At 38.7% G+C, this 67,636-nt stretch overlaps 1 long non-coding RNA gene across 2 annotated transcripts; it reads left to right on the top strand.

Annotated features, from left to right (window-relative positions):
* The first annotated feature begins 53,710 nt into the window (after window positions 1–53,710).
* On the top strand, window positions 53,711–58,888 carry LOC148981386 (uncharacterized). Of its 2 annotated transcripts, none has more exons than XR_016168489.1 (4): window positions 53,711–56,732; window positions 57,309–57,382; window positions 57,517–57,589; window positions 57,670–58,888. It is a non-coding gene; the product is annotated as an uncharacterized LOC148981386 (long non-coding RNA). The 2 variants fall into 2 exon arrangements; XR_016168488.1 differs by having other exon boundaries at window positions 53,715–56,732; window positions 57,314–57,382.
* Window positions 58,889–67,636: the final 8,748 nt, after the last annotated feature.

Below are 67,636 nucleotides of genomic sequence, written 5' to 3'. Positions count from 1 at the left end.
CACATAAGTGCTTTGTGCTGCAACGTATTAGAGCCGTAATATCATAATGCAGTGACGTAATGACAGATTATTAATTGCCTTTCAATTATATGTTGCTGCGTCATTAAACATCTGTCCTATGCATTTCAAACATTTATAGCAGCCATGGCTATATCTTTTTATGATTTTTGTTATCTTGTTTTTCATGAATGTATTTTTTAAAAATAAGAGCAATGTGTATTATCTATTATTAATATAGTTTATAATAGCATTTTTGTCATAGATTATGACAAAGTAATCATATGATCCACCAGCGAGGAACCAGCAGAACAGAGTGAACATTCTTTCTGTTTAGTTCAATCCTACTTAATAGGAATTTATTTAAAATGCTCGCTCTACTCCACACCATTAATGTCTTGTGCGGACATCCGTATTTTGACTTTCGGTTTTAAGTAAGCGATTTAAAAGCTCCCAAGTCCCAGCGGAGTCACACGTTGATTAACCGGTGGGAATATACACAATAGGCCTACCTGATATTGAACACAAGAGGGCAGTATAGCACTACGTATGACTCAGATTATTATTTTTTTCTGAATTTTACAACAATTCTGGCTGTTTTTGAACGTAAACATAATTCTTAAATGAAAAAAGGGAAAAATTGGGGAAGTTATAATATTTGTATAATTTAATTTAGAAACAAATGATGTATAATTACATTTTTAGAAGATATGAGGCTTTTAGTGTTTACTTTTTTCACATTACTTTAATCTTTTGCCATAGTTGCACATGTCTACTGGCTAATAAATGTGATGTATCTGTTGATTTTCAAGCAATTTCAAGCATGCTAAGAGTCCCAAAAGCATCAAAAAAGAATGTTAAAGTTTGTTTCGTTGCCACGGCAACAGTATCAAAGATATCAAAAATTCATTCACAGGTCTACATCTGCCGTGTATTTACATTATACAGATGAAGTTTGAAGCAAATCGGTTAAAAATAAGAGAGTGATTTCAAAGCATTTTGAAAGTGACACACTTCCTGCTGCCAGTTGGTGGCGCTATAACTTTGACTCACAATAGTCACATCCATGTGATCGGTCTCTTACAGCGAAAACACTGCTGAAGTTTCATCAAGATCAGTTAATGTATGCTGAAGTTATAACACACATCCTGTTTCATGTTTCTCGCCATAATTTTGTTTCCTCGCCACGGCCAAACCGTTCGAGGTATCAAAAATCCCGTGGCACTTTTTCATCCTTAATGTCTTGACTTCACGCTGATCGAGTTTCGTCGAATTTGGTTCAGTGCTCTAGGAGCAATAATTTAAATTCCATTGCATGTGTTTTAAACACAACCCTAAATAGCCGACTTCCTGTTGGGCTGGGGTAAAAAATAAGAGTGTGAAGTATATATGAAACGATGAGATCTATATGTGTACCAAGTTTCATATTATTACATGCAAGTGTGTTTGATTTATGGACCAAATTTTCAGACCAAGTTTATTGACCAAGTTAATCTGATTAATAAACTAATTATATAAAACTATTGTCAATTCACTACAATTAAACTAGTTATATGCCTTTACTTATAAAAAATAAAAATAAAAACTTATTTAAAAAATACCAGGCTTGAGAAATGTATTTTCTTTATGCAGGTCATACACACAGCAGTGAAATGGTTAAGCCCCCTCCCCCTGCACACACACACACACACACACAGACAGCCAGCCAGTCAGCCAGCCAGCCAAAGACACAGAGACACAGAGACATGTAGGCTCAGAGTGGCCATATTCAAACAAAAATATCTGACTTTCTGTGGGTCCTAGCTAATAAGTGTCAATTAGAAAGTTGTCCGGCTCGAGGAGTACAATATACATACCAATTTTTGTAACTCTAGTTAAAACTAACAACCCCACTTTTGTCAAAAGGTGGCGCTACTGAGCCCTCACCACGCCCGTTTCTGAAACTTTGCACATGTCTACTGGCTAATAAATGTGTTGTGTCTGTCGAGTTTCATGCAATTTGAAGCATGCTAAGGGTCTCAAAAGCATCCAAAAAGCATCCTAAAAGAAGGGTAAAGTTTGATGCGTCACCACGGCAACAGTTTCAAAGATATCAAGAATCCATTCACAGGTCTACATCTGCCATATGTTTACATTATACATATGAAGTTTGAAGCAAATCAGGTAAAAATAAAAGGGTGATATCAAAGCATTTTGAAAGTGACACACTTCCTGCTGCCAGTTGGTGGCGCTATAACTTTGACTCACAATAGTCACATCCATGTGATCGTCCTCTTACAGCGAACACACTGCTGAAGTTTCATCAAGATCAGTTAATGTATGCTGAAGTTATAACACACTTCCTGTTTCACGTTTCTCGCCATGATTTCGTTTCCTCGCCACGGACAAACCGTTCGAGATATAAAAAATCCCCTCGCAAACTTTCATCCTCAATGTCTTGACTTCACGCTGACCGAGTTTCATCGAATTTGGATCAAAGCTCTAGGAGGAGTATATGACATTCCATTGCGAGCGTTTTACAAACAAACCTCAATAGCCGACTTCCTGTTGGGCTGGGGTAAAAAGTAAGAGTGTGAGGTATAGATGAAACGATGAGATCAACATGTGTACCGAGTTTCATATTATTACATACAAGCGTGTTTGAGTTATGGACCAAGTGTTCGGACCCCGTTCCAGGGGGCGCTGACGAGCCGCCCTACCACGCCCGGGTACCAGCTTCAGCCCGGCTCTGATGGCCGCGGGTTCTGACCCGTGTGCAAAGTTTCAAGAGTTTTCGAGCACGTTAAGGGCCCCAAAAGTGCCCAAAAGGTAGTAAAATAATAATTATTATAATAATAATAGTAAAGAAAAATAATCCCAAGGAAAACAATAGGGCCTTCGCCCTTTCAGGGCTTGGGCCCTAATAATCCTTAGGAAAACAATAGGGCCTTCGCCCTTTCAGGGCTTGGGCCCTAATAATCGGAAGGAAAAATATAGCTGCGAGCAGCGATGAAGGGCCCAAGCCGGTGGCACCGCAACCCCGGTTCCTTAGTTACCTAAAAGCACCAGGGTGGCCATGCCACTGGCTTTGGCCCTTCATCGCGGATCACAGCTATATATATATGTATATATATATATACTGTATATATATATATATATACTGTATATATACATATATATATGAAGCCGGTGGCACCGCCACCCTGGTGCCTTTAGGTTTATTGTGCACGACATGCAAAATGTAACCCTGCTTTGACTGATGCAAGCTCTACAGCAGTTTATAGTAAGAAAGAATATAGTAAGAAAGAAAAGTAAGCTGTTACTCAGATGGTTTGGGAAACAAACATTCATCATGTCGCATTGGTTTTAGTTACTTGTCCTCGAACAGAGCCCTAATCTGTTTATATTTCAGTTACACATTCTACATTGATTAAAAAAGAAAAATCAAATGTGTTTTTAATTCATACAGAAATAAAATATTTATAATTCAGCTGAGAATAAAGTTAGTTCAAATTTTAAGAAAAACAAATATATGATCTGAAATATAGCACATTCATTTTTAAATTCATTCAGGTTCAATTACCAAAAATACAATCTTAATTTAATTTAAAACAAATAATAAATCTAAAATATATGGGTTATATGCATATTTTGTAAAAAAAGAAAAAAAAAAGAAAGAAAGATATATATCCAAAAACACAAGGCCTTAAACTTTAACAAGGATGCAACTCTTATCACTACAACAAACATAGTCACACACACAAGTCAAGTCACTTACATTTTAGATGCAATATTGACTTTTTAGATGCAATATTGACTTTTTTTCTGTTTCAGCAGAGAAAATAGTTAAACAAAGATCACAGCGACCCATCGCGCATCTCAAAGCAATGTGTTTTCTCATTACTGAATGATTCAGCATTTTGAATCCATGACTCGTTCATTAAGACGGTCATCTGGCGACACCTTATGGTGATTTAGGGTTATGTTTAAAAGTATCGTTCTTTACAGCGATTTTTAATTGACTCCTGTTAAACCAATCTCGTAACATTATTGTGTAACCGATTTAATTTGATCAGCCTTACCTAGGGTAACAGCCCTATAGTGTCTTATTATTCTAAATTATTGAATTTATTGATCAAATTTACTAATGAAAAATGAAGCATACATTTATTAAGACTAGGCTGCCCTGCAGATATTAGGCTACAATATGGAGATTTAAATATATCATTTATCAAATAATCTGTTTATTTTTAGGTTACACATTACATTGTTTAAAAAATAAAAATCAAATGTGACCCGCTCTGGCGAAATGAGTCGGAAGTTGCAACCTTCCATTTTAAGATATGGGCCGATTATGTGGAAAAACCATGAAATAACAAAAAATATATATATTTTTTTTTTGCTAATTTCAAAGAACAGGCATTCAAAAATAATCTCACAGGGTTTCGTAGTTAAATTGAGTAAAGGTATTTAAATAACGATTAAAGTTGTCAAAGCTTTAAATTCGCTGAAATAAACATTGCTCTTCTCAACTCCCCTCGTCACCTCTGAGCATTTCCCGGGTATCCCCTGAAACGTTGAACTCACTGGAGGCTTCTAACCTAAACTGCGTGAGTATATTTATCTGCAAGAAGAATATAGCCTATGTAAGGCTGTAACGATCGCGACACTCAGATCCACGAACCTGTGTCGCGGTGTGAGAAGACAGAATCACGACACCGACACGTCCCTTCAACTCCCGAAGTTATCCTTCACGTCCAGACCCAATGCTAGCTACAACATCTTTAAATTACTATTAGTATTATTTGAAGTTAACATTAGCCTATAAAATACGTAGACTTACACCACAAAACTTAAATTATTACTATTTTTTTTTTTAAATTGGGCAATTTCAGCATCCAATTCCCAGATAATTAAATATTTTAATAAATTGGCCTATGTGAACCACACTGCACAAACCAAAAGTAATACTCACCGGATGAAGAAGGGTTGACTCTCTCCAGAACATAATCTTTATTTTATTTTCCGTGTTCGCATTTATGAGGAAAAACAATCCGAACGTGACCGTTCTCTGGAAGCAGCACTAAAACTTTCACATAGCTTAAACATGCAAGCACAAAGCCTTTCTTTAAAGTAAATTTCGTTTTAAAATAATTATCTTAATTTAAATCAATGTTTCATCAACCAATTACTAGGATTTAATAATAAGAAATAAATTGCAGACAATAGGCTAGGCCTAATCACGACGCGGAGACGCGCGGCACGTGAACTGAAGCTTGTCTCATGAACCGAAAGTCAGCGTATAAGGTATCCTCACAGACATATATATTGAAATGTCTACTTTTAAACACAACCATTCAAAATGAAAGAAAACAGACTGCTCTCTGCTTATGTGGGCTAATCCGTATGAAAACTGAATTTCTCTCTGACTCCTCTTTAATCTTTCTGATTTTAGAACATTTTTGTAAAAGTGACTTTTTAATTATTTATTTCAAAAAAATTAAAAATAAGTTGAGTTTCAGCCTCGTTAAATTGCATTTATATGTTAATCTATTTGGTCAAATTAAGCTATATAAAATAAATAGTTTATCCCTTAAAATGCTATGGATTTTGAAAGATATCAAAAAAAAAAAAAAAAAAAACGGGCAAAAAAACTTTAAAAGCAATTTTCTTAGGTTTTCAATTGGAAAAAAAGGGCAGACGACCAGAATTCAAATCTGTATATCGTTACAACCATTCAAGGTATGACCAAGGTATCATTTGAAAGCTTACAGTGTCCTCTTTCCATTAATATCAAAATCTCAATTTTTAAATTTGGGTCACTGTGACTAATTTTGCTGGATCAGTTCGGTCACAAATGTGTTTTTTATTGTAGTATTATTTTATACAGAAATACATTATAATTATATATAATATACAAAATATAACCGTGGGCGCGATTAAACAGTGTTACAATAAAACTCAACATTGTGTTTTTTAAAAATAAATTCAAATAATACAAATCCCGAAATTGCGCTAATTTTAAAATTAAACTAAAACTCATGGCTGCACAAGCATTCATAACTGTGCGCGCCAACAGCGAGGAACCAGCAGAAAAGAGTGAACGTTCATTCTGTTTAGTTCAATCCTACTTAATAGGAATTTATTTAAAATGCTCGCTCTACTCCACAACATTAATGTCTTGTGCGGATATCTGTATTTTGACTTTCGGTTTTAAGTAAGCGATTTAAAAGTTCCCGAGTCCCAGCGGAGTCACACGTTGATTAACCGGTGGGAATATACACAATAGGCCTACCTGATATTGAACACAAGAGGGCAGTATAGCACTACGTATGACTCAGATTATTTTTTCTTCTTCTGAATTTTAAAACCATTCTGGCTGTTTTTGAACGTAAACATAATTCTTAAATGAAAAAAGGGAAAAACTGGTTTAATTATAATATTTGTATAATTTAATTTAGAAACAAATGATGTATAATTACATTTTTAGAAGATATGAGGCTTTTAGTGTTTACTGTTTACTTTTTTGACATTACTTTAATCTTTTGCCAAAGTTGCACATGCCTACTGGCTAATAAATGTGATGTATCTGTCGAGCTATCTGTATCTATCTGTTTCAAGCAATTTCAAGCATGCTAAGAGTCCCAAAAGTATCAAAAAAGAATGTTAAAGTTTGATTTGTTGCCACAGCAACAGTATCAAAGATATCAAGAATCCATTCACAGGTCTACATCTGCTGTATTTTTACATTATACAGATAAAGTTTGAAGCAAATCGGTTAAAAATAAGAGGGTGATATCAAAGCAGTTTGAAAGTGACACACTTCCTGCTGCCAGTTGGTGGCGCTATAACTCTGACTCACAATAGTCACATCCACGTGATCGTCCTCTTACAGCGAACACACTGCTGAAGTTTCATCAAGATCAGTTAATCTATGCTGAAGTTATAACACACTTCCTGTTTCACGTTTCTCGCCATAATTTTGTGTCCTCGCCACGGCCAAACCGTTCGAGATATCAAAAATCCCCTCGCAAACTTTCATCCTCAATGCCTTGACTTCATGCTGACCGAGTTTCGTGCCGTGTGTTTGAATTCTCTAGGAGGAGTATTGCACATTCCATTGCGAGCGTTTTACAAACAAACCTCAATAGCCGACTTCCTGTTTGGCTGGGGTAAAAAGTAAGAGCGTGAGGTATAGATGAAACGATGAGATCAACATGTGTACCGAGTTTCATATTATTACATGCAAGCGTGTTTGATTTATGGACCAAGTGTTCGGACCCCGTTCCAGGGGGCGCTGTCTAGCCCCCCTGCCACACCCAGGTACCATCTTCAGCCCGGCTCTGATGGCTGTGGGATCTGACCTGTGTGCAAAGTTTCAAGAGTTTTCAAACCCGTTAAGGGCCCCAAAAGCCGCTAAGAGTCTCAAAATCATAAAAAAAAAGAATTTTAAAGTTTGATGCGTTGCCACGGCAACAGTATCAAAGATATCAAGAATCCATTCACAGGTCTTCTTCTGCTATGTATTTACATTATACAGATTAAGTTTGAAGCACATCGGGTAAAAATAAAAGGGTGAGTTCAAAGCATTTTGAAAGTGACACACTTCCTGCTACCAGTTGGTGGCGCTATAACTCTGACTCACAATAGTCACATCCATGTGATCGTCCTCTTACAGCGAACATACTGCTGAAGTTTCATCAAGATCAGTTAATGTATGCTGAAGTTATAACACACTTCCTGTTTCACGTTTCTCGCCATAATTTCGTTTCCTCGCCACGGCCAAACCGTTCGAGATATCAAAAATCCCCTCGCAAACTTTCATCGTCAATGCCTTGACTTCATGCTGACCGAGTTTCGTGCCGTGTGTTTGAATTCTCTAGGAGTAGTACTTCAAATTCCATTGCGAGTGTTTTATGAACAACCCTAAGTAACCGACTTCCTGTTGGGCTGGGGTAAAAAGTAATAGTATGAGGTATATATGAACGATGAGATCTATATGTGCTCCGAGTTTCATATTATTACATGCAAGCGTGTTTGATTTATGGACCAAGTTTTCGGACCCCGTTCCAGGGGGCGCTGTCTAGCCCCCCTGCCACGCCCGGGTACCATCTTCAGCCCGGCCCTGATGGCCGCGGGTTCTGACCCGTGTGCTAAGTTTCAAGAGTTTTTGAGCATGTTAAGGGCCCCAAAAGTGCCCGAATAGTCGTATAAATAATAATAATAATAATAAATATAGCTGCGAGCAGCGATGGCGGGCCCAAGCCGGTGGCACCGCAACCCCGGTTCCTTTAGTTACCTAAAGGCACCCGGGTGGCGGTGCCGAAGGCTTTGGCCCTTTCAAGATTAAATGTTAAAACGGCTTGCCATACTCTGTCATTTCGACTAGTCAAAATTATGTTACAGATATCTTAAATGATAATACAAACTATCCAAAATGTAATTACGACTAGACAGAAAGACGTTGTTGATATCTACAATGTTAATTCCGGATAGGCAAACTTAGCTTTTAAATGTTAAAAGGGCTTGCCATACAGGGACGTAGGCTCAGAGAGAGGCTCACCATATTCAAACCAAAATATCTGACTTCCTCTTGGTCCGAGCTAATGACTATGTAATAGAAAGTTGTCCGGCTTGAGGAGTACAATGTATATACCGATTTTTGTAACTGTAGATAAAACTAACAACCCCACTTTTGTCAAAAGGTGGCTCTATTTAGTCCTTGCACCATGCCCGTTTCTGAAACTTTGCACGTCTACTGGCTAATAAATGTGATGTATCTGTTGAGTTTCAAGCAATTTCAATTTCAATTTGACTGTTGAAAAGAAGTGCGCCGATTAGATACTCAGGATCGGTATCGGCTCTGACACTGCCATCTTTGACGAGGCTGATTCATATTGTGCATATACTATTCTATGTAAGGCACAAAGGCACAAAAACTTTCTAAAGTACCATAAAGTTTTTGTGTACTGTATTATAAGTGTTCTGAAGCTATTATGTGATATAGAAATTAATATTTAAGTCATTAAATTCAAGAACACGTAAACTTTTCCCTCTCTGCGCCTGTCAGTCATTCTCCATTCAGCATTCAAACAGCACGTCGCATTCGGTTACAGTCAATGATGAAACGATCTTCAAGATGATTCAATGTTAATCCTATTATACTGGGTCTTTAAGATAAAGGTCTAAAGGTCTATATTTTCGAATGAAGAAACTTTTTCTTGCTGGACTTTATTGCTGTAACTTAATCGTGTTACTTTCTACCGGGTGTCAGACGCTGTCGGTTAGATCACAACACTAGAGTCAGAGCACTATAATTGTTCTTCACGCACACAGTAACTGAAATTTAAAACCTTTAAAAGAAAAGGCTCAATAAACTATTGCATAGATAGATAATGTATAATACACTGTTCATAAATATGTATTTCCTTTGTGCTTTGAACTTTTCAATACGGACTCAATGCGCTGTAACTTCATGTGGCTTCAAGCACATCATTCTCCGCTCGGGATGCACATAAGTGCTTTGTGCTGCACCGTATTAGAGCCGTAATATCATAATGCAGTGACGTAATGACAGATTATTAATTGCCTTTCAATTATATGTTGCTGCGTCATTAAACATCTGTCCTATGCATTTCAAACATTTATAGCAGCCATGGCTTTATCTTTTTATGATTTTTGTTATCTTGTTTTTCATGAATGTATTTTTTAAAAATAAGAGCAATGTGTATTATCTATTATTAATATAGTTTATAATAGCATTTTTGTCATAGATTATGACAAAGTAATCATATGATCCACCAGCGAGGAACCAGCAGAACAGAGTGAACATTCTTTCTGTTTAGTTCAATCCTACTTAATAGGAATTTATTTAAAATGCTCGCTCTACTCCACACCATTAATGTCTTGTGCGGACATCCGTATTTTGACTTTCGGTTTTAAGTAAGCGATTTAAAAGCTCCCAAGTCCCAGCAGAGTCACACGTTGATTAACCGGTGGGAATATACACAATAGGCCTACCTGATATTGAACACAAGAGGGCAGTATAGCACTACGTATGACTCAGATTATTATTTTTTTCTGAATTTTACAACAATTCTGGCTGTTTTTGAACGTAAACATAATTCTTAAATGAAAAAAAGGAAAAATTGGGGACGTTATAATATTTGTATAATTTAATTTAGAAACAAATGATGTATAATTACATTTTTAGAAGATATGAGGCTTTTAGTGTTTACTTTTTTGACATTACTTTAATCTTTTGCCATAGTTGCACATGTCTACTGGCTAATAAATGTGATGTATCTGTTGAGTTTCAAGCAATTTCAAGCATGCTAAGAGTCCCAAAAGCATCAAAAAAGAATGTTAAAGTTTGTTTCGTTGCCACGGCAACAGTATCAAAGATATCAAAAATTCATTCACAGGTCTACATCTGCCGTGTATTTACATTATACAGATGAAGTTTGAAGCAAATCGGTTAAAAATAAGAGAGTGATTTCAAAGCATTTTGAAAGTGACACACTTCCTGCTGCCAGTTGGTGGCGCTATAACTTTGACTCACAATAGTCACATCCATGTGATCGGTCTCTTACAGCGAAAACACTGCTGAAGTTTCATCAAGATCAGTTAATGTATGCTGAAGTTATAACAGACATCCTGTTTCATGTTTCTCGCCATAATTTCGTTTCCTCGCCACGGCCAAACCGTTCGAGATATCAAAAATCCCGTGGCACTTTTTCATCCTTAATGTCTTGACTTCACGCTGATCGAGTTTCGTCGAATTTGGTTCAGTGCTCTAGGAGCAATAATTTAAATTCCATTGCATGTGTTTTAAACACAACCCTAAATAGCCGTCTTCCTGTTGGGCTGGGGTAAAAAGTAAGAGTGTGAAGTAGGCTATATATGAAACGATGAGATCTATATGTGTACCAAGTTTCATATTATTACATGCAAGTGTGTTTGATTTATGGACCAAATTTTCAGACCAAGTTTATTGACCAAGTTAATCTGATTAATAAACTAATTATATAAAACTATTGTCAATTCACTACAATTAAACTAGTTATATGCCTTTACTTATAAAAAATAAAAATAAAAACTTATTTAAAAAATACCAGGCTTGAGAAATGTATTTTCTTTATGCAGGTCATACACACAGCAGTGAAATGGTTAAGCCCCCTCCCCCTGCACACACACACAGACAGCCAGCCAGCCAGCCAGCCAAAGACACATGTAGGCTCAGAGTGGCCATATTCAAACAAAAATATCTGACTTTCCGTGGGTCCTAGCTAATAAGTGTCAATTAGAAAGTTGTCCGGCTCGAGGAGTACAATATACATACCAATTTTTGTAACTCTAGTTAAAACTAACCACCCCACTTTTGTCAAAAGGTGGCGCTACTGAGCCCTCACCACGCCCGTTTCTGCAACTTTGCACATGTCTACTGGCTAATAAATGTGATGTGTCTGTCGAGTTTCATGCAATTTGAAGCATGCTAAGGGTCTCAAAAGCATCCTAAAAGCATCCTAAAAGAAGGGTAAAGTTTGATGCGTCGCCACGGCAACAGTTTCAAAGATATCAAGAATCCATTCACAGGTCTTCATCTGCCGTATGTTTCCATTATACATATGAAGTTTGAAGCAAATCGGGTAAAAATAAAAGGGTGATATCTAAGCATTTTGAAAGTGACACACTTCCTGCTGCCAGTTGGTGGCGCTATAACTTTGACTCACAATAGTCACATCCATGTGATCGTCCTCTTACAGCGAACACACTGCTGAAGTTTCATCAAGATCAGTTAATGTATGCTGAAGTTATAACACACTTCCTGTTTCACGTTTCTCGCCATGATTTCGTTTCCCCGCCACGGACAAACCGTTCGAGATATAAAAAATCCCCTCGCAAACTTTCATCCTCAATGTCTTGACTTCATGCTGACCGAGTTTCGTCGAATTTGGATCAAAGCTCTAGGAGGAGTATTTGACATTCCATTGCGATCGTTTTACAAACAAACCTCAATAGCCGACTTCCTGTTGGGCTGGGGTAAAAAGTAAGAGCGCGAGGTATAGATGAAACGATGAGATCAACATGTGTACCGAGTTTCATATTATTACATACAAGCGTGTTTGAGTTATGGACCAAGTGTTCGGACCCCGTTCCAGGGGGCGCTGACGAGCCGCCCTGCCACGCCCGGGTACCAGCTTCAGCCCGGCTCTGATGGCCGCTGGTTCTGACCCGTGTGCAAAGTTTCAAGAGTTTTCGAGCACGTTAAGGGCCCCAAAAGTGCCCAAAAGGTAGTAAAATAATAATAATTATAATAATAATAGTAAAGAAAAATAATCCTTAGGAAAACAATAGGGCCTTCGCCCTTTCAGGGCTTGGGCCCTAACAATAGGGCCTTCGCCCTTTCAGGGCTTGGGCCCTAAATATAGCTGCGAGCAGCGATGAAGGGCCCAAGCCGGTGGCACCGCAACCCCGGTTCCTTAGTTACCTAAAAGCACCAGGGTGGCCATGCCACTGGCTTTGGCCCTTCATCGCGGATCACAGCTATATATATATATATATATATATACTGTATATATACTGTATATATACATATATATATGAAGCCGGTGGCACCGCCACCCTGGTGCCTTTAGGTTTATTGTGCACGACATGCAAAATGTAACCCTGCTTTGACTGATGCAAGCTCTACAGCACAGTTTATAGTAAGAAAGAATATAGTAAGAAAGAAAAGTAAGCTGTTACTCTGAGATGGTTTGGGAAACAAACATTCATCATGTCGCATTGGTTTTAGTTACTTGTCCTCGAACAGAGCCCTAATCTGTTTATATTTCAGTTACACATTCTACATTGATTAAAAAAGAAAAATCAAATGTGTTTTTAATTCATACAGAAATAAAATATTTATAATTCAGCTGAGAATAAAGTTAGTTCAAATTTTAAGAAAAACAAATATATGATCTGAAATATAGCACATTCATTTTTAAATTCATTCAGGTTCAATTACCAAAAATACAATCTTAATTTAATTTAAAGCAAATAATAAATCTAAAATATATGGGTTATATGCATATTTTGTAAAAAAAGAAAAAAAAAAGAAAGAAAGATATATATCCAAAAACACAAGGCCTTAAACTTTAACAAGGGTGCAACTCTGGAAAGATGGCGCCGGTGTGTGTGGCAGGCCGTCTACTCTCGGTGTTACATGTCATGTTTTTAATGTTTATATCGTTTTTATTGTTTCCCCTGTCGCCTTTCTGCCACTCTCTTATTGTCTACGAACGTCAACAATTGATCGACATCTACCAACATATGCCCAAACAACACATTACTCATTATGAGACCCTCTCTGGACTTGAGAGTTTTAGTTTTTACTCACCACCGGATCCCTCTGGTCTCCCTGAGTACCGGCGCTGTCAGATATTTGGCGTCTCTGGCAGACGACGCAGGAAAAGGCGCGGTAAACGGGCAGGATTGGCCGTGAAGATAAAGCTGGCGCTGACGGCGGGCTGTTTCACCCATTCTATGCTGGCTTACCACGCAGTCGACGCGGTACGAGATCTACGGGTTACACAGCGATCCAGGGCTGTCACTATGCACATCCAGCTCGACATGCCGGACTCTACCCGTCTTCATCAACAAACCTCCCCTCGGGTTCGGCGAAGGAAGGCTGATCATCGCCATCTGCGTTCGTTCCACAGATCGTCGCAAATTCAGAGAGAATCTCCTAAACTCAAGATGGCGCTAGCTAATGCTCGCTCCCTGGTCAACAAAACTTTTATTCTCAACGATTTCATCACTTCAAATGATCTGGAACTCTTCTTTGTGACTGAGTCATGGGTAAAACCAGGTGACCTAAGCCCTTTTTCTGAGCTTGTGCCTCCCAATTTTGATTTTTTTAACACTCCTCGTCTTACGGGGCGAGGAGGTGGGCTTGTGACGGTCTTTAAAAATAATTTGCAATGCAGACTACTGACCACTACCAGTCCTACTAGCTTTGAGGCCCAGTTGATTAACTTGAATTCTGTTTTGATCATTTTAATCTATAGACCACCAGCACCGAACAATAATTTTATTGAAGAGTTTGCTGAATTTCTGGGGGAAATTCTTACTAAGTATGATAGTATTTTAATTTTGGGTGATTTCAATATCCATGTCTGCTGTGCAGCCAATGTATTAGCAAATGAATTTTTAAATCTTATATCTTCACTTAACTTTGCACAATGGGTAGATGGCCTGACTCACTGTCATGGTCATACATTAGATCTGATACTGACGTATGGTTTATCGGTTGCTGATGTTGTTACGAGTGATATTTCTTTTTCTGACCATAAACCGGTACTATTTCACACTATTCTCCCTTCTTTACCTACCAAACCAGCTCAGGTATGCTGGTCTCGTACTCTGACTGCACAATCTTGCAAGGCATTTTCTAATATGTATCTGAAAGAACATCAACCTCTCACCTCGGATTTGCTATTTTCCCAATCGAGTGCTGATGATCAGTTGCAACTGTTTTATAATAGATGTGGTAATATTGTAGATGCTATTGCACCACGAAAACTCGTTAATCGGAAGGGTAAATCCCAACCATGGTTAAACAAAGAGATTCGGGAACTCAGGCAGCAAAGTCGTAGATGTGAACGAAAGTGGAAGAAAGATGGTCTACAGGTATCATTTGAAATGCTGAAGACCTCCTTACACACTTTCCAAAAAGCTGCCAAGAATGCAAAGGAAAAATATCTATCGGACATCATAGCACAAAATTCTTACTGTTCTAAAGTTTTATTTTCAACAATAGATTCTGTTTTAAATCCTCCAACACAGATATTCCTAGACGTTTCATCTTCACTATGTGAAAACTTTCTTAATTATTTTTTAAATAAAGTGAAAAAGGCACGGGCTCAACCATTTATAAATTCAGATCCTATTCCAGACTGCATACTATTCACTACGCAGTGGAGTGATTTTGAATTGATCTCCTTACAGACATGTAGGGAGGTCACTTTGAAATTAAAATCTACTTTTTCAGCTCAGGATGTCCTGCCTTCATGGTTTTTAAAACAAATCTTTGACACTATTGGACCTGACCTTGTAATAATAATAAATAATTGTCTCTTGACAGGGACAATTCCAGAGATTCTAAAATTAGCCTCAGTGTCACCAATCCCAAAAAAGGCCTCGCCGGATCCTTCAATCTATTCAAACTTTCGACCAATTTCAAACTTGCCGTTTATATCAAAGATTCTAGAAAAAATTGTATTTATACAGCTTCAAGATTATCTGACTACAAATGGTATATCAGATATTTTTCAGTCTGGTTTTAAAACTTTACATAGTACAGAGACTGCTCTTCTGAAAGTTTATAATGATATTTTAATGTCCACTGACGCTGGTAACATCGTAGCTTTAATAATGCTAGATCTTAGTTCTGCGTTTGACTTTGTTGATCATGATGTTCTTCTGTCTCGTCTGGAGCAATGCATTGGTTTAAGAGGCACCGTACTTGACTGGTTCCGGTCATTCCTGTCCAACAGAAAATTCTACGTAAATATAGGGAATCACTCTTCCACTGAAGCACAGGTTACATGTGGTGTCCCTCAGGGTTCAACGCTAGCACCGCTGCTGTTCTCTCTATATATACTGCCTATAGGCTCCATATTTAGACGTTTCGGAGTATCCTATCATTGCTATGCCGATGATACGCAGTTATATATACCATTTAAACGCGACAAATCTGCGTTAAATCAACTGACGGATTGCCTTAAAGATTTGAAACTATGGCTCAACAAAAACTTTCTCCACTTGAATGAGGATAAAACTGAAATAGTTCTGTTCGGGCCATCAGAGAAAAGTGACCTGAGCAATGTTGACTTGGGTTCGCTCAGTAAATATCGCACATCCTCGACAAAGAACTTGGGTTTTATATTGGATAGTGGCCTAAATTTAAATAAACAAATAAATACAGTTGTACGTGGCAGTTTTTACCACCTCCGGAGATTAGCGAAAGTTAAACCTTTCCTAAGTAGGAACAGTTTTGAGATTGTAATTCATGCCTTTATCTCATCTCGACTCGACTACTGTAACTCGCTTTATCTAGGACTACCTGCGTCATCTATCCATCGACTACAACTGATACAAAACGCAGCCGCCCGCTTGCTCACAGGCACTCGTAAACGGGACCACATTTCGCCCACATTACGTTTACTGCACTGGCTACCAGTTCAGTATCGTATTGATTTTAAAGTTTTGTTGTTTGTTTATAAAGCACTAAATAATCTGGCTCCTCAATACCTCACAGAGCTGGTGACTGAACACAGACCAATTAGACTGCTTAGATCACAGTCTAATCAAATGTTAAGAGTACCCAGGTCGAAGCTGCAATGTAGGGGTGACAGAGCCTTTGCGGTAGCTGGCCCCAGGCTATGGAACAAATTGCCCTTACATATTAAAACAGCGCCCACAGTGTCGGTGTTCAGAAGTCTTTTAAAAACCTATTTGTACTCCTGTGCGTTCAATGTTCTGTGAAAGTTGTTTTTATGTGTTTGATTTATGTTTTTGTTTTTGTTTTCTTATTTTATACGGATTTTAATAGATATATTTTGTACAGCACTTTGGTCGACCTAGGTTGTTTTAAATGTGCTTTATAAATACAATAAACTTGAACTTGAAACTCTTATCACTACAACAAACATAGTCACACACACAAGTCAAGTCACTTACATTTTATATGCAATATTGACTTTTTAGATGCAATATTGACTTTTTTCTGTTTCAGCAGAGAAAATAGTTAAACAAAGATCACAGCGACCCATCGCGCATCTCAAAGCAATGTGTTTTCTCATTACTGAATGATTCAGCATTTTGAATCCATGACTCGTTCATTAAGACGGTCATCTGGCGACACCTTATGGTGATTTAGGGTTATGTTTAAAAGTATCGTTCTTTACAGCGATTTTTAATTGACTCCTGTTAAACCAATCTCGTAACATTATTGTGTAACCGATTTAATTTGATCAGCCTTACCTAGGGTAACAGCCCTATAGTGTCTTATTATTCTAAATTATTGAATTTATTGATCAAATTTACTAATGAAAAATTAAGCATACATTTATTAAGACTAGGCTGCCCTGCAGATATTAGGCTACAATATGCAGATTTAAATATACCATTTATCAAATAATCTGTTTATTTTTAGGTTACACATTACATTGTTTAAAAAATAAAAATCAAATGTGACCCGCTCTGGCGAAATGAGTCGGAAGTTGCAACCTTCCATTTTAAGATATGGGCCGATTATGTGGAAAAACCATGAAATAACAAAAAAAAAAAAAAAATTTTTTTTTTGCTAATTTCAAAGAACAGACATTCAAAAATAATCTCACAGGGTTTCGTAGTCGAGATAATTGAGTAAAGGTATTTAAATAACGATTAAAGTTGTCAAAGCTTTAAATTCGCTGAAATAAACATTGCTCTTCTCAACTCCCCTCGTCACCTCTGAGCATTTCCCGGGTATCCCCTGAAACGTTGAACTCACTGGAGGCTTCTAACCTAAACTGCGTGAGTATATTTATCTGCAAGAAGAATATAGCCTATGTAAGGCTGTAACGATCGCGACACTCAGATCCACGAACCTGTGTCGCGGTGTGAGAAGACAGAATCACGACACCGACACGTCCCTTCAACTCCCGAAGTTATCCTTCACGTCCAGACCCAATGCTAGCTACAACATCTTTAAATTACTATTAGTATTATTTGAAGTTAACATTATAAAATACGTAGACTTACACCACAAAACTTAAATTATTACTATTTTTTTTTTAAAATTGGGCAATTTCAGCATTATGGAGGAGATCCAATTCCCAGATAATTAAATTTTTTAATAAATTGGCCTATGTGAACCACACTGCACAAACCAAAAGTAATACTCACCCGATGAAGAAGGGTTGACTCTCTCCAGAACATAAAATCTTTATTTTATTTTCCGTGTTCGCATTTATGAGGAAAAACAATCCGAACGTGACCGTTCTCTGGAAGCAGCACTAAAACTTTCACATAGCTTAAACATGCAAGCACAAAGCCTTTCTTTAAAGTAAATTTCGTTTTAAAATAATTATCTTAATTTAAATCAATGTTTCATCAACCAATTACTAGGATTTAATAATAAGAAATAAATTGCAGACAATAGGCTAGGCCTAATCACGACGCGGAGACGCGCGGCACGTGAACTGAAGCTTGTCTCATGAACCGAAAGTCAGCGTATAAGGTATCCTCACAGACATATATATATTGAAATGTCTACTTTTAAACACAACCATTCAAAATGAAAGAAAACAGACTGCTCTCTGCTTATGTGGGCTAATCCGTATGAAAACTGAATTTCTCTCTGACTCCTCTTTAATCTTTCTGATTTTAGAACATTTTTGTAAAAGTGACTTTTTAATTATTTATTTCAAAAAAATTAAAAATAAGTTGAGTTTCAGCCTCGTTAAATTGCATTTATATATGTTAATCTATTTGGTCAAATTAAGCTATATAAAATAAATAGTTTATCCCTTAAAATGCTATGGATTTTGAAAGATATCAAAAAAAAAAAAAACGGGCAAAAAAACTTTAAAAGCGATTTTCTTAGGTTTTCAATTGGAAAAAAAAGGGCAGACGACCAGAATTCAAATCTGTATATCGTTACAACCATTCAAGGTATGACCAAGGTATCATTTGAAAGCTTACAGTGTCCTCTTTCCATTAATATCAAAATCTCAATTTTTAAATTTGGGTCACTGTGACTAATTTTGCTGGATCAGGTCGGTCACAAATGTGTTTTTTATTGTAGTATTATTTTATACAGAAATACATTATAATTATATATAATATACAAAATATAACCGTGGGCGCGATTAAACAGTGTTACAATAAAACTCAACATTGTGTTTTTTAAAAATAAATTCAAATAATACAAATCCCGAAATTGCGCTAATTTTAAAATTAAACTAAAACTCATGGCTGCACAAGCATTCATAACTGTGCGCGCCAACAGCGAGGAACCAGCAGAACAGAGTGAACGTTCATTCTGTTTAGTTCAATCCTACTTAATAGGAATTTATTTAAAATGCTTGCTCTACTCCACAACATTAATGTCTTGTGCGGATATCTGTATTTTGACTTTCGGTTTTAAGTAAGCGATTTAAAAGTTCCCGAGTCCCAGCGGAGTCACACGTTGATTAACCGGTGGGAATATACACAATAGGCCTACCTGATATTGAACACAAGAGAGCAGTATAGCACTACGTATGACTCAGATTATTTTTTCTTCTTCTGAATTTTAAAACCATTCTGGCTGTTTTTGAACGTAAACATAATTCTTAAATGAAAAAAGGGAAAAACTGGTTTAATTATAATATTTGTATAATTTAATTTAGAAACAAATGATGTATAATTACATTTTTAGAAGATATGAGGCTTTTAGTGTTTACTGTTTACTTTATTGACATTACTTTAATCTTTTGCCAAAGTTGCACATGCCTACTGGCTAATAAATGTGATGTATCTGTCGAGCTATCTGTATCTATCTGTTTCAAGCAATTTCAAGCATGCTAAGAGTCCCAAAAGTATCAAAAAAGAATGTTAAAGTTTGATTTGTTGCCACAGCAACAGTATCAAAGATATCAAGAATCCATTCACAGGTCTACATCTGCTGTATTTTTACATTATACAGATGAAGTTTGAAGCAAATCGGTTAAAAATAAGAGGGTGATATCAAAGCATTTTGAAAGTGACACACTTCCTGCTGCCAGTTGGTGGCGCTATAACTTTGACTCACAATAGTCACATCCATGTAATCAGCCTCTTACAGTGAACACACTGCTGAAGTTTCATCAAGATCAGTTAATGTATGCTGAAGTTATAACACACTTCCTGTTTCACGTTTCTCGCCATAATTTTGTTTCCTCGCCACGGCCAAACCGTTCGAGATATCAAAAATCCCCTCGCAAACTTTCATCCTCAATGCCTTGACTTCATGCTGACCGAGTTTCGTGCCGTGTGTTTGAATTCTCTAGGAGGAGTATTGCACATTCCATTGCGAGCGTTTTACAAACAAACCTCAATAGCCGACTTCCTGTTTGGCTGGGGTAAAAAGTAAGAGCGTGAGGTATAGATGAAACGATGAGATCAACATGTGTACCGAGTTTCATATTATTACATGCAAGCGTGTTTGATTTATGGACCAAGTTTTCGGACCCCGTTCCAGGGGGCGCTGTCTAGCCCCCCTGCCACACCCAGGTACCATCTTCAGCCCGGCTCTGATGGCTGTGGGATCTGACCTGTGTGCAAAGTTTCAAGAGTTTTCAAACCCGTTAAGGGCCCCAAAAGCCGCTAAGAGTCTCAAAATCATAAAAAAAAAGAATTTTAAAGTTTGATGCGTTGCCACGGCAACAGTATCAAAGATATCAAGAATCCATTCACAGGTCTTCATCTGCTATGTATTTACATTATACAGATTAAGTTTGAAGCACATCGGGTAAAAATAAAAGGGTGAGTTCAAAGCATTTTGAAAGTGACACACTTCCTGCTGCCAGTTGGTGGCGCTATAACTCTGACTCACAATAGTCACATCCATGTGATCGTCCTCTTACAGCGAACATACTGCTGAAGTTTCATCAAGATCAGTTAATGTATGCTGAAGTTATAACACACTTCCTGTTTCACGTTTCTCGCCATAATTTCGTTTCCTCGCCATGGCCAAACCGTTCGAGATATCAAAAATCCCCTCGCAAACTTTCATCGTCAATGCCTTGACTTCATGCTGACCGAGTTTCGTTCCGTGAGTTTGAATTCTCTAGGAGTAGTACTTCAAATTCCATTGCGAGTGTTTTATGAACAACCCTAAATAACCGACTTCCTGTTGGGCTGGGGTAAAAAGTAATAGTATGAGGTATATATGAACAATGAGATCTATATGTGCACCGAGTTTCATATTATTACATGCAAGCGTGTTTGATTTATGGACCAAGTTTTCGGACCCCGTTCCAGGGGGCGCTGTCTAGTCCCCCTGCCACGCCCGGGTACCATCTTCAGCCCGGCTCTGATGGCCGCGGGTTCTGACCCGTGTGCTAAGTTTCAAGAGTTTTTGAGCATGTTAAGGGCCCCAAAAGTGCCCGAATAGTCGTATAAATAATAATAATAATAATAAATATAGCTGCGAGCAGCGATTGCGGGCCCAAGCCGGTGGCACCGCAACCCCGATGCCTTTAGTTACCCAAAGGCACCGGGATGGTGGTACCGCCGGCTTTGGCCCTTTATCGCTGCTCACAGCTATATTTATATTTAATATAAAGCCGGTGGCACCGCCACCTTGGTGCCTTTAGGGTTATTCTGTACGACGTGTAAAAACGTAACCCCCGCTTTGACTATCAAAAAGAAGTGTATGTAGAGTTTGCATCAATGCGGACTCGATGCGCTGTGCGCTGTAACTCCATGTGGCTTTAAGCGCATCATTCTCCACTCGGGATGCGCATAAGCGTTTTGTGCCACACTGTACTGAGCCTTTCATATCATAATGCAGTGACGCAATGACAGATTATTAATTGCCTTTCTTGTTCTGTTCCATCTATTATATGTTGATAATAGATAGGACAGAGAACTAAAAACCTCAAACAAAGCACTAAAAACTTAAGCTGTTTGCTGTGTAGTCTGAGAATGAGCTGTTTGATTTGCACCCTCTTCCTCTTCACTGTCCTCCATAAAAACCAGCTATCCAGGTCCATGTTGTTCTAGAAAGTTTGTATGTTGCTGCCTCAATTAACATCTCTGCTATACATTTAAAACATGGCTATATCTAAAATAATTTATCTTTTTGATTTTTGTTATCTTGTTTTTCATGAATATTTTACAACAATACAAAGAGCAATGTGTATTTTCCATTAATATAGTTTGTAATGGCTTTTGTTGTCATAGATTATAATCATATATTTTTTGGATTAGTTATTTATCTTTATAATGAAGTTTTACTGTATTAAGTAGATTGTGTTTAACACACACATAAGTGATTTTATTAGTTCAACACATAGTTATAGAAATTCTACTTCATCTAAAAAAAACCCTGCACTTTATACACACACACACACACACACACACACACACACACACACACACACACACACACACACACACACACACACAAATACATGTAAATAAAAATACAAAAAAAAACATCAAATGTGTTTTTAGTCAGAGTATTATTTTATACAGAAACAAATATTTGTAATTCAGATAAGAATGAAGTTAGTGTTTTAAAATCTTAAGGAAAACAAATATATTGAAATATAGCACATGAATTTTTAATTAATTCAACTTCAATTACAAATACAATCTTACTTTTATTTAAAGCAAACTATACATTTAAAAGATGGGGGTTATATGCCTATTTTGTCATTTAAAAATATTGTTATGCAAAATTGTTATGCAAAAAGACAAGGACTTAGAGACAAGGACTTGTAGGAAAAATCGCAGCCAGCCACACACACACACACATAAACACAGACAACAGCCCTCCCCTCCCCACACAGACACACACACCCCCCCACACACACACACACACAGAGAGAGAGAGAGAGAGAGAGAGAGAGAGAGAGAGAGAGAGAGAGAGAGAGAGAGAGAGAGAGAGAATCGCAGGGGAATTAAATCCATTCAAACTACAATATCTGACTTTCTGTTGCTCAGAGCGAATGACTTTAAATTGGAAAGTTGATCGGCTTGACGAGAACAATATACGTGGCAAGTTTTGTAACTGTAGGTAAAATGAGCAAAGTTATAGCACACTTTATGTGTCCTTTTTTAGTCATAAAATTCATTTCCTCGCCACGGCCAGACCGTTCGAGATATCAAAAATCCGTCCGGAATTGAGCATCCTCAATGTCTTGACTTCATGCACACCGAGTTTGGTTGTGATTGGTAAACACATGCGTTGTAATTTGATGTATTTCTCCTAGGACAATTATTCAAACAACCCATAATTCATAATTCATAAATAACTTCCATTTGAACTGTCATAAAACTTAGAGCACGAAAGTTGTTTGGCCTGATGTGATCTATAATTGTACCGAGTTTCATATTAATTCATGCAAGTGTGTTTGATTTATGGACAAATGTTCGAATCCCAGTCCAGGGGGCGCTGTCGAGCCGCCCTGCCACGCCCGGTTACCAGCTTCAGCCCGGCCCTGATGGCCATGGGTTCTGACCCGTGTGCAAAGTTTCAAGAGTTTTCGAGGATGTTAAGGCCCCCGAAAATGCCAGAGAAGTCGCACACAGCAAATAAAGGGTTAAAATTAACCTGACAGGCGCCCCTCCTCTCACTCACACAGAGGGACACTGAGACACTGGCAAAATTCTGAGATTTTCTCTACATTCAAACAAACATATCTGACTTTCTGTGGGTCCTAGCTAATGAATGTCAATTAGAAAGTTGTCCGGCTCGAGGAGTACAATATACATACCGATTTTTGTAACTGTAGATAAAACTAACAACCCCACTTTTGTCAAAAGGTGGCGCTACTGAGCCCTCACCACGCCCGTTTCTGCAACTTTGCACATGTCTACTGGCTAATAAATGTGATATGTCTGTCGAGTTTCATGCAATTTAAAGCATGCTAAGGGTCTCAAAAGCATCCTAAAAGAATGGTAAAGTTTGATGCGTCGCCACGGCAACAGTTTCAAAGATATCAAGAATCCATTCACAGGTCTACATCTGCCGTATGTTTACATTATACAGATGAAGTTTGAAGCAAATCGGGTAAAAATAAAAGGGTGATTTCAAAGCATTTTGAAAGTGACACACTTCCTGCTGCCAGTTGGTGGCGCTATAACTTTGACTCACAATAGTCACATCCATGTGATCGTCCTCTTACAGCGAACACACTGCTGAAGTTTCATCAAGATCAGTTAATGTATGCTGAAGTTATAACACACTTCCTGTTTCACGTTTCTCGCCATGATTTCATTTCCTCGCCACGGACAAACCGTTCGAGATATCAAAAATCCCCTCGCAAACTTTCATCGTCAATGTCTTGACTTCACGCTGACCGAGTTTCGTCGAATTTGGATCAAAGCTCTAGGAGGAGTATTTCAAATACCATTGCGAGCGTTTTACAAACAAACCTCAATAGCCAACTTCCTGTTTGGCTGGGGTAAAAAGTAAGAGCGCGAGGTATAGATGAAACGATGAGATCAACATGTGTACCGAGTTTCATATTATTACATGCAAGCGTGTTTGAGTTATGGACCGAGTGTTCGGACCCCGTTCCAGGGGGCGCTGACGAGCCCCCCTGCCACGCCCAGGTACCAGCTTCAGCCCGGCTCTGATGGCCGCGGGTTCTGACCCGTGTGCAAAGTTTCAAGAGTTTTTGAGCATGTTAAGGGCTCCAAAAGTGCCAAAAAGGTAGTAAAATAATAATACTAAAGAAAAAATATAGCTGCGAGCAGCGATGGCGGGCCCAAGCCGGTGGCACCGCAACCCCGGTTCCTTTAGTTACCTAAAGGCACCCGGGTGGCGGTGCCGAAGGCTTTGGCCCTTTCATGATTAAATGTTAAAACGGCTTGCCATACTCTGTCATTTCGACTAGTCAAAATTATGTTACAGATATCTTAAATGATAATACAAACTATCCAAAATGTAATTACGACTAGACAGAAAGACGTTGTTGATATCTACAATGTTAATTCCGGATAGGCAAACTTAGCTTTTAAATGTTAAAAGGGCTTGCCATACAGGGACGTAGGCTCAGAGAGAGGCTCACCATATTCAAACCAAAATATCTGACTTCCTCTTGGTCCGAGCTAATGACTATGTAATAGAAAGTTGTCCGGCTTGAGGAGTACAATGTATATATCGATTTTTGTAACTGTAGATAAAACTAACAACCCCACTTTTGTCAAAAGGTGGCGCTATTTAGTCCTTGCACCATGCCCGTTTCTGAAACTTTGCACGTCTACTGGCTAATAAATGTGATGTATCTGTTGAGTTTTAAGCAATTTCAATTTCAATTTGACTGTTGAAAAGAAGTGCGCCGATTAGATACTCAGGATCGGTATCGGCTCTGACACTGCCATCTTTGACGAGGCTGATTCATATTGTGCATATACTATTCTATGTAAGGCACAAAGGCACAAAAACTTTCTAAAGTACCATAAAGTTTTTGTGTACTGTATTATAAGTGTTCTGAAGCTATTATGTGATATAGAAATTAATATTTAAGTCATTAAATTCAAGAACACGTAAACTTTTCCCTCTCTGCGCCTGTCAGTCATTCTCCATTCAGCATTCAAACAGCACGTCGCATTCGGTTACAGTCAATGATGAAACGATCTTCAAGATGATTCAATGTTAATCCTATTATACTGGGTCTTTAAGATAAAGGTCTAAAGGTCTATATTTTCGAATGAAGAAACTTTTTCTTGCTGGACTTTATTGCTGTAACTTAATCGTGTTACTTTCTACCGGGTGTCAGACGCTGTCGGTTAGATCACAACACTAGAGTCAGAGCACTATAATTGTTCTTCACGCACACAGTAACTGAAATTTAAAACCTTTAAAAGAAAAGGCTCAATAAACTATTGCATAGATAGATAATGTATAATACACTGTTCATAAATATGTATTTCCTTTGTGCTTTGAACTTTTCAATACGGACTCAATGCGCTGTAACTTCATGTGGCTTCAAGCACATCATTCTCCGCTCGGGATGCACATAAGTGCTTTGTGCTGCACCGTATTAGAGCCGTAATATCATAATGCAGTGACGTAATGACAGATTATTAATTGCCTTTCAATTATATGTTGCTGCGTCATTAAACATCTGTCCTATGCATTTCAAACATTTATAGCAGCCATGGCTTTATCTTTTTATGATTTTTGTTATCTTGTTTTTCATGAATGTATTTTTTAAAAATAAGAGCAATGTGTATTATCTATTATTAATATAGTTTATAATAGCATTTTTGTCATAGATTATGACAAAGTAATCATATGATCCACCAGCGAGGAACCAGCAGAACAGAGTGAACATTCTTTCTGTTTAGTTCAATCCTACTTAATAGGAATTTATTTAAAATGCTCGCTCTACTCCACACCATTAATGTCTTGTGCGGACATCCGTATTTTGACTTTCGGTTTTAAGTAAGCGATTTAAAAGCTCCCAAGTCCCAGCAGAGTCACACGTTGATTAACCGGTGGGAATATACACAATAGGCCTACCTGATATTGAACACAAGAGGGCAGTATAGCACTACGTATGACTCAGATTATTATTTTTTTCTGAATTTTACAACAATTCTGGCTGTTTTTGAACGTAAACATAATTCTTAAATGAAAAAAAGGAAAAATTGGGGACGTTATAATATTTGTATAATTTAATTTAGAAACAAATGATGTATAATTACATTTTTAGAAGATATGAGGCTTTTAGTGTTTACTTTTTTGACATTACTTTAATCTTTTGCCATAGTTGCACATGTCTACTGGCTAATAAATGTGATGTATCTGTTGAGTTTCAAGCAATTTCAAGCATGCTAAGAGTCCCAAAAGCATCAAAAAAGAATGTTAAAGTTTGTTTCGTTGCCACGGCAACAGGGCCGAGTTATGCACACAGAGTGACTTTCTTTTGCATATGAAAAGATGGATGCTAAAGTTTGAGCTGACTCACAAAATGTTCTCTTATGCATCAACTTTTCCTCTTCCCAACATGGACTGCGTGTTGCGTGATGTCTCTTACTCTGGAGGAATGTCTTGTAGTCCCGACCCTAGCCATCTGTTGTCATCCTTTTCTTTAAAAGCAAATATCTTCCCTTGCTTTGTGTGTAGCTTTGATAATGTGTTTATGCTCAAACAGCAACATTACACACTAACTAAAGTTAGAAAAGTGAAATCATACTTTACCACCCCTTTTACTATGACATGAGTCATTATGATTCATGCATGAATAACAACTACATGTTTGTACTACTACATGTTTGTAGTTACAGCCTTAACTACATGTTTGTACATGTCTGATAGTTAATGCATTAATTAACATTTAGGGGTAAACTAAATCAATCAGGCTCAGAAGGAATAATTAATTTTAAAATTAATGTAAACAATTTATTGTCAACATCTGCAGCTTCGTCATAAACATTACTGAATGGCACAGGATTAGTTTGACATTATTTTCACTGATCCTCTATATCAAACATAGAAAATACTAAATCCACTAATAATTTTTTTCTTAAAAGGTCTTAATCTGTTTTGTGATATTCTCTTTCCCATCAAACTCAACCTACTGTGACTTACAACAGTTCCCGAGGAATCGGTTCTCCCTACCAAAAAACAGCAAACATGAACTAAGGTCAGACGACCATTTGCTGCATCCAGATTCCAGACACACAACATAGCTCAGTGCTGGTTAAGTAGTGGGATGCGTAATTGATTGTAAGTTTATGTTAAATCATGAGCTGAATTCGGTAAGAATAGTTAACAGTGAAATGATTATGATATAAAGTCATGACACAGTAATCCATTAACAAGCCATTACTGGTTGCCAACACAATGCAAGAGTTCAGAAGCTTTAAGTCATTTGAAGCAAATAAACAATTCTGGTACAGCTGGATGCAAGACTTAGAAACCCCCAAACCTGTTACGTTACAGAGTTCAGTCCGTATGTTTCAGGCCCAATTCATATGCGTCAATAAATCTAATGTGAATCATGTACATGTATTTGCACCTGCCATGCAATGTTAAGTGGATAGATCGGACATTCCCGTCAATGCGAGGCGTACGTCATTAAAAAATTAGTCTTTTTAAAACATTTCGGTGTACAGATATAACAAATTAATCAACTCTAGTTGAAACCAGAGTACTAATTTAGTTCGTTTGTGTTAAATAAAAAGGCGAACTTTGTGCTTTTGAAATCATTATTTGCTCGCTGTTGCTGCTGTCAGTTAATTGTCAAGCAGTTTCCCTAAATGAAGCTGGCTAGCATTGTTTTACAGTAGTCTCTCCCGATAGAACCCCTTTCATTTCTCTTCTTTCTCCAAATCTCCCAAAGAAACTACAGCGTATCGCTAAAATGTAAAATAATACTAAACTGCACTGTCTCTCTTTCGCTATTTCTGGAATGTTTAGTCGCGCCTCTGTGAAGTTTTGAAGGCGTTGCCCCTGGCAAACAATAGCCATGATGGTCTCCTACCATCATGGCCGACCGGCTCAGATCTCACCCAAATCGGCACGTGACTCCTCACTCTCAATAAGATCCTCCAGCTGGACTGCCCATGATGTCCACCTACTCCCTTTCTCTCCCATGATGAACTATATTGCCCATAATCCATTCCCATACTCTAGGGTTACATTTATCCTAGCTGTCGATCATTAGCTTGTCTAAATTAGCCTTTTTAAGCTGTGCTCTCCATTGCTTTCTCTACATACTGCTGCATTTCTGAGCACATGTTGTAGTTCCCTGTTCCAGTGTTCATGTTCTTGGTCTGTTTTCTTGAATTTTGCCATGTTTTGGATTATATTTGACCATTTACCTGTTTTTGACTACTCTAATGAATTGTCCAAAATAAAGGCTTGCCACTTGGGCAGCATATCAAGTCTTGGAGCAGTGACTCATAACAGAAGACTACGCCAAGTAGATCCAGCAGCCCATTTTAAGCAATTTCAATTTCAATTTGACTGTTGAAAAGAAGTGCGCCGATTAGATACTCAGGATCGGTATCGGCTCTGACACTGCCATCTTTGACGAGGCTGATTCATATTGTGCATATACTATTCTATGTAAGGCACAAAGGCACAAAAACTTTCTAAAGTACCATAAAGTTTTTGTGTACTGTATTATAAGTGTTCTGAAGCTATTATGTGATATAGAAATTAATATTTAAGTCATTAAATTCAAGAACACGTAAACTTTTCCCTCTCTGCGCCTGTCAGTCATTCTCCATTCAGCATTCAAACAGCACGTCGCATTCGGTTACAGTCAATGATGAAACGATCTTCAAGATGATTCAATGTTAATCCTATTATACTGGGTCTTTAAGATAAAGGTCTAAAGGTCTATATTTTCGAATGAAGAAACTTTTTCTTGCTGGACTTTATTGCTGTAACTTAATCGTGTTACTTTCTACCGGGTGTCAGACGCTGTCGGTTAGATCACAACACTAGAGTCAGAGCACTATAATTGTTCTTCACGCACACAGTAACTGAAATTTAAAACCTTTAAAAGAAAAGGCTCAATAAACTATTGCATAGATAGATAATGTATAATACACTGTTCATAAATATGTATTTCCTTTGTGCTTTGAACTTTTCAATACGGACTCAATGCGCTGTAACTTCATGTGGCTTCAAGCACATCATTCTCCGCTCGGGATGCACATAAGTGCTTTGTGCTGCACCGTATTAGAGCCGTAATATCATAATGCAGTGACGTAATGACAGATTATTAATTGCCTTTCAATTATATGTTGCTGCGTCATTAAACATCTGTCCTATGCATTTCAAACATTTATAGCAGCCATGGCTTTATCTTTTTATGATTTTTGTTATCTTGTTTTTCATGAATGTATTTTTTAAAAATAAGAGCAATGTGTATTATCTATTATTAATATAGTTTATAATAGCATTTTTGTCATAGATTATGACAAAGTAATCATATGATCCACCAGCGAGGAACCAGCAGAACAGAGTGAACATTCTTTCTGTTTAGTTCAATCCTACTTAATAGGAATTTATTTAAAATGCTCGCTCTACTCCACACCATTAATGTCTTGTGCGGACATCCGTATTTTGACTTTCGGTTTTAAGTAAGCGATTTAAAAGCTCCCAAGTCCCAGCAGAGTCACACGTTGATTAACCGGTGGGAATATACACAATAGGCCTACCTGATATTGAACACAAGAGGGCAGTATAGCACTACGTATGACTCAGATTATTATTTTTTTCTGAATTTTACAACAATTCTGGCTGTTTTTGAACGTTTTTGAACAAAAATTGGGGACGTTATAATATTTGTATAATTTAATTTAGAAACAAATGATGTATAATTACATTTTTAGAAGATATGAGGCTTTTAGTGTTTACTTTTTTGACATTACTTTAATCTTTTGCCATAGTTGCACATGTCTACTGGCTAATAAATGTGATGTATCTGTTGAGTTTCAAGCAATTTCAAGCATGCTAAGAGTCCCAAAAGCATCAAAAAAGAATGTTAAAGTTTGTTTCGTTGCCACGGCAACAGTATCAAAGATATCAAAAATTCATTCACAGGTCTACATCTGCCGTGTATTTACATTATACAGATGAAGTTTGAAGCAAATCGGTTAAAAATAAGAGAGTGATTTCAAAGCATTTTGAAAGTGACACACTTCCTGCTGCCAGTTGGTGGCGCTATAACTTTGACTCACAATAGTCACATCCATGTGATCGGTCTCTTACAGCGAAAACACTGCTGAAGTTTCATCAAGATCAGTTAATGTATGCTGAAGTTATAACAGACATCCTGTTTCATGTTTCTCGCCATAATTTCGTTTCCTCGCCACGGCCAAACCGTTCGAGATATCAAAAATCCCGTGGCACTTTTTCATCCTTAATGTCTTGACTTCACGCTGATCGAGTTTCGTCGAATTTGGTTCAGTGCTCTAGGAGCAATAATTTAAATTCCATTGCATGTGTTTTAAACACAACCCTAAATAGCCAACTTCCTGTTGGGCTGGGGTAAAAAGTAAGAGTGTGAAGTAGGCTATATATGAAACGATGAGATCTATATGTGTACCAAGTTTCATATTATTACATGCAAGTGTGTTTGATTTATGGACCAAATTTTCAGACCAAGTTTATTGACCAAGTTAATCTGATTAATAAACTAATTATATAAAACTATTGTCAATTCACTACAATTAAACTAGTTATATGCCTTTACTTATAAAAAATAAAAATAAAAACTTATTTAAAAAATACCAGGCTTGAGAAATGTATTTTCTTTATGCAGGTCATACACACAGCAGTGAAATGGTTAAGCCCCCTCCCCCTGCACACACACACAGACAGCCAGCCAGCCAGCCAGCCAAAGACACATGTAGGCTCAGAGTGGCCATATTCAAACAAAAATATCTGACTTTCCGTGGGTCCTAGCTAATAAGTGTCAATTAGAAAGTTGTCCGGCTCGAGGAGTACAATATACATACCAATTTTTGTAACTCTAGTTAAAACTAACCACCCCACTTTTGTCAAAAGGTGGCGCTACTGAGCCCTCACCACGCCCGTTTCTGCAACTTTGCACATGTCTACTGGCTAATAAATGTGATGTGTCTGTCGAGTTTCATGCAATTTGAAGCATGCTAAGGGTCTCAAAAGCATCCTAAAAGCATCCTAAAAGAAGGGTAAAGTTTGATGCGTCGCCACGGCAACAGTTTCAAAGATATCAAGAATCCATTCACAGGTCTTCATCTGCCGTATGTTTCCATTATACATATGAAGTTTGAAGCAAATCGGGTAAAAATAAAAGGGTGATATCTAAGCATTTTGAAAGTGACACACTTCCTGCTGCCAGTTGGTGGCGCTATAACTTTGACTCACAATAGTCACATCCATGTGATCGTCCTCTTACAGCGAACACACTGCTGAAGTTTCATCAAGATCAGTTAATGTATGCTGAAGTTATAACACACTTCCTGTTTCACGTTTCTCGCCATGATTTCGTTTCCCCGCCACGGACAAACCGTTCGAGATATAAAAAATCCCCTCGCAAACTTTCATCCTCAATGTCTTGACTTCATGCTGACCGAGTTTCGTCGAATTTGGATCAAAGCTCTAGGAGGAGTATTTGACATTCCATTGCGATCGTTTTACAAACAAACCTCAATAGCCGACTTCCTGTTGGGCTGGGGTAAAAAGTAAGAGCGCGAGGTATAGATGAAACGATGAGATCAACATGTGTACCGAGTTTCATATTATTACATACAAGCGTGTTTGAGTTATGGACCAAGTGTTCGGACCCCGTTCCAGGGGGCGCTGACGAGCCGCCCTGCCACGCCCGGGTACCAGCTTCAGCCCGGCTCTGATGGCCGCGGGTTCTGACCCGTGTGCAAAGTTTCAAGAGTTTTCGAGCACGTTAAGGGCCCCAAAAGTGCCCAAAAGGTAGTAAAATAATAATAATTATAATAATAATAGTAAAGAAAAATAATCCTTAGGAAAACAATAGGGCCTTCGCCCTTTCAGGGCTTGGGCCCTAATAATCCTTAGGAAAACAATAGGGCCTTCGCCCTTTCAGGGCTTGGGCCCTAAATATAGCTGCGAGCAGCGATGGCGGGCCCAAGCCGGTGGCACCGCAACCCCGGTTCCTTTAGTTACCTAAATGCACCCTGGTGGCGGTGCCAAAGGCTTTGGCCCATTTATGATTAAATGTTAAAACTGCTTGCCATACTCTGTCATTTCGACTAGTTACAATTATGTTACAGATATCTTAAATGATAATACAAACTATCCAAAATGTAATTACGAATAGACAGAAAGACGTTGTTGATATCTACAATGTTAATTCCGGACAGGCAAACTTAGCTTTTAAATGTTAAAAGGGCTTGCCATACAGGGACGTAGGCTCAGAGAGAGGCTCACCATATTCAAACCAAAATATCTGACTTCCTCTTGGTCCGAGCTAATGACTATGTATTAGAAAGTTGTCCGGCTTGAGGAGTACAATGTATATAGCGATTTTTGTAACTGTAGATAAAACTAACAACCCCACTTTTGTCAAAAGGTGGCGCTATTTAGTCCTTGCACTATGCCCGTTTCTGAAACTTTGCACATGTCTACTGGCTAATAAATGTGATGTATCTGTTGAGTTTCAAGCAATTTCAATTTCAATTTCAATTTGACTGTTGAAAAGAAGTGCGCCGATTAGATACTCAGGATCGGTATCGGCTCTGACACTGCCATCTTTGACGAGGCTGATTCAAATTCTATATTGTGCATATATACTAGTCTATGTTAGGCACAAAGGCACAAAAACTTTCTAAAGTACCATAAAGTTTTTGTGTACTGTATTATTAGTGTTCTGAAGCTATTATGTGATATAGAAATTAATATTTAAGTCATTCAATTCAAGAACACAAACTTTTCCCTCTCTGCGCCTGTCAGTCATTCTCCATTCAGCATTCAAACAGCACGTCACATTCGGTTACAGTCAATGATGAAACGATCTTCAAGATGATTCAATGTTAATCCTATTATACTGGATCTTTAAGATAAAGGTCTAAAGGTCTATATTTTCGAATGAAGAAACTTTTTCTTGCTGGACTTTATTGCTGTAACTTAACCGTGTTACTTTCTACCGGGTGTCGGACGCTGTCGGTTAGATCACAACACTAGAGTCAGAGCACTATAATTGTTCTTCACGCACACAGTAACTGAAATTTAAAACCTTTAAAAGAAAAGGCTCAATAAACTATTGCATAGATAGATAATGTATAATACACTGTTCATAAATATGTATTTCCTTTGTGCTTTGAACTTTTCAATACGGACTCACTGCGCTGTAACTTCATGTGGCTTCAAGCACATCATTCTCCGCTCGGGATGCACATAAGTGCTTTGTGCTGCACCGTATTGGAGCCGTAATATCATAATGCAGTGACGTAATGACAGATTATTAATTGCCTTTCAATTATATGTTGCTGCGTCATTAAACATCTGTCCTATGCATTTCAAACATTTATAGCAGCCATGGCTATATTTTTTTATGATTTTTGTTATCTTGTTTTTCATTAATGTATTTTTCAAAAATAAGAGCAATGTGTATTATCTATTATTAATATGGTTTATAACAGCATTTTTGTCATAGATTATGACAAAGTAATCATATGATCCACCAGCGAGGAACCAGCAGAACAGAGTGAACATTCATTCTGTTTAGTTCAATCCTACTTAATAGGAATTTATTTAAAATGCTCGCTCTACTCCACACCATTAATGTCTTGTGCGGACATCCGTATTTCGACTTTCGGTTTTAAGTAAGCGATTTAAAAGCTCCCAAGTCCCAGCGGAGTCACACGTTGATTAACCGGTGGGAATATACACAATAGGCCTACCTGATATTGAACACAAGAGGGCAGTATAGCACTACGTATGACTCAGATTATTATTTTTTTATGAATTTTACAACAATTCTGGCTGTTTTTGAACGTAAACATAATTCTTAAATGAAAAAAAAGGAAAAATTGGGGAAGTTATAATATTTGTATAATTTAATTTAGAAACAAATGATGTATAATTACATTTTTAGAAGATATGAGGCTTTTAGTGTTTACTTTTTTGACATTACTTTAATCTTTTGCCATAGTTGCACATGTCTACTGGCTAATAAATGTGATGTATCTGTTGAGTTTCAAGCAATTTCAAGCATGCTAAGAGTCCCAAAAGCATCAAAAAAGAATGTTAAAGTTTGATTCGTTGCCACGGCAACAGTATCAAAGATATCAAAAATTCATTCACAGGTCTACATCTGCCGTGTATTTACATTATACAGATGAAGTTTGAAGCAAATCGGTTAAAAAAAGAGAGTGGTTTCAAAGCATTTTGAAGGTGACACACTTCCTGCTGCCAGTTGGTGGCGCTATAATTTTGACTCACAATAGTCACATCCATGTGATCGGTCTCTTACAGCGAAAACACTGCTGAAGTTTCATCAAGATCAGTTAATGTATGCTGAAGTTATAACACACATCCTGTTTCATGTTTCTCGCCATAATTTCGTTTCCTCGCCACGGCCAAACCGTTCGAGATATAAAAAATCCCTTGGCACCTTTTCATCCTTAATGTCTTGACTTCACGCTGATCGAGTTTTGTCGAATTTGGTTCAGTGCTCTAGTGCTTTAAATTCCATTGCATGTGTTTTAAACACAACCCTAAATAGCCGTCTTCCTGTTGGGCTGGGGTAAAAAGTAAGAGTGTGAAGTAGGCTATATATGAAACGATGAGATCTATATGTGTACCAAGTTTCATATTATTACATGCAAGTGTGTTTGATTTATGGACCAAATTTTCAGACCAAGTTTATTGACCAAGTTAATCTGATTAATAAACTAATTATATAAAACTATTGTCAATGCACTACAATTAAACTAGTTATATGTCTTTACTTATAAAAAATAAAAATAAAAACTTATTTAAAAAATACCAGGCTTGAGAAATGTATTTTCTTTATGCAGGCCATACACACAGCAGTGAAATGGTTAAGCCCCCTCCCCCTGCACACTCACACACACACAGACAGGCAAAGACAGAGATGTAGGCTCAGATTAAGCAAGACCACATTCAAACAAACACATCTGACTTTCTGTGGGTCCTAGCTAATAAGTTTAAATTAGAAAGTTGTCCGGCTCGAGGAGTACAATATACATACCAATTTTTGTAACTCTAGTTAAAACTAACAACCCCACTTTTGTCAAAAGGTGGCGCTACTGAGCCCTCACCACGCCCGTTTCTGAAACTTTGCACATGTCTACTGGCTAATAAATGTGATGTGTCTGTCGAGTTTCATGCATTTTGAAGCATGCTAAGGGTCTCAAAAGCATCCTAAAAGCATCCTAAAAGAAGGGTAAAGTTTGATGCGTCGCCACGGCAACAGTTTCAAAGATATCAAGAATCCATTCACAGGTCTACATCTGCCGTATGTTTACATTATACATATGAAGTTTGAAGCAAATCGGGTAAAAATAAAAGGGTGATATCAAAGCATTTTGAAAGTGACACACTTCCTGCTGCCAGTTGGTGGCGCTATAACTTTGACTCACAATAGTCACATCCATGTGATCGTCCTCTTACAGCGAACACACTGCTGAAGTTTCATCAAGATCAGTTAATGTATGCTGAAGTTATAACACACTTCCTGTTTCACGTTTCTCGCCATGATTTCGTTTCCTCGCCACGGACAAACCGTTCGAGATATAAAAAATCCCCTCGCAAACTTTCATCCTCAATGTCTTGACTTCACGCTGACCGAGTTTCGTCGAATTTGGATCAAAGCTCTAGGAGGAGTATTTGACATTCCATTGCGAGCGTTTTACAAACAAACCTCAATAGCCGACTTCCTGTTGGGCTGGGGTAAAAAGTAAGAGTGTGAGGTATAGATGAAACGATGAGATCAACATGTGTACCGAGTTTCATATTATTACATACAAGCGTGTTTGAGTTATGGACCAAGTGTTCGGACCCCGTTCCAGGGGGCGCTGACGAGCCGCCCTACCACGCCCGGGTACCAGCTTCAGCCCGGCTCTGATGGCCGCGGGTTCTGACCCGTGTGCAAAGTTTCAAGAGTTTTCGAGCACGTTAAGGGCCCCAAAAGTGCCCAAAAGGTAGTAAAATAATAATAAATATAGCTGCGAGCAGCGATGGCGGGCCCAAGCCAGTGGCACCGCAACCCCTGGCTCCTTTAGTTACCTAAAGGCACCGGGGTGGCGGTGCCGAAGGCTTTGGCCCTTTCATGATTAAATGTTAAAACGGCTTGCCATAGTCTGTCATTTTGACTAGTCACAATTATGTTACAGATATCTTAAATGATAATACAAACTATCCAAAATGTAATTACGACTAGACAGAAAGACATTGTTGATATCTACAATGTTAATTTCCGGATAGGCAAACTTAGCTTTTAAATGTTAAAAGGGCTTGCCATACACGGACGTAGGCTCAGAGAGAGTCTCACCATATTCAAACCAAAATATCTGACTTCCTCTTGGTCTGAGCTAATGACTATGAATTAGAAAGTTGTCTGGCTTGAGGAGTACAATGTATATAACGATTTTTGTAACTGTAGATAAAAATAACAACCCCACTTTTGTCAAAAGGTGGCGCTATTTAGTCCCTGCACCATGCCCGTTTCTGAAACTTTGCACATGTCTACTGGCTAATAAATGTGATGTGTCTGTTGAGTTTCATGCAATTTCAAGCATGCTAAGAGTCTCAAAAGCATCCTAAAATAATTTCAAAGTTTGAAGCTTTGCCACGGCAACAGTTTAAAAGATATCAAGAATCCATTCACAGGTCTACATCTACCGTATGTTTACATTATACAGATGAAGTTTTTCATCTGTTTTTCATCATTATACAGATGAAGTTTTTCATCTGTTTACATTATACAGATGAAGTTTTTCATTCATATTATTACATGCAAGCGTGTTTGATTTATGGACCAAGTTTTCGGACCCCGTTCCAGGGGGCGCTGTCTAGCCCCCCTGCCACGCCTAGGTACCATCTTCAGCCCGGGCCTGATGGCTGTGGGATATGACCTGTGTGCAAAGTTTCAAGAGTTTTCAAACCCGTTAAGGGCCTCAAAAGCCATTAAGAGTCTCAAAATCATCAAAAAAAAAAAAGAATTTTAAAGTTTGATGCGTTGCCACGGCAACAGTATCAAAGATATCAAGAATCCATTCACAGGTCTTCATCTGCCATGTATTTACATTATACAGATGAAGTTTGAAGCAAATCGGGTAAAAATAAGAGGTTGATTTCAAAGCATTTTGAAAGTGACACACTTCCTGCTGCCAGTTGGTGGCGCTATAACTTTGACTCGAAATAGTCACATCCATGTGATCGTCCTCTTACAGCGAACACACTGATGAAGTTTCATCAAGATATGTTAATGTATGCTGAAGTTATAACACACTTCCTGTTTCACGTTTCTCGCCATAATTTCGTTTCCTCGTCACGGCCAAACCGTTTGAGATATCAAAAATCCCCTCACAAACTTTCATCCTCAATGTCTTGACTTCTTGCACACCGAGTTTGGTTGTGATTGGTAAACACATGCGTTGTAATTTGATGTATTTCTCCTAGGACAACTATTCAAACAACCCATAATTCTCAACTTCCATTTTAATTGTCGTAAAACTTAGAGCACGAAAGTTGTTTGGCCTGATGTGATCTATAATTGTACCGAGTTTCATATTAATTCACGCAAGTGTGTTTGATTTATGAACAAATGTTCGAATCCCAGTCCAGGGGGCGCTGTCGAGCCGCCCTGCCACGCCCGATGACCAGCTTCAGCCCGGCCCTGATGGCCATGGGTTCTGACCCGTGTGCAAAGTTTCAAGAGTTTTAGAGGATGTTAAGGCCCCCGAAAATGCCAGAGAAGTCGCACACAGCAAATAAAGGGTTAAAATTAACCTGACAGGCGCCCCTCCTCTCACTCACACAGAGAGACACTGAGAGACTGGCAAAATTCTAAGATTTTCTCTACATTCAAACAAAGATATCTGACTTTCTGTGGGTCCTAGCTAATGAGTGTCAATTAGAAAGTTGTCCGGCTCGAGGAGTACAATATACATACCGATTTTTGTAACTCTAGTTAAAACTAACAACCCCACTTTTGTCAAAAGGTGGTGCTACTGAGCCCTCACCACGCCCGTTTCTGAAACTTTGCACATGTCTACTGGCTAATAAATGTGATGTGTCTGTCGAGTTTCATGCGATTTGAAGCATGCTAAGGGTCTCAAAAGCATCCTAAAAGAATGGTAAAGTTTGATGCGTTGCCACGGCAACAGTTTAAAAGATATCAAGAATCCATTCACAGGTCTACATCTGTCGTATATTTACATTATACGGATTAAGTTTGAAGCAAATCGGGTAAAAATAAAAGGGTGATTTCAAAGCATTTTGAAAGTGACACACTTCCTGCTGCCAGTTGGTGGCGCTATAACTTTGACTCACAATAGTCACATCCATGTGATCGTCCTCTTACAGCGAACACACTGCTGAAGTTTCATAAAGATCAGTTAATGTATGCTGAAGTTATAACACACTTCCTGTTTCACGTTTCTCGCCATAATTTCGTTTCCTCGCCACGGCCAAACTGTTCGAGATATCAAAAATCCCCTCGCAAACTTTCATCCTCAATGCCTTGACTTCATGCTGACCGAGTTTCGTGCCGTGTGTTTGAATTCTCTAGGAGGAGTATTGCACATTCCATTGCGAGCGTTTTACAAACAAACCTCAATAGCCAACTTCCTGTTGGGCTGGGGTAAAAAGTAATAGTTTGAGGTATATATGAACAATGAGATCAACATGTGTACCGAGTTTCATATTATTACATGCAAGCGTGTTTGAGTTATGGACCAAGTGTTCGGACCCCGTTCCAGGGGGCGCTGTCTAGCCCCCCTGCCACACCCAGGTACCATCTTCAGCCCGGCTCTGACGGCTGTGGAATCTGACCTGTGTGCAAAGTTTCAAGAGTTTTCAAACCCGTTAAGGGCCCCAAAAGCCGCTAAGAGTCTCAAAATCATCAAAAAAAAAGAATTTTAAAGTTTAATGCTCTGCCACGGCAACAGTATCAAAGATATCAAGAATCCATTCACAGGTCTTCATCTGCTATGTATTTACATTATACAGATTAAGTTTGAAGCAAATCGGGTAAAAATAAAAGGGTGATATCAAAGCATTTTGAAAGTGACACACTTCCTGCTGCCAGTTGGTGGCGCTATAACTTTGACTCACAATAGTCAAATCCATGTGATCGTCCTCTTACAGCAAACAGACTGCTGAAGTTTCATCAAGATCAGTTAATGTATGCTGAGGTTATAACACACTTCCTGTTTCACGTTTCTCGCCATGATTTCGTTTCCTCGCCACGGACAAACCGTTCGAGATATCAAAAATCCCCTCGCAAACTTTCATCCTCAATGTCTTGACTTCACGCTGACCGAGTTTCGTCGAATGTGGATCAAAGCTCTAGGAGGAGTATTTCAAATACCATTGCGAGCGTTTTACAAACAAACCTCAATAGCCGACTTCCTGTTGGGCTGGGGTAAAAAGTAAGAGCGCGAGGTATAGATGAAACGATGAGATCAACATGTGTACCGAGTTTCATATTATTACATGCAAGCGTGTTTGAGTTATGGACCGAGTGTTCGGACCCCGTTCCAGGGGGCGCTGACGAGCCCCCCTGCCACGCCCAGGTACCAGCTTCAGCCCGGCTCTGATGGCCGCGGGTTCTGACCCGTGTGCAAAGTTTCAAGAGTTTTCGAGCACGTTAAGGGCCCCAAAAGTGCCCAAAAGGTAGTAAAATAATAATTATTATAATAATAATAGAGAAGAAAAATAATCGCAAGGAAAACAATAGGGCCTTCGCCCTTTCAGGGCTTGGGCCCTAATTATAATAATAATAGTGAAGAAAAATAATCCCAAGGAAAACAATAGGGCCTTCGCCCTTTCAGGGCTTGGGCCCTAATAATAAATATAGCTGCGAGCAGCGATGGCGGGCCCAAGCCGGTGGCACCGCAACCCCGGTTCCTTCAGTTACCTAAAGGCACCCGGGTGGCGGTGCCGAAGGCTTTGGCCCTTTCATGATTAAATGTTAAAACGGCTTGCCATACTATGTCATTTCGACTAGTCAAAATTATGTTACAGATATCTTAAATGATAATACAAACTATCCAAAATGTAATTACGACTAGACAGAAAGACGTTGATATCTACAATGTTAATTCCGGATAGGCAAACTTAGCTTTTAAATGTTAAAAGGGCTTGCCATACAGGGACGTAGGCTCAGAGAGAGGCTCACCATATTCAAACCAAAATATCGGACTTCCTCTTGGTCCGAGCTAATGACTATGTAATAGAAAGTTGTCCGGCTTGAGGAGTAAAATGTATATACCGATTTTTGTAACTGTAGATAAAACTAACAACCCCACTTTTGTCAAAAGGTGGCGCTATTTAGTCCTTGCACCATGCCCGTTTCTGAAACTTTGCACGTCTACTGGCTAATAAATGTGATGTATCTGTTGAGTTTCAAGCAATTTCAATTTCAATTTGACTGTTGAAAAGAAGTGCGCCGATTAGATACTCAGGATCGGTATCGGCTCTGACACTGCCATCTTTGACGAGGCTGATTCAAATTCTATATTGTGCATATACTATTCTATGTAAGGCAAAAAAGGCACAAAAACTTTCTAAAGTACCATAAAGTTTTTGTGTACTGTATTATAAGTGTTCTGAAGCTATTATGTGATATAGAAATTAATATTTAAGTCATTAAATTCAAGAACACGTAAACTTTTCCCTCTCTGCGCCTGTCAGTCATTCTCCATTCAGCATTCAAACAGCACATCGCATTCGGTTACAGTCAACGATGAAACGATCTTCAAGATGATTCAATGTTAATCCTATTATACTGGATCTTTAAGATAAAGGTCTAAAGGTCTATATTTTCGAATGAAGAAACTTTTTCTTGCTGGACTTTATTGCTGTAACTTAATCGTGTTACTTTCTACCGGGTGTCAGACGCTGTCGGTTAGATCACAACACTAGAGTCAGAGCACTATAATTGTTCTTCACGCATACAGTAACTGAAATTTAAAACCTTTAAAAGAAAAGGCTCAATAAACTATTGCATAGATAGATAATGTATAATACACTGTTCATAAATATGTATTTCCTTTGTGCTTTGAACTTTTCAATACGGACTCAATGCGCTGTAACTTCATGTGGCTTCAAGCACATCATTCTCCGCTCGGGATGCACATAAGTGCTTTGTGCTGCACCGTATTAGAGCCGTAATATCATAATGCAGTGACGTAATGACAGATTATTAATTGCCTTTCAATTATATGTTGCTGCGTCATTAAACATCTGTCCTATGCATTTCAAACATTTATAGCAGCCATGGCTATATCTTTTTATGATTTTTGTTATCTTGTTTTTCATGAATGTATTTTTTAAAAATAAGAGCAATATGTATTATCTATTATTAATATAGTTTATAATAGCATTTTTGTCATAGATTATGACAAAGTAATCATATGATCCACCAGCGAGGAACCAGCAGAACAGAGTGAACATTCTTTCTGTTTAGTTCAATCCTACTTAATAGGAATTTATTTAAAATGCTCGCTCTACTCCACACCATTAATGTCTTGTGCATACATCCGTATTTTGACTTTCGGTTTTAAGTAAGCGATTTAAAAGCTCCCAAGTCCCAGCGGAGTCACACGTTGATTAACCGGTGGGAATATACACAATAGGCCTACCTGATATTGAACACAAGAGGGCAGTATAGCACTACGTATGACTCAGATTATTATTTTTTTCTGAATTTTACAACAATTCTGGCTGTTTTTGAACGTAAACATAATTCTTAAATGAAAAAAGGGAAAAATTGGGGAAGTTATAATATTTGTATAATTTAATTTAGAAACAAATGATGTATAATTACATTTTTAGAAGATATGAGGCTTTTAGTGTTTACTTTTTTGACATTACTTTAATCTTTTGCCATAGTTGCACATGTCTACTGGCTAATAAATGTGATGTATCTGTTGAGTTTCAAGCAATTTCAAGCATGCTAAGAGTCCCAAAAGCATCAAAAAAGAATGTTAAAGTTTGTTTCGTTGCCACGGCAACAGTATCAAAGATATCAAAAATTCATTCACAGGTCTACATCTGCCGTGTATTTACATTATACAGATGAAGTTTGAAGCAAATCGGTTAAAAATAAGAGAGTGATTTCAAAGCATTTTGAAAGTGACACACTTCCTGCTGCCAGTTGGTGGCGCTATAACTTTGACTCACAATAGTCACATCCATGTGATCGGTCTCTTACAGCGAAAACACTGCTGAAGTTTCATCAAGATCAGTTAATGTATGCTGAAGTTATAACACACATCCTGTTTTATGTTTCTCGCCATGATTTCGTTTCCTCGCCACGGCCAAACCGTTCGAGGTATCAAAAATCCTGTGGCACTTTTTCATCCTTAATGTCTTGACTTCACGCTGATCGAGTTTCGTCGAATTTGGTTCAGTGCTCTAGGAGCAATAATTTAAATTCCATTGCATGTGTTTTAAACACAACCCTAAATAGCCGACTTCCTGTTGGGCCGGGGTAAAAAGTAAGAGTGTGAAGTATATATGAAACGATGAGATCTATATGTGTACCAAGTTTCATATTATTACATGCAAGTGTGTTTGATTTATGGACCAAATTTTCAGACCAAGTTTATTGACCAAGTTAATCTGATTAATAAACTAATTATATAAAACTATTGTCAATTCACTACAATTAAACTAGTTATATGCCTTTACTTATAAAAAATAAAAATAAAAACTTATTTAAAAAATACCAGGCTTGAGAAATGTATTTTCTTTATGCAGGTCATACACACAGCAGTGAAATGGTTAAGCCCCCTCCCCCTGCACACACACACACACACACACAGACAGCCAGCCAGTCAGTCAGCCAGCCAGCCAAAGACACAGAGACACAGACACATGTAGGCTCAGAGTGGCCATATTCAAACAAAAATATCTGACTTTCTGTGGGTCCTAGCTAATAAGTGTCAATTAGAAAGTTGTCCGGCTCGAGGAGTACAATATACATACCAATTTTTGTAACTCTAGTTAAAACTAACAACCCCACTTTTGTCAAAAGGTGGCGCTACTGAGCCCTCACCACGCCCGTTTCTGAAACTTTGCACATGTCTGCTGGCTAATAAATGTGATGTGTCTGTCGAGTTTCATGCAATTTGAAGCATGCTAAGGGTCTCAAAAGCATCCAAAAAGCATCCTAAAAGAAGGGTAAAGTTTGATGCGTCGCCACGGCAACAGTTTCAAAGATATCAAGAATCCATTCACAGGTCTACATCTGCCGTATGTTTACATTATACATATGAAGTTTGAAGCAAATCGGGTAAAAATAAAAGGGTGATATCAAAGCATTTTGAAAGTGACACACTTCCTGCTGCCAGTTGGTGGCGCTATAACTTTGACTCACAATAGTCACATCCATGTGATCGTCCTCTTACAGCGAACAAACTGCTGAAGTTTCATCAAGATCAGTTAATGTATGCTGAAGTTATAACACACTTCCTGTTTCACGTTTCTCGCCATGATTTCGTTTCCTCGCCACGGACAAACCGTTCGAGATATAAAAAATCCCCTCGCAAACTTTCATCCTCAATGTCTTGACTTCACGCTGACCGAGTTTCGTCGAATTTCGATCAAAGCTCTAGGAGGAGTATATGACATTCCATTGCGAGCGTTTTACAAACAAACCTCAATAGCCGACTTCCTGTTGGGCTGGGGTAAAAAGTAAGAGTGTGAGGTATAGATGAAACGATGAGATCAACATGTGTACCGAGTTTCATATTATTACATACAAGCGTGTTTGAGTTATGGACCAAGTGTTCGGACCCCGTTCCAGGGGGCGCTGACGAGCCGCCCTACCACGCCCGGGTACCAGCTTCAGCCCGGCTCTGATGGCCGCGGGTTCTGACCCGTGTGCAAAGTTTCAAGAGTTTTCGAGCATGTTAAGGGCCCCAAAAGTGCCCAAAAGGTAGTAAAATAATAATTATTATAATAAATATAGCTGCGAGCAGCGATGGCGGGCCCAAGCCGGAGGCACCGCAACCCCGGTTCCTTTAGTTACCTAAAGGCACCCGGGTGGCGGTGCCGAAGGCTTTGGCCCTTTCATGATTAAATGTTAAAACGGCTTGCCATACTCTGTCATTTCGACTAGTCACAATTATGTTACAGATATCTTAAATGATAATACAAACTATCCAAAGTGTAACGACTAGACAGAAAGACTTTGTTGATATCTACAATGTTAATTCCGGACAGGCAAACTTAGCTTTTAAATGTTAAAAGGGCTTGCCATACAGGGACGTAGGCTCAGAGAGAGGCTCACCATATTCAGACCAAAATATCTGACTTCCTCTTGGTCTGAGCTAATGACTATGTATTAGAAAGTTGTACGGCTTGAGGAGTACAATGTATATACCGATTTTTGTAACTGTAGATAAAACTAACAACCCCACTTTTAAGTATATATATGGTGCCTTTAGTGTTATTCTGCACGACGTGCAAAAACTTAACCCCCGCTTTTTTAAGTATATATATATATATATATATATATATATATATATATATATATATATATATATATATATATAAAGAGGGTTATTCTGCACGACGTGCAAAAACTTAACCTCCGCATTGACTGTCGAAGAGAAGTGTGCAGAAGAGCTTGCATCAGTGAGGGCTTTGCAAAATATATATACATACAAACACACACACACACACACATATAAATGAGGTTAGTGTTTTACAATATTAAGGAAAGCAAATGTATTGAAATATAGCACATTAATTTTAAATTCATTCAGCTTCAATTACCAATTTGTAGTTTACCAATTTATCTTACTTTTATTTAAAGCAAACTATACATTTAAAAGATTAGGGTTATATGCATATTTTGTCATTTAAAAAAATACAAAATTGTTATGCAAAAAGATAAGGACTTGCAGAAAAAATCTACAGTCAGCCACACACACACACACATAAACGCAGACACCAGCAACCCCCCCCCCCCCCCCTCCCTCTTCCCCATACAGACACTGATAGAGACAAGATACACATCCAAACTGCAATATCTGACTTTCTTTTGGTCTGAGCTTCTTACTGTTAATTAGAAAGTTGATCGGCTTGACAAGAACAATATACGTGGCATGTTTTGTAACTGTAGGTAAAACGAGCAAAGTTAACACATTTTATGTGTCCTTTTTTAGTCATAAAATTATTTTCCTCGCCACGGCCAAACCGTTCGAGATATCAAAAATCCATCCGGAATTGAGCATCCTCAATGTCTTGACTTCATGCACACCGAGTATGGTGGTGATTGGTAAACACATGCGTTGTAATTTGATGTATTTCTCCTAGGAGATTTATTCAAACAACACATAATTCCCAACTTCCATTTGAACTGTCTTAAAACTTAGAGCAGAGATGGGCGCAGGTCACGCAAGTCTCAAGTAAGTCTCAAGTCTTAACCGTCAAGTCTCAAGTAAGTCCCAAGTATTTTTTTTGGGGGGGGCAAGTCAAGTCAAGTCACAGGCTATGTCAAGTCAAGTCAAGTCTTGTAGTAGGTTAAGTCAAGTGCAAGTCAAGTCACCTTATTATTTTAATTTTACATGCAGAATCTGATCTTAATAAAATGAAAAGACAAGATAAGTATTTGCCAGTAAATTACAATAATTTGCATTGTAAATACTCATGTTCAGTAAAATACACCATGGAATCAAACTAAATTGTAACTTCATAAAATTATTTATTTTTCACTTCTGCCAACAGTGTGTTTGAAATGTTTTAAATTTTCAACATTGAGTCCATAAAACAAATAACAGCTTAACATCCTACAGACTCTCTGAACACCTTCCTCTCTCTCAAACACAGTTTACAAACAATATTAAACTTTGTTACATTTCTCCTCTCTCTCTCTCTCTCTCTCTCTCTCTCTCTCTCTCTCACACACACACACAGTGGCGGTTCTAGACCATTTCAACTGGGGGGGCCAAGCTGGGGCCAGTTGTACTGTTAGAGGGGCCAGTTACATTTAGACCTTATCATTTTCTGCACTGCACTGAATGCATAAATAAGCAAAATACCATGTTTATAATTATCCAACAATTTGCATTTGCATTATATTTTTACATTTGCATTACATATATCAGTCTGTATTTGAATTTCCATTTTATTTTTTTACATTGAATATACAGTATGTATATATATATATATATATATATATATATATATATATATAATTTTTACAAATTAATCTACGATTTTTGTGGGTTTTTTTTTTTTTTTTTTTGCAAAAAGATCAGCAAATTATCCTCTAAACTGGCCTTTTTAGGGGGCTTTCCTCTCAGGGTGAATGAGCTTTTTTATAATTGTTTTTTTCCTGACATCTTTGAAAGACAGAAGCAATAATTAATGCATCCTTGGCCAGGATATAATTATAAAATATGACATGATTTTAAAAGTGACCTATAATATCGACTATGCAATACACTTTAATTTATCTAGTGCTAATAAAATTATTAAGCCTATTTGGAGAGAGAGATGTTTATAATGTGACAATATGTCAGTCATCGTGATTCGTGTAATAAGATGACTAGGCCTAGACTACTTGTTCTGAGCAGGTGTTGTCAGTGAACAGGCTGTAAAACTGTTGTCTAAGTTACAGACTGATACTAATTAAATGGGAAACGAATCGATTACCTAACGTAACCTCGGTTCTCTCTAGATGAGGGAACGAGCATTGCGTAAGCTAGCTTACGCTACGGGAAAGATTCATCTTACATCAGTCAAGTTGTCATAGTTTTTGTCAAACAAGTTGTGAATTTGTTGTAACATTAAAACAGGAGATCATGACTTACTCCGTGCTCCAAGTGATGTTCGGAGCTCCAGTGATTAGTTTCATCTGTGGGACGGGTGAAGAAACTTTCGGAAGATGTTGTAACAGAATCATATGAACAATTCCAGGATATGCTTTTTTTCATTGGTTGTTGCGTTAAATTTTACCCAGATACAATAGTGCCCTTTTCTGATTGGCTATTAAGTAGCACTTCTCTTTTTTTGATTGGCTGATGCGTAGCAGGGTCGACTGCTGAACTCCAGGCGAGACGCGCTTGATTCTCACGTGAGAGCGGCGCGGCCAGAGAAATTGCGTATATTAAATATATTATTAAGTTTTTCCGCATGAGAAATACAATGTGTGACGGGAGTGTGAGACAAAAGACTGAAACGAGTGACTGTCATGCTCAATGCGTGACACACTATAAAAAAAATATTTCACACTGACTCCACATTTAGGGGGGCCACAAGGGGGTCCAAGCTTGTTGTCGCAGGGGCACTGGCCCCCCCAGGCCCCCGCCTAGAACCGCCACTGCTCACACACACACACTTTCTCTCTCTCTCAAGAAGCAAAAACATGACTGCTAAAGGTTGTATCAGCGATGGTGGGGTAACATCACTTAACATCACGAGTGATATTCCCTTAGGCCACGCCCCCTTGTCTCCCCAAAGTATTATAAGCAATCATGCGCATCCCGTGTGCAGAACGATGCACTTGAAGCAACACCAAGTCACAGCACGCAACGCTTCACATTGAAAAGAACATAGCGAAGGGATGGTATCTATAATCTATGCTTAGTAGGGCTGCACGATTTGGGAAAATGTCATATTGCCATTATTGAGCCAATATTGCAATTGCGATTTGCGACTCCGATATAATAAAATGGTTTCATGAGTCCAACTTGCTTGGTTCTAAAGTAAAATGCACACACAGATTAATGTTTATTTCTCAACTCAAACTAAAAACAACAACAACAATAAATGATTGATAACACCTATAATGATCAATAAACCATCAACCAAACCAACATTACAGTGATTCCATCAATTGAAAGCCATCAACTTTTTAAAAAATTATTAGGCTTAAAAAAAATATATAACAGCTTTTAAATTAAGTGAACTTCAAACAATCCCCACATAAACCCATAATAAAAAACATATTTACCTGTGCCCTTCCTGTCTTAACAGGTACAGAAATTGAATAAAGTTATCAAACAGTCTGCGCTGCCTGAATCATAAATTATATATATAATAATCCTTATTAAAGCTACAAAAGTTCTTTACTCAAGATCAGTGAGTAATTTTCTAATTTCCCTTTGTTCTTTTAACTTTACTGAAAGAACGCTTTATTCGCTGCTGGCCCTTTAAGAGCACCCGTTGCCGAGACGCGGATCTCACACGCGCCTCATAGCACAACTCACAACTCTCACATTTTGGCATAATTGTGTGTGCTATTGTTCGTTCAAGCTCGAAAGAGAACTGTTTATTCTGGGCTGGCACACGGTCAGTGCATGCGCATTATGCGAGTCTCATCTATTCTAATCTAGGGCACTCACAGGCAGCTTTTCACTTCTTGTCGTGCAAAATGCGAAAAGGCATTTGAACCAATAAGAGGGGGATCTTGTAACACTAGTCAAAGGATGACAAAAAAGAAGAGATGCTGCGCTAATAGCCCTACTTTGTTTATTTCATTTAAAATCGCGGCATTTTGCGTTATATAATTGCATAGGTTTGAGATCGCTATTACGACTGCGATATAATTAATCGTGCAGCACTAATGCTTAGTGTATTCTAAAGGGCAATAAACTCCACTCCAGCAAGATAGTCATTTTATGCAAATCATAGACCTTTATGCCTTATCTACAAAGAAAGTATAATATTGGGAACATTGATCTTGAAGAGAGTGTCGTCGTGTTACTGTCGCAACCGAACGCGACGCGCTAATGCTGATGCATGGAGAATGACTGAGGCGAGATGACTTTCCGTTAACTTTAACTTAGAGACTAAAATATTAATTTTACCACACATTAAGCTATTGAATGACTTTAGAAGTCTTGGAATATAGTGTGAAAACTTGATTGTGCTTTACAGTTTTTTATGCCTTTAGTGGGGCTTAACAAAATAACACAATATGCAGAATGTCGGACGTCACTTATAGGCTAAACTGTTTTTATAGATAAAACTATTTACATTCGGCAGTCATGAAAACAAATCTCAGATAACGGTTGACTAGGTAACAATGTGTAATTTTGCGCCGGAGTTCTCCTTTAACTTACATTAGCTAGCTAACTACGAACGAGCTAACCAGATAACATTAACAAATTGACAAGCACTTACTGGGCAGAATATGGCTCTTCAAATGACGGACGAAATTGGAGGTTGTCATCTGACTGTCGATCTTAACGTTGCATGTCTTGCAAAGCGCTGTTCTTTTGCCATCTTGTTGTAAGAAATTCTTGAATCCAAAAGCGACGACGACCCTCGTTATCCCTCCGGCTGACATGTTGATGTGATCTGATGTAAGTGGGCGTGGTGTGCGCGTAAGGTATGAGAAGGCATGACTGATGATCTCTGATCCAGTCATGACAGCGCTATTCTCAGCCTGCGCTCCAGCTGGATCAACTTTATTTTTTTTTACATAATTTATATATTTTATATTCAAACTGAAAACATGATGTGATTAACACTCAAGTCATATTATTACATGCAAGTGTGTTTGATTTATGGACCAAATTTTCAGATCAAGTTTATGGACCAAGTTAATTTAATTAATAAACTAATTATATAAAACTATTAATGCACTACAATTAAACTGGTTATATGCCTTTACTTATAAAAAAATAAAAAACTTATTTAAAAAAATACCAGGCTTAAGGCATTTATTTTTTATGCAGGCCATACACACAGGAGTGAAATGGTTAATACCCCTCCCCCTACAAACACACACACATACACAGACAGGCAAAGACAGCAGGCTCAGATTGAGCAAGACCAAGTTATAATATTTGTATAATTTAATTTAGAAACAAATGATGTATAATTACATTTTTAGAAGATATGAGGCTTTTAGTGTTTACTTTTTTGACATTACTTTAATCTTTTGCCATAGTTGCACATGTCTATTGGCTAATAAATGTGATGTATCTGTTGAGTTTCAAGCAATTTCAAGCAAGCTAAGAGTCCCAAAAGCATCAAAAAATAATGTTAAAGTTTGTTTCGTTGCCACGGCATTTTGAAAGTGACACACTTCCTGCTGCCAGTTGGTGGCGCTATAACTTTGACTCACAATAGTCACATCCATGTGATCGGTCTCTTACAGCGAAAACACTGCTGAAGTTTCATCAAGATCAGTTAATGTATGCTGAAGTTATAACACACATCCTGTTCCATGTTTCTCGCCATAATTTCGTTTCCTCGCCACGGCCAAACCGTTCGAGATATCAAAAATCCCGTGGCACTTTTTCATCCTTAATGTCTTGACTTCACGCTGATCGAGTTTCGTCGAATTTGGTTCAGTGCTCTAGGAGCAATAATTTAAATTACATTGCATGTGTTTTAAACACAACCCTAAATAGCCAACTTCCTGTTGGGCTGGGGTAAAAAGTAAGAGTGTGAAGTATATATGAAACGATGAGATCTATATGTGTACCAAGTTTCATATTATTACATGCAAGTGTGTTTAATTTATGGACCAAATTTTCAGACCAAGTTTATTGACCAAGTTAATCTGATTAATAAACTAATTATATAAAACTATTGTCAATTCACTACAATTAAACTAGTTATATGCCTTTACTTATAAAAAATAAAAATAAAAACTTATTTAAAAAATACCAGGCTTGAGAAATGTATTTTCTTTATGCAGGTCATACACACAGCAGTGAAATGGTTAAGCCCCCTCCCCCTGCACACACACACACACACACAGACAGCCAGCCAGCCAGCCAGCCAAAGGCTCAGAGTGGCCATATTCAAACAAAAATATCTGAGTTTCTGTGGGTCCTAGCTAATAAGTGTCAATTAAAAAGTTGTCCGGCTCGAGGAGTACAATATACATACCAATTTTTGTAACTCTAGTTAAAACTAACCACCCCACTTTTGTCAAAAGGTGGCGCTACTGAGCCCTCACCACGCCCGTTTCTGCAACTTTGCACATGTCTACTGGCTAATAAATGTGATGTGTCTGTCGAGTTTCATGCAATTTGAAGCATGCTAAGGGTCTCAAAAGCATCCTAAAAGCATCCTAAAAGAAGGGTAAAGTTTGATGCGTCGCCACGGCAACAGTTTCAAAGATATCAAGAATCCATTCACAGGTCTACATCTGCCGTATGTTTACATTATACATATGAAGTTTGAAGCAAATCGGGTAAAAATAAAAGGGTGATATCTAAGCATTTTGAAAGTGACACACTTCCTGCTGCCAGTTGGTGGCGCTATAACTTTGACTCACAATAGTCACATCCATGTGATCGTCCTCTTACAGCGAACACACTGCTGAAGTTTCATCAAGATCAGTTAATGTATGCTGAAGTTATAACACACTTCCTGTTTCACGTTTCTCGCCATGATTTCGTTTCCTCGCCACGGACAAACCGTTCGAGATATAAAAAATCCCCTCGCAAACTTTCATCCTCAATGTCTTGACTTCACGCTGACCGAGTTTCGTCGAATGTGGATCAAAGCTCTAGGAGGAGTATTTGACATTCCATTGCGAGCGTTTTACAAACAAACCTCAATAGCCAAATTCCTGTTGGGCTGGGGTAAAAAGTAAGAGCGCGAGGTATAGATGAAACGATGAGATCAACGTGTGTACCGAGTTTCATATTATTACATACAAGCGTGTTTGAGTTATGGACCAAGTGTTCGGACCCCGTTCCAGGGGGCGCTGACGAGCTGCCCTGCCACGCCCGGGTACCATCTTCAGCCCGGCTCTGATGGCCGCGGGTTCTGACCCGTGTGCAAAGTTTCAAGAGTTTTCGAGCACGTTAAGGGCCCCAAAAGTGCCCAAAAGGTAGTAAAATAATAATTATTATAATAATAATAATAATAGAGAAGAAAAATAATCGCAAGGAAAACAATAGGGCCTTCGCCCTTTCAGGGCTTGGGCCCTAATAATAATAGTAAAGAAAAATAATCCCAAGGAAAACAATAGGGCCTTCGCCCTTTCAGGGCTTGGGCCCTAATAATAATAATCCTAAGGAAAACAATAGGGCCTTCGCCCTTTCAGGGCTTGGGCCCTAATAATAATAATAATCCTAAGGAAAACAATAGGGCCTTCGCCCTTTCAGGGCTTGGGCCCTAATAATGAAACACAGCTGAACATAATGAAACACAAAGAGTCCATGGGGAAACAAACATGGGGAGAGGGTGCCCTCTAGTGGCTCTCGAGGGCACCACGGCTGCTGATCGTCACATAACCCCCCCTCTAAGGAGCGGCTTCCAGACGCTCCTAAGAGCTCCGGTGGGAGGTCAACGGGGGCTGGGATGGAGGGCCAGGCCCATGGAGAGGCAGGAGGCCAGGCACATGGAGAGGCCTGGGGCCGTGGAGCGTGGGTGACCAGGAAGGAGCAGGACGTGATGGCGGCCAGGGCGGAGCAGACACAGGCGAGGTCCATGACAGCCTCGCCTCCATGGCCCTCACGGACTCAGAGGTCCATGTCAGGATCACCTCCATGGCCCCCACAGAGTACCTACTGCCCCCCCCCAAAAAAATACTTGGGGAAATTCACGGGAGGGGCCTCAGGGTGGTGAACTGGTACAGGAAAGGCCTCCCGGAGCTTGAAGGGTGCAGGCAGAGCGAGGCGCAGAGGCGGGGCCGGCAGAGCGAGGCGCAGAGGCGGGGCCGGCAGAGCGAGGCGCAGAGGCGGGGCCGGCAGAGCGAGGCGCAGAGGCGGGGCCGGCAGAGCGAGGTGCAGAGGCGGGGCCGGCAGAGCGAGGCGCAGAGGCGGGGCCGGCAGGGCGAGGCGCAGAGGCGGGGCCGGCAGGGCGAGGAGTCTGGGCACGCTCACCGGGGCCTGGCGAACCAAACGAGTCCTCCTTCTCCTCCTGCGGCGGCGCGTCACAGGGCTAGACACACTCGCTGGGCTGGACAACTCACTCACTTGAACTGGAGATGCAGCGCTCACTTGAAGAGGAGATGCAGCGCTCACTTGAAGAGGAGATGCAGCGCTCACTTGAAGAGGAGATGCAGCGCTCACTTGAAGAGGAGATTCAGCGCTCACTTGAAGAGGAGATTCAGCGCTCACTTGAAGAGGAGATGCAGCGCTCACTTGAAGAGGAGATGCAGCGCTCACTTGAAGAGGAGATTCAGCGCTCACTTGAAGAGGAGATGCAGCGCTCACTTGAAGAGGAGATGCAGCGCTCACTTGAAGAGGAGATGCAGCGCTCACTTGAAGAGGAGATGCAGCGCTCACTTGAAGAGGAGATGCAGCGCTCACTTGAAGAGGAGATTCAGCGCTCACTTGAAGAGGAGATTCAGCGCTCACTTGAAGAGGAGATGCAGCGCTCACTTGAAGAGGAGATTCAGCGCTCACTTGAAGAGGAGATTCAATTACTTGAACTGAAGACTCACTGGACAGACTAAATTCAACACTGGACACACTTGATTCACTCGGCTCAGCACTTGACTCACTTGACTCGGCACTCGATTCACTCAGCTCGCTATTTGACTCACTTGATTCACTCAGCTCGGCACTTGACTCACTCGAGTCGGCTGGCATGCGCTCAAACTCCGGTTCGACCCGCGACACCTCCGCTGTCTTAGGAACAGCACTTTTAACAGGGCCAGTGCGGGATACGGGCTCGAGGGGTCCGACATGATGAGTGGTTTTGGCAGGAACGATATGCTTGGAAGCTCCTCTGACGGTCCTTAAGGGAGGATCAAACAGTTTAGCGAGCTGAGGCTTATGCGGCGTGCGGAGTGAGTGAGAGAAATCCGCCGCATACGAACCTCCCCGGCGCAGGGAAAAGAGCAGTTCCTCGAGACCCTCCTTTTCTGCGGGGAGTTCAAAAGCCTTTCTGAACAGGGCGGTAAACACGTCGAAAGGAGGAAACGACATCCGACCTGGTTCCCAAAACGTGCCTGCCCACTCCAGAGTCTTTCCAGTCAACAGTGAGCAGATGAAAGAAACGCGGTCGGTATCCGAGGCGTATAACTGGGGCTGATGTTTCATATATAAACTGCACTGCTGAAGAAATCCTTCACACGCTTCAGGTGAGCCATTAAACTTCTCGGGAAACGGCGTACTGGAATTACTGCATGCGGTACTCACACAGGGTTGCGGTGGAACAGGTGCAGCGGGAGCTTGGGCTTGATTAGTGCTTGTGCTCTGCGGAGACCATGACTGCACGGAGCTTGCTAGTTCCTCGAGGAGAGAAGTTAGTCTCGCCAGCTGAGAATTATGAGAGGCTAGCATTGAAGCTCGGGTCTTGACCACGCCGGATAGATGCTGAAAGTCTGCTGGATCCTCGTTTGGCGAAGTCTTCTGTAACGTACGGACAGAGACGGTCGGATCCATGTGCAGCACTTTATTAAAACAAGCAGACACAAACTGGCAAACACTTAAACAAAGGGGCAATCCAGAAACTCGTGGTCTAAACAGGCAATGGTCGAGGCAGGCAGCACAGGTTCGTGAACAGTCCAGGAAACAGGCAAGGGTCAAGAGTCCAGGGAAACACGGAGACACAGAACAGGGAATAACGCTCGGAATTGTACGCTTACAGGGTAACAAGACTTCGCAAGGGACACAGGGAAAACTCAGGCTTAAATAAGGAACTCAATAACCAATAATGAAACACAGCTGAACATAATGAAACACAAAGAGTCCATGGGGAAACAAACATGGGGAGAGGGTGCCCTCTAGTGGCTCTCGAGGGCACCACGGCTGCTGATCGTCACACCCAGGGGCTCGTTCTTCGTACGTCGCTAACTCAGTTAGCTGGATTTGATTGTTGGCGATTTGCCATGATCTTGGATCGTTTGGTTCTTCGAAGCTCATCCTGGACTTGCTGTAATAGCAACAGGTCCGTCAGCTTGAACCTGCTCGTGAGCAGGCTTATTTCATGTAAACAGGATTAGATTGCGACTGATACAGGAAGTATTCCTTTAGCGCAGAGTGACAGTGTAGCCTAATTTCTGAGATTTATTTTTTTTTTCTTGTGAAACGATCGTCGTGAGGGTGTCGTAAATACATTATTTAGTTGGAAATGCACATTAATGTTCGATTCGATGTCGGGCTTCAACAACAGCACAAAATGTTTGCATTGCCCTAAAATTATTTGCGAGTGGCTTCCCTTTACACTATTGGAGATTTTTTTTGCCAACTTAGGGTATATTATAATTTTTAATGAAGATAATGCAATCATGATGAGTGTGTGTGTGTGTGTGTGTGTGTGTGTATGGATGACCATGCCGATTATGACTTACAGTCCCTCAGGCTTAACTTACGTGATTGGTGCCATACACTGTAGATTGCACACATGTTCCCATCAAGGCCTCAATGAAGGGATTTTGTGAGCAGAAAGGGGGCTTATGTAAATGTGCAGCCAAATTACTATTACAATGTTTAATATTCCAGATTAGTAATATTATATCACTTTTTTTAAAAGGCAGTTGACTGAGTAAAATCTCTTAGATGGTGTGTGACATGTTCCATATCACAAATCAGTGTGAAAGCAAAATGGCCAGTGCATGACTCAAGAATTTTAAGAGATTCACATTTATGAACATTATTTGAACGTGGTGAGGAAAATTATAAATATCAAACTCACGGTATTACATACAGTACACTTATGCTGAGAACTGCATTTTTCCATTATACAGGTGATTACAACAGGATCCTGCATGGAGACAGGTGTTTCATGACCCCATTCCCTGACCCAAACCCCAGACCAGTTACAATGCAGCTCTAGGACAAGGGCACACAATGACAATGAGCTTTGGCCAACTAAGGGAAGATTTCAGGGTCTGAAAAGCCTGACGGTTGCACCTGACAGGGCCTGTGACATTGCATGTGCCATATTACACAGCACTGCCAACATCAGAAAAAGAAAAGAAAAAAAGTTTAATTAAGCCTAAAATAAAAGACAAGACAAATTTGCAAAACTCTATTTGCTTAGAGTTTTATTTCAATAGTTCTTATCTATAGTCTACTATGCGTCCGAAACCGCATACTTCCCTACTATATAGTAGGGAAAAAGCAGTAGGCGAGCGAATAAGTATGTCCGAATCCTTAGTATCCATAAAAGAGTAGGCGAGAATTACCAGAGTGACGTACAAATTATCGCGAGATTCGGGCATACGTATACTTATAGTACGTCCGAATATTCCTACTTTTGTACTATATAGTAGGGGAAAACAGTATTTGAAAGGAGTAGTATGTCCGAAACCTCAGTACTCATAAAAGAGTAGGCGAGAAGTTCCCGGATGATCTCCTGCTTTCGCCCAGATTTTTGAGTGTTCATCCGATGGATACTCTTCTATCCCAGGAGGCCACGGGAGAGCATTCGTCATTATCAACATCGCGGAGATCAGCGAAGCAGGGGGTTTTCAAATGTGAGTAAACACGGTTCCTTGTGTTTAAATCGTATGTGTTAAACTACTATCTATTAAACGTTTTAACTGTTGAAGGTCTAAAGGACTTAGACAGTATAATATAGTTGTGATTTTGCTGTAAACACATGTTTTATTAGTTAGTTAAACAGGGGAGCGCCAGTAAGTAGGCTACACGTAAGTTTCTAAAATGGATTTACATAACCATATAACGTTACATCTTAAACACGCTTATTTAAAATGTCTATTTACATCTGACATGAAAATATTGTTTAAGTATTGCAGATGAGCACATCCCAACATGAAAAATACATCTGAGTGATGTAACGTTATGTGTGCTATTATGAAGGATAATTAATTCACTGTTGTCAACATTACTTACATTAGACAAATGTGCTGTAAATACGGTAAATAAACAAATCTATAAAGTAACTAAATATGTTATATTTAATTTGTCCCTTATTAGTGTTGATATATTAAGGAACATTTAAGTTGGATTAAAAGTGAGTTAACACATCAACCTCAGCATGTAAATTCAGTGTTGAGCTCGTAATGTGAATCTTGTCTGTATGTTACAAGGACAGAAGAACACGCGTGTGTTTATCCGGTGGAGAGAGGCTCATGATGCTGAATGCTGTCATCAAAGGCTTTGGGTGAGTATACTACAGAAATGGATAACAAAATCTATTCAATCTTAAATTGTAGTTTATTTGAATTATTGTAAATTCAAGTAGAGAAATTACAACACTTTTCTGTTTCTTGATTTCTGTGCATTTGCTGCATATAGCTTTTGTGGTGGAGCAGGACCTGCAAGGAAAGATGATGGCAGCATTTTTTTAGGGATTTTACTCAAATATAAAGTAAGGTTATTTTTAATACATAAATCAAATGACATGTGTTAAAATGACTGCTTTTGTATAATGTTTGTGCATTTTTGTAGGATCTGAAATGTCTGCAGACTGGTGTGAGCACTGAGGATGAGGAGCCCAGAGGTGCATCCTGGAAGTGGTGCCATGGATGAGACCCTCCAACTCTCCACCTGCCCTTATGAGTCCCTCCATCTCTCCACCTGCCTTTACGAGACCCTCTATCTCTCCACCTGCCCTTATTGCCTCAGATTGTGAAGCGCAGCAACAAGCTCTGGGTAGAAGGCACAGTCCCCTCTGGTGAATTCATCAGAATAAAGCTGCAGAATGGGAACCGCTGTGTTGAGTCGGCAGTATGTGGTGTTCAGCACCTGTAAATACATGCTTGTAGTTTGAATAAAGCTTTGTTTCATGTGTTGTTGACTTGTATAATGCATTTGTTTATTGTGATGGTTACTTTTATTTGTTCTTTTACTCATTTATTCATTTTTATTATTGTTGTCAGTATATAAAATTTAATTATTTAATTAATGTATCCATTAATTCATCGATTGACTGATAATTGAGATGTTTCACTGCATTTATGAATATAAATGTATTCATACATAACTGTCATATGACAAAACAAATTACATTTTGCTTGTTATATTAAATTATATTTTTAGTATATAAAAAAGTTATATAATTAAGTATTGGTCAGCATTTAATATTATTATTTTGTTTTAAGTTTTGGGGTGGGCTAACAATGCAATTCATTCTGAGGTAATATTAATTTTTAAGAAGTGATAGTTACATTTTTTGAGTTTAAAATCAACAGTTTTCTCCCCAAAGAGATCTTCGAGCAGCTGCCCGTCTCCTTTGTGCAGACATTACAAACGCAGAGGAAAACTGTTCTAGGTTGTGCTGTCGAGTCACTGATGTTATGAAGTGTTAGTACACCTGTCGCTCATATAATTTAAACTTATAAACGTATTACATACAAGATCATGGAAAGATACCATAATAGTCATAATGACAAAACAGAAAACATAAAGATCATTGGTTTGTTTACATCATAATATAGGAAAAAGGAACAATAACAAGGCTAAATATCTTTAATAGTTATTCATAATACATAAAAAATGTTGTTGTTTTGTTGTTGTTAGGCTATAGGTCTGAGGGATGAAACGAGGTAAATTTATCAAGAAAAGGAGGAAAACTTAAAGGAGAAACTTTTTGGGTATAAAATAAAGAAATTAACAACATATATTCAAGAGGTGACGATTTGGGGGTTTCTTAATTAAAAAAAAATATCGTTATAAGAATAACACTGTGGGTCACATTAGTAGGCCTAGGGTTTAAAATATAACAACTTAAATCAACCTTAAATGTATTCACAAAATGAATGGCCAGCTGTTTCTTCAACAATACCACAACAAAATGAGCAAAATAACAAAATGAACAAAATAAGTTTCATCAATGTCAAGATATTTATAGATAGAAGAATTAAACGTGTCGTTGTTCATTTCTTTTTAAGTTTTTGCGCTTGTGATATGATGATAACGCGTCGTAGTAGGTCACATGATAACGTCAACATGGCAGATGTCCGGTTCTCATTCATACTCAACGAGATTTGGCTATAAAGTACAGGGGTTGGACAATGAAACTGAAACACTGGCCAATGTTGGAGGTTTCACATCTATATGCCTGGCGGCCAATCTTCAGAGTGAAGCACGGGTGGATCAGTGATGGTTTGAGCTCCAATATCATGACAATCCTGATTGTATTTGATGGACACAACACTGCCGAGGACTACCAAACCCTTCTGGAGGATCATGAGCACCTGATGCTCAAACCGTGTATCAGTATGATCATGCACCAACACACACAGCAAGACTTGTGACAGAAGTGTTTGATGAAGATGAAAGTGACGTTGAACATCTCCCATGGTCTGACAGTCACCAGATCTGAATATTATTGAGGTGTTTTGGAGGAGCGAGTCCACCAGCATCATATAGTGACCTGGACACTGTTCTGGAAGAGGAATGGCTCATAATCCCTCTGGTCAATGTGAAGGACTTCTATCTGTCAATTGGTGCTGTATTTGGATGCAAAATGAGGCCCTCACCATTCTAACAAATTATTGTGTAGTAAAACCAGGTGTTTCAGTTTTTTTGTCCAACCCCTGTACCTGCTCTTTTAGCGCTCGTTGAGTAAGTACTTATTGAAATTAAGTACCTACTCATTGAGTATGCGGTTTTGGACGCAGCCAAACAACAGGTGTGTTCGAAGAACCCAATTAGCCGGATCATGATTAGCACGATGATATTATCTTGGATGTCTCATTTGATCTCGGATGTTTTAAGCAACGTACAAAGAACGAGCCCCAGGTTTCAACTCTGCTTCAAAAATGTGTTATTTGGTTTTTTCCTTTATGACCAATCTTATCGTAAGGAATACTACCTAATTAATCTTCTTCTTCTGTTAGCTAAATTTAGTATCCATAAATGTAAATTTGGAGGAAACAAGCCTTTGTTTTTAATTTTAAGAGCAGAAAATCAACAATACCTAAAAACAATATTGGGTTTGAAAAATAAGAAAGCTGCAAAATGTGTATCTAAACATTTTCACATTTTTGTTTAACCTAAGTTTGTCACTGCTTTGTTTGTCTTTTCATGTTTTTTTATTTAGTTTATTCAATGTACCCCTGACTGTAATTGTAATTCTTGAAATTCAATAAAAATAAATAAATAAATAAAAAAGCTTCAACTCTCTCCGTTGAAATCAATGGGGTCGCTGTGTCCATTTCTTTTACTGTCTATGGAACAGTCCCACCAACCCAGTATCCCTTACATTTTAAGACAGTTATAGCTTAAATGAAAACACACACACACACACACACGTTTTTCAACGCGTTTTTTTGTGTTCACAAGCGTTTTTCGCTGACGATGAGCCGAGTGAACATGCAAATTCATTCCCTGACATTAAATGGCGCTTAATGTAAAACAGTAATAATAATAGAATACTATACTAGGGTGATCATATTCATGTCTCAATGTTTTATTATGACAGATTAAAAAAAACGAATGAAATAATGATAGAAATAATGTCTATTGTATTAGAAAAATAAATATATAAATAATAAATAACTAAAAGAAATGCCTCCAAATGTAACAAAAAATAGCTCTCACAAACTTACAAAAATGAACTAACAAAATCTATTTATATCTTTAGTTTTCATCCTCTTTATCCTGTTTTTCTTCCTCATCCACCTTGTTTGCCCATCTATGTTTTGCTGTAGAACTGATCTTTCCCTAGCCTGGTTCAACCAGACTCTAGTTCATTTCATTAGTTACTGAAGTAAAATGAAATTGAGCGGAAGTGCGTAGGAGGGCGCAGCCAGGCTAATCTTTCCCAGCAGTTTTTTTGAAAACCAGGACATTTTTATCACTTAAAAACAGCCAGGACAGGACGTGGAAACAGGACATGTGTAACACAAAGTTGAGATGTTGCCCAGAGATAAAAACATAGCACTAGTTGTCGGATGAACAGATGCACGAGAGACGAGAGTTGTCGTATTTCCCCGCGTTTAATAAAACCACTCAAACGTTACACTCGTCCTCATACATGGGGATCGAGCAAGAAAAAAAACACAAAAAAATGTAGCGTGTAGCGCACACGTAACTGATATGCTACACCTAACAATGCTATTCTGTATGGGCCACTGCGATCAAAAGCAAGGAACGTCCTTTAGGAAAAATTCCCATGTAATTGCGCGCCGGCGTCTCGCGTGCGCGCACAATAGTCAGTTAGCACTGCTACTGTAGATTTGACATTAGAAGTCTGATCATTATCAAAATAAAAGTGCATAGTGACAGGGCCGTACCCACAACTGAGGTTGCAAGGATGCACATCGCGATGATACTGACCTTCTCGTCTGAGGTGCTTCAGCAGACTAACAACGATAGCTCGTCAATGTCAAAATGTTTGAGTCGGAGTGAACTCAAAGTTCCCCGCACGACGTTTCAGTCAACGGTCATAAAGTGCGAGATAAGATGTAGGCCTTTATTAACAAACAGCTGTTTTAGATAAAAGTTTTAAAAAACGACTGAAACAATCAGTTTGCAAAGTATTAATCAAGCTCAACTTTAGCAAAGGAAAAAGCAGGTCAATAGAAACATACTGTGCCCATGAGATTAACATTATGGATTCATATATTTAACATATACTGTATGTTTTTTTTAGCTAATTACAGTAGCTCAAATTAACAACGCACGCACCTATTAAACATAATGCCATTATCATTGTATTTATAGGCTTATGGGCTTTATTTGTGTGCAGAATAGGCCTAATTATTGAAACATTTCTCTTTTAAGGCCATTCCTGATTGGAATATGTGATTGTGTTTCGTGACATCTTGACAAAAAAAAAAAAAAAAGTATGCCACTGACTGACATGCTTCTACTAAATCTATAGTTATCCAATTGTGGGGCCTTAAAACACCTTAAAATGCACATGTGTAGATCAAGAACATCAAAAATTCCTAAGTGAGGGATCCTAAGTGATTCCTAGCAAGATCACTTTCGTTACCTCAGTAGGCTATTTAGAAATTTCTGCATATAGTACCCTGGGTGGAGACCATTCATTTTGTGCAAAAATATTTCATTTGCCGCTCACACATTAACTTTGTGCTCAATAACTGTTATAAATATGAGGGGGGTCCTTGGAATTTTTTTTCCCCTGAAAGGGGTCCCTGGCACCAAAATGTTTGAGAACCCCTGAGTTAGATGACGCCGTAGGATCGCGTCATGTAAGTGACGCTAAAGGGCGCCTAAAACGTCAAATATTGAAGCATGGTCAAAGGTGACGCCTTGGGGTGAGAATGCGTTGTTTATTAACATGTATTAATGCTGTAATTAAGGGTTAATTTGGGTAGTTATAAAGCATTTAGTAGTGGTCAGTTAACTATGTTCGTGAGCTCATCTAAAGTGAGGACTAGTCATGCCTTGTAAAGCATTTTTAAAGGCTGTTAAATATTTCTATGTTCTGTATCACTGCTTTGTGTTTGTTACATTTTACTGTTTAGAAGATTGACGAGTCTTTAAATCACCTTTATAAATGCTTTACAAAGCATGAATAGTCCTCACTTTAGATTAGCTCACACAAATAGTTAACTAACCACTACTAAATGCTTTATAACTACCTGTATTTACTACATTTACTTACACTTTCTAAGTGATCTTATGAATGACTGACAACTCTTAAACAACTGGTTTGTAAATAATGCTATACTTCATTTAGAAATTACAAACTACAAATTAACAAAGTATGAAAATACAATCATTAAACGCATTATAGATATGCTTATAAATCAAGAAAAAACATGTATAGCTGTATTTATAAACTGCATATTAATGTCTATTAATGTTTTATAAATGATGAATTAACTGTTTACTCATGCTTAACTAATGATTAATAGTGTGCAGTTATTATAAAGTGTTACCAAATTATCGTGAAGTCAGAGGTGATCTGAGCGTAGTGGATGGAATGCTTTTGAAACAAAACAGAATTGTAATTCCACAAAGCTTAAGGCAAGACATGTTAAGCAGGATTCATGGAGGTCATTTAGGAATGGAAAAGTGTAAAAGGAGAGCAAGAGACGATAATTACTCAAATTACCCTGAGCTAGCCTTACTTTCCAACATGTCCACAAGGTGTGTGATAACACACGCAAAATCAATTTTTGCGAGACATGGAATACCACAAACTATCATGAGTGACAATGGTCCATACTTTAGTAGCAAAGAGTGGCGAAATTTCTCAGTGCAATATGACTTCAAACATGTTACCTCAAGTCCAGAATATACCCAATCAAATGGCAAGGCTGAGAAAGGTGTTCATATTCTCAAGCAACTGCTGAAGAAAGCTGCAGATAGTGAGTCTGACCCGTACCTCGCTTTGCTCAACTACAGAACATCTCCATTGGAATGTGGTATGGCTCCAGCTGAAATTCTGATGAACCGAAAACTTCGTACTACATTGCCATGTTGTTCACAGCAAAGAAAACATGTGAAGTTAAAACAGAAGTTCAACCAACTGAAAGAAAAGCAGAAGTTATATTATGACAGAGCTGCAAGACATTTGCAACCATTGATGATGGATGTTGTGAGAATTAGAAATGATGAGAACTGGAGCAAGAAAGCTGTGGTCATGCAAGAAGTAGCTCCGAGATTGTTTCAGGTGAAAACAAATGACGGACAAATTTTCAGAAGAAACAGACGTGATTTGTTGAAGACTGAGAAAGAGTCACAAGTCTTGAATCAGAGCAATCCTGAATCTGAGTCAACTGCATTGTCTGCAAGTGATGATTGTGACACTAATTCAAACACAGACAGTCAAACATCAAACAGTCACACAGTTACACTTAGAAGATCTGCAAGACAAATTAGAAAACCTGAGAGACTGGATTTGTGAGAAATTGCTCAAAGTTATGGCAATGAAAAAGTAATTTTGTTGTAGTTTAACAGTATACCATTAGTTTGATAGGTGTGTACAAACTTTGAGTTAAGATGTTGTACTGAATGCAAATTTAGACATATAGGAAAACATTATGTTACTGTTTTATGTTTTCTTTAAAGAAAGGGGGATGTAATGATATCAGTTTATGTTGTTCCTGAGAAAACCACTAGAGGTCACTGTGTGTTAAGTGATGAGTGGTAACATTACTGGAGGAAGAAAAATAGAATGAGGCACATGGAAAGAACTAGACATGCTTGTAGTTACTGCACTGCAGATTGTTTAATAAAGAAAGAATTAAACAAAACAGAAAATCGATCAGCAGAAAATCATCAAGCAAGTGTAGGACCAAACTTTCAGAAAGATCTAACAAAGAGCTTCGGAAAGTCTATTGAAAATGTGGGGGCTACTCCTGCACCCGAATGTAAGCCTTACTGCAAAATAGAATTTTGAATTCCATTTAACGCCGAAAAGTGGCCAGTCAGAAGGATGAATTGGCATGGTATTAAAAGCGTCTGCGATGTCGGCTTTAGCTCGCCAAGCACCTTGACCGGCTATCTTAATTAAATGAATAGCATTGTCTACTTAGGCGTAATGTAAGGAGAAGGGTGCTAAAGGTATACATTTGTTCACGCTCGCTGTGGTGGCAGAATGTGTTTTTGCCGGAGTATTTCCGTGTTGCGACGCCGATGGAATTGATCCGAAAAGGCGAAAAAGGAGAGGAAGCGAAAGGGCCAAAGACATATCCTTTATTAACCTCTTTTCCAAGCAGATTAGTAACCACATCTGGTTCAAACTTCGCTGATTGCAATTTTTTTTGCTATGAAAGATGTAGTGAGATGAGAAAGAATGCCCACCCGAAACCCATTGAGACAGACCGGTTATAAGATAGTCGACAAAAGTCGGAACGGGGTGGGAGTAGAGGTATTTAGAGAGATTCTAAATATTAATGGGAGTAGAAGTTTGGTTTTTCAGAATTTCCTCCCTTTTCCTCGGATTGCAGGATTGTAGTACCAGCGTAGGCAAACCAATTTGTGGCGCGGATCCTAGCAAAAGCTGCAGATGTGGTCATATTTACATTGGGAAAAAGAACAAACAGATTAATTAAATTTGTTACATATAATGCCACCTTTGTAATCTGTGACATGACGTTTCTTGCCTTACGTTCTCAGCACAATGTACAGCATGCGGCTCCTGGCTATTGAATGCTTTTGGACAAAAAGAAGCCGTATGTCCATAAGCGCTACAAATGTTACAAGCCGGTGTTTTTTGGCAGCCAAAATGACGCAAAAGCAGTTCAGTATCGGTAAACGACCAGTCAAGTCTGGAGTTGTAGAGCTAAATGAAAGAAGCTGATTTGGCAGAGAAAGATTTATGGTACTCGTAGAAAAGAGTACACCCGTATCTTTGATGCAAAGCCGATAGTTGTTGGAGGAGGACCAAGTGAAGGAGGCCAGTTTGGAGTTCGTGCTGGGCAGCTCAGCGTGCACAATGACCGTGAAATTTTGGATGGACGCTTTAGCCTGGCTGCCAAACTGTTGTTTGAAGATGCACTCAGGAGTCATGTCAGTAGCTCAGATTCCGAACAGTAAATTTAGTGATTCTTGTGATGAATGGAACACTTTGTTTAATGTGACTTTTTTGTGTGACCTTAAAATTAGGTTAAGAATTAAATTCTAAATACAGGTTAACCAAAAACTGTTTATGTCTGAGAACCTTTTAAACACATACAAACCTGAAATTACATAATTATGCTGTGTGATACAGTACACATATTTTGAGTGTCCCTTATTTTCATGTAAAGAACCACAATTGTCCCGCATTTTTCTTTTCTGAAGTTGGCAACCTTAGGTACAGGTATAAAGTAAATGTAAAAACACTTCATATTCTTAACTGTATACATTAAAGGTGCTCTAAGCCAGTCATTCCCAAAGGCGGGTCGCGGGAGATTTTGTATGGGTCACCAAGTCGAGCACTATTTTCCAGTGTGCTATAGGCTACTCTCTAGATCAGGGCTATTCAATTGGCGGCCTGTGGGCCAAATGCGGCCTGCCAATCATCTTCATACATACGGCCGAGGGCACCTCAACCTCCCTCCTCCTATTTTCTGGTGGTGCGGCTTAATTTGGTTATATATACGCGCGCTGCCGCAGTGGCCGCAGTAGCGCTTGCAGCTGGACGACTATAAGCACTGTGTGTGTACCATGAGCGCTCCGACTGACCTGAGAGAAACGTTTTCAGTCCAAATATTTCAGCAGTTCTTATGTGTGTCCTGTATTTCTGTCGACTGAACCAGCGATATTAATCATTCGTTGGTTTGATTATTTCCTTTCCATGAATTGGCCAAACGCGCGTTCATAGCGGTCTAGAAGACTAAATGCCCTAACCACCACCCTTACAAACATTTACCATGTAATAGCCTATGAATGTAATAATTTACCATGGTTTGGGCATAGATGTGGAATATTTATATTGAATACTATGTTATAGTCATTTATATTGCATTAGATTTATTAGGGGGGGTAGAGGAATATATAATTAATTGTGTGTATAGTTTTTACCTGTTTAGGCATTTTTTATACAGTGGTAGTGAGCCATGCATGGTTACAAAGTCTCACTGTCAGGATATTTTAATTTAAGCCTATAATAATTATTATAGTAAATTGTGTACACTGTAATGATGAGAATATGAAAACAATGAGATGCCCTGTCTCTTTCTTTCTAATTTCACCTCTGCATTTCGCTTATTGTCAACAACAGGTTAATAAAAAAAATTGTGCTTTTTCAAATATCTGTATCTCTTTTAAATAGTTAACTGGAAGCTTAACTGACCTTAAAAATGGTCATACATAATTTGTTAATGCATAAATTCTCTTTGTGATATATGAACTATATGGGCCTAATGTTTATTGGGTCACAAGGATTTATCGACTTTAAAATGTGGGTCCCCAGAAAAAAAGTTTGGGAAACACTGCTCTAAGCGACGTCGGGTGACGTGACTTCTTGTTGACGTTTAAAGTATTTTCAAACAAAATGGAGGCTAGATAGACCCATCTGCACTGACCCCCCCAAACCCCACCCACAGGGCCTTCTTGTTAGTTATCGGCTGGAACAGTTTGTTAGGTTTCGTGGAGCGGGTTGCCGCAGTTTGTTTTTGTTGCCATTTGTGGAGCCTGGGTTGTCTGCATAGACCACGTTTTTTTACAGTGTGTTTAGGGGACAGGCAGCAAGCGGATAGTGAGGAGATGTTTGCTGTATGTGACAAAAAATGTTTGGGCCTAAAAAACGTGTGATATCGCTAAGAGTATCTTTAAATACGTATTAAGCCCTATTAAAGTTATTTATTATTATGTTATAAAACAGACAGCAGCGAAGCAGGATTATTAGGCTGCTGTCCCTTTAAGAGCTGCACAGATCCAATATATACTGTTACACAAGCATTTTATTTCTCAGCTAAAAAGCATAAACTATATAAAATAGCATTTTGGTAAGATATATGTCATTTGAAATGTAACATTTGATATATACTATTTATACAGTATATAT

This window comes from Pimephales promelas, chromosome 5 (assembly GCF_988280905.1).
Source record: "Pimephales promelas chromosome 5, fPimPro1.hap1.1, whole genome shotgun sequence".
Classification (NCBI taxonomy): domain Eukaryota; kingdom Metazoa; phylum Chordata; class Actinopteri; order Cypriniformes; family Leuciscidae; genus Pimephales; species Pimephales promelas.
The sequence above is the reverse complement of the archived record's forward strand: the minus strand, read 5'-3'. Positions and strand labels throughout refer to the sequence as shown.